The following is a 72,089-nucleotide window of genomic DNA, read 5'->3' as shown; positions in this document are numbered from 1 at the left end:
AGCTTTTAGGGATATCGAATTAGTGGACCTCGGCGCAAAACCGCGATGTCTGGAGTTCCTTATTAAGGCAGGCCTAGACGGGATACCGGTTGTTGCGCCGTTGATGATGAAACTCACCAAGAATAAATTCGTTATTTTTTGTTTAACCAACGAATACGAACAGTAGAAATAATTAATCTCACGCTTACGGGGGTCAGATAAAATAATGAGTCCAGAGATACACATATTCGGAAAACACCGATTAAATCCTCAATTTAACAAACGTTGGAAAAAATATGTAAATGAAATGCAATACTTGCCCACGGGGATATTATTATTTTCCAAAATTTAATTGGTTGATCCTACTTCATGTACTTCAAGCAAGTAGGATCAAGGAACGATAATTACAATTTTTCAGAAAGTAACATAACAGTTCTTTGCGAATTCCAAGTATGAAGTGATCACTTTTCATAGAAGGCTGCAGAGAAGGCTGATATGTCGAAAAGTTGATGGGAGTACGTATGTACGTATACCAGAATATTGCAATATATACCTTTACACCCTTCGAAAAATATTTAGAAGCGAAGGTAGGAGGCTTATAAGCAACAAAGGAAATTCATTAGAACAGACGGGGAAATCACTACTTTGATTGTTGGGGAGGACTTTGGGTATGACTGTGTGTATCACTGGGTTCTAATCAGACCTACAAGTTTGATATAGTCACTCTTTTTGACATCTAGCCATCAGTCCCCTAGTTTACTTAAAGTTGTCTAAATTTTGGGGGAAGAACCTGTGCAATTTAACCAGGCCTACACACCGACCCTTACGCAGAAACTTCATCCTCCAACCTCAAGGGTATTTCGAAATATTTGGAAACTGATATGCTCGCTATTAGAAGAGTCCGCCTTGGAGACATTATACGTTTTCACGTAATTGCGTACTTCGTGGTTATCCGTTCATTTAGGATTCTTATTCTGTTATACTATATTTATATTCAGCCGAAAAAGCACTATGTAGGAAAGATCTTTCCGGCTTTTTTCGAGATATCGAGAAAGCAACGATGACATCTAAAACTGATTGTTGTCGTCGCAGACATGTAACGCACAGAGACAAGATTATTTTTCAAATTTAATTAATGGATGTTGCATGGAAACAATCCCAGATCATTAAAATATTTCAGCTACAAATAAGTGAAAAATTGGAAATAAGACGTACGTACGAAGCAAGTTCAGGCGTACGATGTTTCCCATGTTGGTAGTTACAAATTTAACTTTTAGTATTTATTCATTTTATCTAAAATTAAAGTTGAAGGTTTTCTGCCAGTCTTTTGGCATCCAAATCCAAATCATTCATTGATTCATTCTTGAAAGACAAATTTTCCCAGATTAAGGAAATCAAAATTTCCGAGGTCAAGGACCTCACCACCACAGGTAGTGCTCAGGAAGTGAAAGGAAATGTTGTGCATTGTCAGTATTTGTCTTGGAGGTAGTCTATGTCAGGACTTAATAGGTCCTTCAATTCATTGCTGGGTATGTTTGTATGCCTCCGTTTAGAGTAGGGGAAAGTTTTACTCTCTGAACGTTCAGCACGTAGGGGGCTACTACAGGGTGCGGCGGCATAACTTCCTTTTTTAAAATGGGCGCCACTCAGTTAGTTGATGTCATAGCGGAGCGCTAGTGGTCTCGTTCAAGAGGGGATACTGTAAAGTTTTGTCCCGACACGGTTCAGTCGCCATCATGCGTTGGAATAGTGAGGAGCGTGCCTTTGCCGTTGAGGTTTACTTTTCAAGCGGATGTTCGGTTATTGCAACACAGCGTGCATTTCGGAATCGCTTTAATTTAGCTCCGTTGGCTCCCGTCCCAGATCGCAAATCAATTGTTACATGGGTCACTACATTCAGACAAACTGCAAGTGCGACAAAAGGAAGAACTGGAGTCCCTCGGCCCGTTAGATCACCTGGGAACATTGAAGCAGTGAGAGCGTCAATGTTGCGATCGCCACGGCGTTCTGCGCGCAAACACGCATCTCCCCTTGGACTATCCGATCGTTCTGTGTTCATTTTCATCCCTATAAGATGGCGATAGTGCAGGAACTTTCAGAACGTGACTTCAATTCTCGGATGAACGCGTGTGAGCTTCTCCTTGATGTCGTTCCCGAGGGAGCTATTGTTTTTTTAGCGATGAAGCCCATTTTCATTTGTGTGGGTCGGTTAACAAACAAAACATACGTTACTGGGCTGACACCAACCCTCGAGAATTGCATCAAAAGCCTTTGCATTTACCCAAAGTCACAGTGTGGTGTGCAATTTCCTCAGCTGGAATTATTGGTCCCTGGTTTTTTTAGGAAAATGAGGTTACAGTGACAGTGAATTCGGACCGGTATGTAAACATGCTACAGAATTTTTTTTTCCAACGGCTAGAAAATTTGGATTTGGGGGACACTTGGTTTCAACAAGACGGTACAACAGCACACATTTCAAGAGCATCGATGTCTGTTTTGAGGGAACACTTTCCAGAGCGCCTTATATCAATTAGAGGCGATTTGGAATGGCCGGCACGCTTTCCCGATCTGTCCCCTTTTGACTTTTTTCTATGGGGTTTTTTGAAATCCCGTGTTTATGTGAACCGTCCAAGAACCCTACAAGATTTGAAGACCAACATCCAAGAAGAAATTGCCAACATAACACCAGCTATGCTAACAAGAGTCATGACAAACGCCAGAAATCGGTTTACGCAATGTATGGAGAATGGGGGACGTCACCTAACAGATTTGATCTTCAAAACAATGTAAATAAAAACTTTAGACATGTACCTACATTATAAAAAATAAATAAATATTTTCCGATGCATACAATAGTTTTTATTGAGTTTTGAGAAAAGGAAGTTATGCTGCCGCACCCTGTATAATCGATATCTCCCCTAATGAAACTCGGATTCGTTCAAGTTTCACAGCTCGTTAGTAAATGTGGTGCTATCCCTTGCAGTCGGAGTAAATCCTTCTTAGTTCTTGAGAGGAGGAATATGTTTGTTTGGGAAGGTAAGAAGGTATCATTGGCTGCTCCATTCCCACAAACTTCCAAGACCGCTTTTATGAGAGGAAAGAGGTAGAGTCCAGTCGGCTCAGATCCTCAGGGTCATTCTAATAAAGCAGCTCTCCCATGCTTCAGCTGGAAATCTCTCTGAGTTTCCAAGAGAATAGTTAGCCTATTATCCGTAGCTTGACTTAAACCAGAGCTGGGCAGTCGCAAAGGAGGGATATAAGGGTTCCGCAGCATCGGCAATACGAATTGTTGGATATGCTGATCCTGGCGGCATGGTCCATGGACCAATGCCTCGTGTAGATCGCCGAAATCTTGTATACATTGGCACATGTCTGGCACAGGAACTCTCATGATCATCATTATCATTATCATCATGATCATCGTTATCAACGGCGGAACAACCGGTATTCGGTCTAGACCTGCCTTAATAAAGAACTCCAGACATCCCGGTTTCGCGCCTAGGTCCGCCAGTTCGATATCCCTAAAAGCTGTCTGGCGTCCTGGCGCCCCATTTCAGGCTAGGTCTTCCTCGTCTTTTTTCCCTACCATAGATGTTGCCCTTATAGACTTTTCTGACCGGATCATCCTCATCAATATGGATTAAGTGACCCGTGCAGCACAATTTTTTGAGTCGGATTTTATTCACAACCAGACGGTCGTGGTATCGCTCATAGATTTCGTCGTTACGTAGGCTACGGAATCGTCCATCCTCATTTAGGGAGCCAAAAATTCTTCGGAGGGTTGCTCTCAAGCACACGGCAAAGAGTTCGCAATTTTTTTGCTAAAAATCCAGGTTTCTACAGAATACATAAGAACTGGGAAGATCATAGTCTTGTACAGCAGGATCTTTGACCCTATGGTGAAACGTTTCGAGCGAAACAGTTTTTATATGATGAAACAACAACACACCGTGCGCGGGTTTCATCGTCATAGCTGTTATCGGTTGTGATTTTCGACCCTAGATAGGAAAAATTTTCAACGGCCTCAAAGTTGTAGGGAGTGTCCGTAGATGTCTCTAGCTTCCCTAGCTGATTTTTCAACCGACAATGACCAGTGAGAATTCCCACTATGATTCGGAGGTTCGTTTTGGTGAAGTTTAAGCAATCCTTTGTGCGTATGGGTTCGTGTCCCCCAATAAGCATCCTGGACTGCTCCCTGCTTGGTAGACCCGCCCAGTATTGTTCCCTCAACCGTTCCTCTTCATTTCTTAGAGTCAAAGCCATGAAACCGTTTCCGATTCTACAGAACGGTTCTGGCCCGTGCAAAGGCATCCCTGCTCCCTTCTTAGCTAGTTCGTCCGCTGCCTTGTTGCTTTCCAAACCAGCATGGCCTGGAACTCAAAGTATCCAGACCTTGTTGAACGACCCGAGTGTATTCAGTCTATCGAGGTATTCCCACACCAGTTTAGAGTTCACCTGGTTGGACCTAATTGCCTTTATCGCTGCTTGGCTATCGGTGAGAATAGCTATGTTCTGCCCCCTGTAGTTCCTTTGCAAATTAAAGGAAGCGCATTTGTCTATGGAGTGTATTTCCGCCTGGAATATGCTAGTGTACCTCCCCCATTGGCTCAAAATACATTTTCCTTGGACCAATGATACCGGCACCCGCTCCGTCTACTGTGAGGGATCCGTCAGTGTATCAAGTAATTGGTTGCTGGTTTAAGCCGTATGTCGCAGCCACGCTCCCCCAGTTTGCCTGGTTACTCCAACGTGTTTCAAACTTCTTATCACAGTGAAAGCTCGTTGTAATATTATCCCTCGATATCAGTAATTTGGGATACCGCCTAGAAAGGATATCAATCTTCCTTCAATTTAGCAGGTCCCCGCCTCACTGATACTCCCAGCGATCCTGAATATTACCCTCCTTGCATGCATCCATATGTGCAGATGGAGAAAGGTTAATCCCAGAAAGACCTCCAGCGATGCCGTTGGGCATGTTCTCATTGCTTCACTGATACACACGCAAGGCAGTCTTTGTAATACCCTGGCTTGCGTTCTAAGTTCGGCTTTTCTGCCCTGATTACCGCTCCATAGGCAATCATTGGTCTTACTTTTGCAGTATATCCAAAGTAGTATCTTTGGGCTGCGACCCCACTTTTTCCTGCTATGGGGTTACAAGTCGTCAGAGCCCTCGTGGCCTTCTGACAAGTGTTTCCGGCATGTGTCTTCCAGAGAAATTTTTGGTCTAGCCTAATATTAGAACCCCTGTTTTTCGTTTCATCTCAATATCATGTAATCTTTTGGCTCTCAGGTCATCAAGCTTTCGCCTCCTAGTGAATGGTACTACGGTGGTTTTGGCTGCGCTAGTAACCCTTAGTTCAGTTCGGATTCTATCACATAGGGTATCTTCATATATGCCCCTACAGATTAAAACAATGTCGTCCGCGTAACTCTGGACTTGTATTCCAGTATTTGTTAGCACATCCAAAAGTTCGTCCACTACCAGACTCCACATCAGTGGCGATATTACCCCGCCCTATGGACAGCCTTGAATAGTGAGAATTTGTACCTGTCGGTACTTTTATTTGCCTGCTTTCTAGCATTTTGCCCATCCCCTTGAAGGTGGGCAATGTTGTTGTTCAAGTGCGTTGCGTAGGATTCCCAAGGTGTTTTCCTGGGATTCCTCATTATTCTTTCTATTTCGGAGTTACCCTCAGTGTTGAATCCGATTATTCTGTGATCAGAGATAGACGGTTCAGGCGACACCCTCCAATTCCTGACCATTCCGTTCATTAGAGTATTTCCTAGAGTTATGTCTAGTACCTCCTGTCTAGTGCTGATCACAAATTTTGGAGTGTTCCATAAGTTATATATTTCTAACTTATTGCTAAGAATAAATTCAAGAAGGTACTCACCTCTACAATTGGTGTCGCTGCTTCCCCAGACTTCTTGGTGGGCGTTGGCATCGCAGCCGAGGAGAAGTGGTAACGTCCTCTTCTCGCAATACTTCGCCAGTTTTGCAAATTGTTCCGGTTTGCTGCTCACCGTGAGCCCTAGGATTCCTAGGTCTAGGTCATCCAGCTTCTGCTCTTCATTAAGCAGCAGGTCTATTTCCCTGGTTGATCCAGTCTTTTCCGCCTCTATGGCTTTCGAAAATTTTCCGGGGACTTCGGTATGCTTTTCACCCGGTGTCTCCCCCGAGGTATCTTTCCTCGGCTTTTCCCTGTGTGCATGCACGGGTATGTTGCCAAATCGGTATTTGATATCTCCGACGTTTGATTGCGTCCAGTGATCGGTCATCTACCCCAATCGCTCCTAGTATTCTTTCGAAATCTGAAATAATTGCATCGGAATTATGGATTAGATATTGTCTGCTATTTTCACTCAAGCCTAAAATTGATAGACCAGTAGCTTCCTTAAGACTACAATTTTTATTTATCAGTGTAGATATATATTTCGGGAGCAACTTACCCGCTTCATTAGTACAAAGCTACTAAAAACAGTTGCCATTATACGGTTCTTTTATACTTAATTAATAAATTCTTAAATTACTTTAAAAAAAGAAATGTTCAAAATATTAACCTAATTACCTGTTAATTACCGCGGCGAGTCTTATTAATTTTGAAGGGCAGCTACCTGAATCTGTATTGAATAACCGCGTCGGGACCTTTCAAAAACTTTTCAGACTTTCCCAACGGTCTAAGGATGTCGCTCGGTTTATATGACGTAAGAGCTCCAGATTTTCCCGTTGAATGGTATGGGCTTCTTCGACTATGTGCGCTGCCATTGATGATCTTATGCACGACTTTTGTTACCGAACACTGCTTACCGATTCCTTGAGGTGTTCATTAAAACTAGTCGTTATCAGGCGTTTGGTCTGTCCTATATATATAATTTATTACAGTCGCTGCACGTTATTCGATAGATCCCGATTTTTTCTTCCGCTGTCAAAAGATCCTTGACGATGCCCAATAAATTCCGCAAGGCGGACGATCGACTCGAACCTACGACTTCCAGTTGAAACTTTTTTATCCGATTCGGTGTGTTCAGCATCGTCCGCCTCTCCAATGAAGAACACACAATCAGGAGATGGCGGCTTCCCAATCCTGTGCAGATAAGACTGAAAACCTCCATGCCCACTTAGGAATTGGGTAAAAAATTAGTCAGTTTCACTATGTTTCCGATTCAGGCGGGTTGCTAAGTTGTTAATGAGCAGGGCAGTCTACCTAGATCTAGTATAGATGAATTTCCACTTATGAAGTGTATCACCATAGAGCAGAACCGACTGCGCTGTTCCCATAAGGAGACGTCTCCTAGTAGATATAGAGCCCCTATCATTCGTCATTAGCCGACTAAAGGCTGCGACTCCAGTTGCAGCCCTGTCCGCTGCTGCTTCCATTTGCTCGAAAAAGCTGATCTTCGAATCGAGCCTTAAACCAAGGTATTTAACCGCTGGTTTTAACTCTATAATCAACTCGCCGATCGATATGGGACACAGGATCGGGATTCTCCTTCTGGTCAAGATGACTACTTCGGTTTTTCCAGTGCAAGGCTGGAACCGTGAGCAGTCATCCATCCGCTTACCCATCTCATCAATATGTCAAGTCTGCTTTGCGCCTGTTCAACAGTGCGTCTGACTACGACTGCCGCAACGTCGTCTTCATAACCGACCAGACGCGACTCTTCGGGCATATCGAGTTTCAGCAGGTTATCGTGGGAAGCGTTCCAGAAGTCCTAGATATCCTAGAGCTCCTAGGATGGATCCCTGTGCTACTCCGGACGTGATTTACATCCTCCTCTAACCCGCTAGGGTCTCATAGAGATCGGTCGGAAGCGGTTTTTCAAATAATCCTTCAGTATCTGCAAGGGATAGCTTTGCACGTGGAATGAGTTTTCTAATGTGCCTAGCATATCTATCTATCTTACGGAATGGAAGGCATTTCTGACATCAAGCGTTATGAGGAGCACTGTTCATCGAGATAAGCGGCTGTACCCACGGGGTCGATAAACCGCATTTACGACCTCCATAATTGCATCCACTGCTGGATCTCCCTGTTCTGAACACGAACTGCCTTGGCGATAAGTCTCCGGTAGTGCAGTCGCTTCTGTGAGTCTACTCCTGATTAGCTTCTCGAGCATTTTTCTGGTCGTGTTAAGCGGACACAGCGATCAGTATGCAGATGGGAGCTCCGGGTCTTGTTTTCCTTTGCTGTTCAGCGCGGACCTGGCCACTTTCAAGCGAAAAGAAAAATGCCCTCCTTCAAGCTAATCTGCAAAGGAACTACAGGGGGCAGAACATAGCTATTCTCACCGATAGCCAAGCAGCACTTAGGTCCAACCAGGTGAACTTTAAACTCGTGTGGGAATGAGGACTGAATATGCTCGGCTCGTCCAACAAGGTCTGGATACTTTGGGTTCCAGGCCATGCTGGGTTGGAAGGCAATGAGGCAGCGGATGAACTAGCCAAGAAGGGAGCAGGGATGCCTCTACACGGGCCAGAACCCTTCTGTGGAATCGGAAACGGTTTCATGGCTATGAATCTAAGAAACGAAAAGAAACGGTTGAGGGAACTATACTGGGTGGGCCTACCAGGGATGGAGCACTCCAGGGTGCTTATTGGGGGATACGAAACCATGCGCACAAAAGATTGCTAAAAGCTCACCAAAAAGAACCTCCGAATCATAGTGGGAATTCTCACTGGTCATTGTCGGCTGAACTATCACCTAGGGAAGCTAGAGATATCTACGGACGCTGCCTGCAGGTTTTGTGAGGAGTATGACGAAACCTCTATACACATCCTGGGACAGTGCCCGGCACTTGTGCAAAGTAGGTTGAGGCATCTGGGAGAACATTTAATACCAGATGCAAAGTTGTATAGTCTAAAAGTAGGGAACATACTAAAGTTCTTGACTGTTATAGGCCTACTTGAGATACTATGATCAATAGGTACACTATAACCAGTAAAAGGGGCACAATAATTCTTTAAGGACCCGGTGCGACTTTCTCTTAACAGATAAATAATAAGCTAGCGTTGAACGCCCCAAACAGCAAGTCTGGCCGACGACGGAACACTAGTTTGTCAACTTTCGCCGTTATGTCATCAGCACCTGGAGCCTTCTTGTTTTTCATAGTGAGAACCGCTTCTACGAGCTCTCTCATTGTGAAAAGAGGGCAATCCTCGACGCTTTCCGCGCTATTGGTATCAACCCGTGCAGGATGTCTGGGGAAGAATGGCCGTACAATGCGGTCCATCTGGTCGGTACTAAGTATGCAGGGCTTCCGTACAGCCCCGATTTTCCGGGTGATAAACTTATAGCCAAGTCCCCACGGGTCCGCATTAACCTCGTTGACTAGGTTCTGCCAGCCACCAGCTTTGCTTTTATTGACCCTGCTGCAGAGTCTTCTTGTTACTGATCTATACTGTGCCTGCATGCCTCCTCGTTGGCGTATAAACGTTGTGCAAAAGGCGGAGCTTATGACACTCCCTCCGTAGGTCGGCAATTTCTGCCGTCCACCAGTACATCCCATCCAGCGCCGCTCTACCTGTTCCAAGAGCATCGACGAACTTTCAGATGTGTTCGGTTGGTGTTCGCCAGCAAGTAGTGTCAAGCACTTCGAACGCGATGTACTTGCGAGAAGTCTTCTAGGACTCGCCACCCGTCCGCCGATGATGCCAGAAATTTCGACGCAAAAGTGATGTCAGGAATACTTCCTTCATAACCTGAGCGCCGAAACGTTGGTGAGGACCGGTGTTTAAAACTACAAGCCCGGTTCTCGCCGCCATTTCCAGAGTTCGTTTCCTTCTGGAGTCTGGCTGAGGCATGTCCCATTCAAGAGCCCTAGCGTTAAAATCACGCCTACCAGTATTCGCCCCTCAGTACTCGAAACGTCGTCTTCCAGAACATCAAGCCGCCGCCGAACGACCGGCATCGACTCGTTCGGCGTCAGGTAAACGCTAAAAAACGTTATCCCGAAGCACCGAATCCAGACAAACCCATTCCCCTGGCCTTGGGCAAGTCGAACGTCGTCCCGAACCCAGATGGTGACGATGTCCGATAAGTCGAGATCCCATTAAGCGGGTGCCTGCTTCGGTATTGTCGCTGATTAGCACGCACAAGATCAGCATTTACTTCCGCAGCGAACTGTGCTGCCAAATGGTGAGCAGTTGCACTCCGGTGCATGTTAATTTGTAAGATGCGGATCATGCCATTCGCCCCCTAACCATTTCCAGTTCCATCCTGAAGATTGGACACCGTCCCGAGCCCGCAGTGTGTGCGGCGCTCTCACTAGACGCACCACGATCCCTGCAGAGAACGCAACTTTCGCTTTCATTGCAAGCCTTTGCATGGTGACCTACCTGCCCGCATCTACGGGACGCTGTCCTCCAGTCCGGTCTCTTGCAAGCTGCTGACGTGTGGCCATAGTTCAGACACCTGTAGCACTTGGTGGAAACTATTCGCATTTGTACCCTGCATACTACCCATCCAATTTTGATTCGGCCGCTGCTAAAAAGTTTCTTCGCATATTGCTCGGGGACTTCCAAAATGGCGAATTTTTGGCCTTGATCATTTACAAAGGTGATACCTAGCCGGATATTGGTTACCTCTGTACAATCACTCTTTATCGCCTCCTCCACTTTGACCTTTTCTGTGGATTTCTAGAGAACACATGGGCTCTAGTCTAGAAACAAGAGCCTTCTCTCCCAATAACCCTTTGACTCCTTCCCAGAATGTGCCCTTGTTACTCGCCTTCGGGCCCAGTTCGAGGAAGACTCCACCGCTCATCGTTTCCCGTATGGAAGACACCTCTGCTCCGTTATCTTCGAGTTTTATCCTGTGGCGGATTTCACGAAAGTCTTCCGCAAATGTTTTCCCTTCCATCGGTTTAATCAGCAGAGCCGACGGTCTAGTCCTTCTTCGTTTCCTCGTCTTTTCTGCTCCTGGCTTTTGGTTGGCTGTCTCCTTGGACAGACTGGTCTCTGGTGGCGTAGTCAGTTGTTTCCTTTTTCCCTTCTTCGCCTTCTAAAATCTTAAAAAGTAGATTTACTAACTGCTCAAGCATTTTTTACTAAGGTGTTACGGCGGGATGGTTTTCATTGACATTGAATCATCAAAAGCTTATCAGTTTAATTACCGATATTGGATAAAGTTTAGCTTCTTAGCGCCTTCCCAGCATTTAGAAAACTTTCTTCCTGAATACTATGTTCCCCAGTCTAATTTTCCCGCTGATTTTCACTCTATTCTCTGTTTGTTTTCTCTAGTATTCAAATGAGGCTTGAATTCCCAGACACGCTGTCAGTAGCAAATGCTAATGAAAGCAACAATGTCTTTAACCCACGTAAAAGCACGCATAAAGCCACTCACATCTCGATAAGTCTTAGTCAATTTGGTCCAATTTTTCCGGATAATTTAATAACGTAAAATCAAAACGAAAGCAATTTTTCAGACAATAAGACCTCGTTTCACGTGATTCCATGGTTTTCCAACTTTCTTTTTTTTTAATTTGCAATAAAATTACGACTATTCAGACATTTCAATCTTTTCTTTCTCCTTTTCTTTTATGGGATTTTTCCCCTGCCCGGAAAGGTCTATAATCGAATTACATCTGGGATGGATATGATGGCGGAATTCATTGCTTAGAGCTTGTTCTGGTGGCCTTTTTATGTCCTTGCTGGGCCCACGCGTTTCGTATTATTTACGATCGGATGAAGGGAAAATGTGAAGGAAAAATAGAGGTGAATGTCATAAATTATTGTTTGGTGTAAGACACATATGAGCTTTACTAGAAACACGATAGTAGTTGATTCCAGAAATTGATATTTGCATTAGACGTATTTCGGCTGCATTTCCTTTTCCTAAGCAATTACCGGATATAAGACCAGTTTCTTAGTTTCCAATAGCAATGGGGAGCGCCTGAGTAATATGCATAAGATACTTTCTCAACCCTTTCCTTCATTCCAACACTTTATTCTCGATTGTGATTTTATCAACGTTAATTCGAGTCCTAGACCTCGCTTTAATTCTTTAATGATCTTATAGTCGTATATATTCAGTGTGCTCCTGTTGTTGTTACTGTTTCCAGTGGTGCGTTATCCATTATCGATACATAGCCCAAACTAGATATTCGTTCCTGCCCCTATTTGCATCATGGTCTAAACAAAAATCAGATAAAATTGTACATTGGGAATACATATAATCATCGGGATCGTTACCACAAGGAGGCCGGATGATGTTCACTTTACGATTGCTTGAGGCTGTTCAAAGGGTGCTTAAAGGGTAGTATAGGTCCCAGGGGGAAACGTGGATTGGTACCCACGATGGAACATAAAACCTGGGAAATGCCTGCTGAACCAACATCAACAGCTCTACTATCAAACCCTATGTCCACCTCCATGTGGTGACCGCTGGGAGATCTTTCTTAACGAAAATTTGCAGACGGAGAAGGATGAAGGCGAGTCTCCCGCGCCTAAAAACGGGACAAATTGTACCAACTGGTCCTCCAGGTTGGGAGTTGGGTAGGGCTGACAACCCTACACGGAAAACAACTTGTTACGGAGCCACAACAGGAGCCTCGGACTGGACAGATTCCACAATGACGAACCCGGCAACGACAAGGAAATAATGATTTGCACATTTTCTCATGGAACGTGCGCTCCCTGTACAGAGATGAAGCTGATGAGCAGTTAGCCGATACCCTGTCCCAATATAGAGTTGATGTAACAGCGTTACAGGAGATGCGTTGGACAGTGACCGGTTTCCTGGAGAAGAGCCGCTACACCATATATTATAGTGGCCACCCAGTAAACCATGTACTCGGAGTAGGTTTCCTAGTCAGCCAAAAAATGAAACCTGCTGTTATCGGCTTTGAAAACATAAGCGAACGGCTATGCACTCAGTGCTTCTGAGGCAAATTTAGAAATATAAGCCTCATTAAGGTTCACGCCCTTACAGAGGAGAGAGAGTCGGAGAGTCGGAGAAGGATACCTTCTACGAGCGAGTAGAACGAACCCTCCAAGCCTTTCCCAGATATGATGTCAAAATTATACTTGGGGATTTTGACAGCCAAGTAGGGAAGAAGCCCGTATTGAGGCGATACGTTGGCTCCCATAGCTTACGCCAGAATAGAAATGGTAACGGACTGCGGATTATTCAGTTAGCAGGGTTACACGAAATGGTTGTCGGAAGTAAATGGTTTTCGCGGCAAGCGGTCCACAAACATACATGGGCCTCTCCAGACGGGACCACTTTCAACCAAATTTACCACCTGTTGATCGAACGCCGCCATCTCTCAGCCTTGATGAATGTCAGAACATATAGGGGGGCCAATATAGACTCGGATTATTATCTAGTTGGTATGGTGTTCCGAGCTCGAATAACAACACCTCCCAGAATCCCCTCCGACAATCAGGTGAGAGTGAACACTGAAGCCATCCACAATACAGTCCTCCGCGACACCTTTAAGAGGGAAATGAATACCTCAATAACCGCAGTCAACAGAGGATCTGGAAGCATCAATAAATGATCTTCACAACCACCTGAAGAACGTTATCATTGATACGGCCACAAACATACTTGGCCCCAGCCGCGAAAGGAGTTGGAACGGCTGCTTTGACGATGAATGTAAGCTAGCAATGGAACCGAAGAATGCCGCATACCGAGTAATGTTACATTCGCAAAGAACGCGGGCACGCGCGGAAACCTAACACGAACTCCGTCGAGCGGAGAAGCGACTTTACAGACGGAAAAACGAAGCCTGGGAGAATCAACAATTCTGTGAACTAGAAAAGTGCAGGGAGCAACCGCACCAGGCGCGGAAGTCTTACCAACAAGCCAACAGAATGAAGCCTTATACACCTCGACGCTCATCCTGCCTAGACAAAGAGGAAAATCTGATTTCCGACAGAATGGGCATATTGGAACGATGGGTTGAGTACTTTGATGAGCTACTGAACAACCAGAACATCGTTGGGTTGGAAGTCCCGCCCACTGAAAACGACGGACAAATACTGCCACCACCAAGTTTAGGAGAAACAGTCCATGCAATTCATCGACTAGTAAATCATAAGCCACCAGGAGCCGATCGAATTACAGCCGAATTGGTTAAATATGGAGGCGTCCAGTTATACCAAGTGGTTCATCAACTTGTGCTCAAGGTATGGGACAGCGAATCAATGCCTGACGATTGGCAACGAGGCATTATCTGTCTCATACATAAAAAGAGAGGTATCAGACAGTGCAGCGATTATAGAGGTATCACGTTGCTGAGCACCATCTATAAGATTCTCCGCAATCTTGCTAGGCCAGATAACCCCATACGCCCAGAACATCATTGGCCCATACCAAAGAGGCTTCACTCCAGACAAATCAGCAACAGATCAGATTTCCTTTCTGCGGCAAACGATGGCAAAACTGTTGGAATATGGACAGCAGTTGCACCATCTATTCATCGACTTTAAAATAACCAGGGTAAATCTGTACACGGCCATGAGAGTTCGGTATCCCGACGAAATTAATAAGACTGACTAGGCTGACCCTGACCAATGTGCGAGGCCAGACAAAAGCAGCAGGATCACTCTCAAGACCTTTCGACATCAACAACGGTCTTCGACAAGGGGATGCCCTATCATGCGTCCTCTTTAACCTGGCCCTGGAGAAAGTGATCCGTGATGCTGATGTAAATGCAATGGGTATGATACTTTTTAAGCCCTCCTAACTACTGGCCAATGCTGACGATATCGAGATCATGGGAAGAACCACCCGAGACGTACAAACTGCCTTCATCCAGATCGAGCAGACGGCGTGAGATCTTGGATGCACATCAACGACGGCAAGACAAAATACATGGTGCAACGTCACCACCGAAAACCAACCAACAACATCAAACCGCACTGGTCAAACGGGAAGAATAAAGATAGGAGGATACAACTTTGAGACCGTTGATAATTTCTCCTATCTAGGGTCGAAAATCACAACCGATAACAGCTACGATGATGAAATCCGCTCACGATTGTTGTCAGCGAACTGAGCCTATTTCAGTTTACAAAAACTGTTCCGCTCGAAACGTCTCACCATAGGGCCAAAGCACTTACTGTACAAGACCATGATCTTGCCAGTCCTCATGTATTCCTTGGAAACTTGGGTTCTTAGCAAGAAAAATTCCGAACTCTTGAGCGCGTTCGAGAGAAGAATCCTCCGAAGAATTTTTGGCCTCCTATATGAGGATGGACGATTCCGTAGTCTGCACAATGACGAAATCTATGAGCGATACCATGACCGACCGGTTGTAGATAAAATCCAGCTCAATATGTTACGGTGGGCGGGTCACTTAATCCGTATGGATGAGGATGATCCCAGCCCGGAATGTCTATAAGGGCAATATCTATGGTAGAAAAAGAAGACGAGGCAGACGCCGCCTAAGATGGAGCGATGGCGTAGCCTAGGACGCCAGACAGCTTTTGGGGATATCGAATTGGTGGACCCCGGCGCAAAACCGGGATATCTGGAGTTCCTTATTAAGGCAGGCCTAGACCGGATACTGGTGTGTCACTCGATCCGATCATCTCGTTTCTAACGACATTGGATGAATTTTCTTGGCCAACCTGTCGCGGTGCCTGCCACCAAGAGAGATCAGGTAGGATTTAACATAATGTAATAACTCCAATTGTACTTTATTTTATTTTTGTTTTACTGAGGATGGTGCAAAGTACGTTGCCTCAAACTCTCCTCCTTTACCTGGGCTTGGGACCAGCATACTATTTTAATAGCTTGGCGGATTTACAACAAGAAGACCAATAATAAAAAGAAATAGCATCTGCGCACTCGAGCGTCCTCTGAGAATTTACCTCGATGCAGGATGTAACATTGCGCGCCATCATATGTGGCTCTGATAATGACTATTAGTTTCTCTGGAGTGTCCCTCCTAGAGCACTTCAGATGCACTCCCTGTTCACGCTATCGAAATTTTTTTCAAAATCGCTGAAGGTGAAGCGCGCATTGCTTCAAAATGATCCTTAGGTTGTTGATGTGGTCAATGCAAGTGGATGCGGAGCGGAAACCAGCCTGCTATCGATGGATCAATCTTTCAAATATTCTTTAATGCGTTCCAGGATTTTATTAGCCATTATCGTCGCAGATACAATTCTAATTGACACACTCAAAATGGTTGCCCCTCTTTTGAAACTTAATGATCATCACGTGCTTCCACCCTCTGGCAAAGGTATCGGATTCCGAAGATTTCTATATGAGTAGTAGTAGCAGATCTGCAGTAACTGCGGGTGCAACGATAAATAACAGCGTATCACCTAAATATAGGCTCTGTGCCTACTTAACTATTAAAATCTGCAAGAATTATTTTTATATCATATTTTGGCTGACGAGGAAACCTACTCACTTCCTGGATGGTCACTGTAATATATGGTGTAGTGGTTCTTCTCCACGAAACCAGTCTCTGTCCAACGCATCTCTTGCAACGCTATTTCATCAACCCGATATTGAGACTGGCTGCTGAGCAGCATTCGGTCTTTTCAGGCAGCGTGCGTTCCATGAGAAAATGCGCAAATCGCGTTTCCTTTTTCGTTTTAAAATCCATCCCGCGCGAAGTTCCTTTGGTGACTTCATAACGTCGGTTTTTCTTGTAGTGTTCTCAGCTCTACTCAGCCCCAACCTGGGGGACCAGTTGGTACAGTTTGTCCCGTTTTTAGGGCGGAGACTCGCCTTTTCATTAAGAAAGAACTCCCAGGGATCACCACCAGTACCGCTGTTGGTGTTGGTCCGACAGGGGTTTGCCAGGTTTTATGCTCCATCGTGGGTATCAATGCAGGTTGCGCCCTGCGACCTATACTATCCTTTGACCGACACTCAATTTTCACTACAAACAAGTTTGACATTTCTGTTTCAAAAATGCTTGGAATTTTAACGATAAATAAGGCCTCAATATTCCTGAAACTGGCATAGTAAGTAAGTGCTTCCTAAGAAGCATATTTGGCTATGGGCGGGAAGCGTATTTACTTCGCTTCCAAAGGAGCAATTATCCAAAAGCGCATGGGTATCTCTTTATATCTCAAGAAACACTGTTGTATATGGCGGGGAAGAGCTTCCCTATTGCTTTTATGTTAAAGGAATTTCTTGCAAATTTTGTGAAAAAAAATAAAAAAAAATCGTCGCGCTAAAACAAACCACAATATTTAATTCTCAGGGTCAACAATTTTAGCAAGTCCAACGTCGGAGTGGCTGGGGTGGCGACGACGCTGTACTGAAATGCACAGGTGAATCCCTCCGTCTTGCAATGTGCTCCCCAGCAATCAGCCATCTCTTCGACAAATGCAAATCGATAAATGGTTTCCAATGACAATTCATGCATTTACTATGCATTGCCTTCAACTTCCATTCATCAATCCGCTCTTGGTCTGACTTCACCCCACTCAGAGAATTGAAAGATCGATCCTTCAAGTTATGTGGAGTCAGCTCACAGTCTACCCTGCAAACAATTGCATGCGAGGGGCTCGCCTGCTCTTTCCCGTAAAAATAAGTGCGCGACAAGTCGACTTGGCGGTGATTTTGTACGTCACATCAACCACGCGTCTACCTTCGATGTTACGAGGTAGGGTCATCCGCTCCAAGGCAGAGTTTGGATGATGCATTCGGAATTCGGACACAGGTGTTCCTATGTGCCGCTGAACGTTTTCCAGATCGGTCTTCGACTACGGCAATATCACCAATGTATCAGCCAGTGAAGGGATAACGAACAGGGGGGGAATTCAGACAGCAGAACATCCTTCAGATCACCAACTCGAACATGGGTTCCTTACACAATTCCTAGGTGTTGCAGAAGTCTGCCTGGTCCGACACTTGTCTAATCCTAATTCCATCCGAATATCTCCACTGAACATATCCGCTATTTGCAACAGAATTCCAAGGTGGTCGTCAGTACCAGCGTACAGCTTGATGTCATCTAATTACATCAAATGTGTCAATTCCCACTAGCATATGGGCCATATCTTATTGCGAAACCAGGCCGTCTAGCATCACTCAGCGATCATAAAAGGGGGTCCAGTGCCATGCAAAACCAGAGGGGACTCAACGAGTACCCCTGGAAGATGCTTCTCTGTACATGGATAGATTCTGAGGTATTGGCATCCTCAGATAAACGCATTGATAAGATGGTATGGCTCCCTCTCATGGTTGTCGCGAGAAAATTTACTAGTTTGGGATCAACCCGATACAAATGTAGGACATCGATTATACAGGTATGCCGGACGCTGTTGAAAACTTGGCATAATCGATACGTCAACAACAGAAACTTCTTTGACCTCTAGTTTTTTGTTCTACAACTATCGAGTCAATAATGAGTTACTCTTTGTAACCCCTTGACCTAACTCGGCAGCTCTTCTGCTTCTCGAGTAGAATGTTATTGGTCTCGAGGTGCGCATTAACCCTTCCACTAATAATGGACGTTATGAATTTGCAGAGGGTTGGTAAGCAAGTAATCGATCTTTTTTTCTGCGGGGTTCTGTAACGTGTCCTTCTTAGCGATAAGGTAGATAATCCCCGCAGTGGGGAAAGGTCGGAATTTCTCCGGTCGACTCATGACCTGGTTTATGCTATGTGACAACCGACCATGTATACTGGTGAATTTTTTGTACCAGAAATTATGCACCCGATCCGGACCAGGGCTCCTCCAGTTCTTAGAACTGTTTGTGACTCTGTCGAACCTCCTCTTCGGTAATATCTGCAAAATTCATGCCCAGCATAGTGGCATAGCGGCCTCTTCAGCGGTGATCCACTGAACATGCTAGGCTTTTGACGCCCAAAGTCCACCCCAATATTCTTTCGCTTCTGTTACTGAAAAGCTCAATGTCAGGACGCTTTGTTGGGATTTGTTGAGTGATCTGAAAAAGCACCGCTGGTTCCTCGCATACATTGCGCTATTCGTAAGCTGAGTACCTTCGTTCCACCATAGTATTATACCAATATGATTACAAAAAATAAATTCCTACTTCCAAAAAGTCGACTGGGTGTCAAGGGAGCAAAAAGATACAGAATTTAGACTTCTCTAGAAAATCTTTTCGAATTCAGCTCTTACGGTGAAATAAATAAGCAATGAAGCTTTTTATTTAATTTCGATATCTATAGCAGCGATTTAATCCGATTCTTGCACTGAGCAGCAAAGAATTAATTGGATGGAAAAATGTAAGGACAGTTCACCCTCCATTGGTCAAACTATTTCAGTACGCATACGTCTGTATTCATATTACCCAGCTTAATCGCATTATCATAAGCTCAATTTTCCAATGATAAAGCTTGAAATGGTGTCATTATCGAATCTGGGTTACAGCCAAGTGTTCCGTGAATTATTTATGTTGCAATCTTTTTATAGTAGCTCCGAGTCGCTAGAGCGTCTGTAGAGTATCTCTGTGCGTTATAAAATATGCCAACTATATCCTCGCCGGATTTTACACATCTGATTCATGTAGGAGATGTAATTGAATGGATCCGCGTAGTGGCAACGACGAATGGCTCATGTTTGCTTTGCAATAATGCATACCATGCATTGGAACCATGCATATATGATACCCGGAATGCCACCTGCTCTGCGTATAATTTGCAATGCAATTTGTCGGAGAGTTTGCTCACGTTGTGCATGATAGCAATTTATGGGGACGTCATAGAGCTCTCAAAACGGCTGGATCATAATCTCATTAGTAGTCAACCAGATCCGAGAACGTATGCCAAAGCCTTTTGACCGCGGTTCCTGAAGAAAGGGTTGGTAGAACTAACTATCTAGTTGGTATCCTATCATGCATATTTCATGAGAAAATGGCGTTAGGTGGCATCATGCCTAACAATGAACTCATGCATGCATGTTACCGAGATAATCGAAATGGTTCTCAATCATCAAAGTCATTAGTATTGTTCAATGGAGAGGAGTTCAAGTGAGTAAGACTTGTAGCCAGTCGACACGAGCCATAGAGGTTCCATAGTGGTGTCAAAACATTCACACTTTTAGCATTCATCTGTTGCATTTCGTTCTTTTTCAGCCCGCAGAGGAAGTTGAATAGGCTCTTATTGATTTTCCCCATCGAACTCAAGTCACATCTTCTCCGCATGGGACATGCGGCGATGTGCGTTCCCGCTGAGCTGGAAACCAGGGCTGGTCCGTGAAACAGTCTGAAGAGGATGCATTCCGGTGGTGCGGCAACAGAAAAGGTAGAGCAAATGATAGGACGCATAATGAGAACATACAACACTGCTATGCCGAGGCGACTGGTCCTCGCAAAAAGGAGCTCAGGCGCTCACCATTGCTGGAATCAAAAGAGATCACGAAGTTGCGGAATTGATGTTTTCTAGCTGGAAGGATCTGCAAAGGATCTACAGGAAGACCGGACTTTGACGAGAAATGGCAAGTATAGGTGCCCACATCTTCTGCTCGATATCGTGACGGCGCTCTCCCCCCGGATAAAGGGAGCGCAAACAACACAAGCCAGCATTGGACGCCTACACCATACCTGCGGTAACTGAGGAGGAACTTACACAAATTTGCGGAAGTATTGGTCATAACAAAGCACCCGGTGTTGATGATGTTCTCAATCATCATCATCAACGGCGCAACAACCGGTATCCGGTCTAGGCCTGCCTTAATAAGGAACTCCAGACATCCCGGTTTCGCGCCGAGGTCCACCAATTCGATATTCCTAAAAGCTATCTGGCGTCCTGACCTACGCCATCGCTCCATCTTAGGCAGGGTCTGTCTCGTCTTCTTTTTCTATCATAGATATTGCCCTTATAGACTTTCCGGATGGGATCATCCTGATCTATACGCATTAAGTGACCCGCCCACCGTAACCTATTGAGCCGGATTTTATCCACAAACGGACGGTCATTGTTATTGTGTAGGCCACGGAATCGTCCATCCCCATGTAGGGGCCCAGAAATTCTTCGGAGGATTTTTCTCTCGAACGCGGCCAAGAGTTGGGAATTTTTCTTGCTAAGAACCCAAGTTTCCGAGGAATACATGAGGACTGGCAAGATCATAGTCTTGTACAGTAAGAGCTTTGACCCTATGTTGAGACGTTTCGAGCAGAACAGTCTTTGTAAGCTGAAATAGGCTCTGTTGGCTGACAACAACCCTGCGCGGATTTCATTATCGTAGCTGTTATCGGTTGTGATTTTCGACCCTAGACAGGAGAAATTGTCAACAGTCTCTCTTCTTCTTCGTGTTTGACCGGTGCGGTTTGATGTTGTTGGTTGCGGTTTGATGTTCTCAATAAAGCTCTTAAACTCGCTGTTAAGACAAGACCCGACTGGTTTATCAACGTATTTGAAACATGTATGGAAGAAAAAGTTTTCCCCGACCGGCGGAACAACAACTACCCGAAGCCGAATAGCCACCCTGAACATCCAACATCATCCCGCCCGATTTGCCTCAATAGACTACTCCCAATCATTGAATATAAGGATGGATTATCGGAGCGACAGTTTGTTGTTTTGAAGCTAGCTCGAGACGCGATGTTATCTAATAAATGCTGTGCCGTGGTGACGTTGGACGTCAAAACTGCGTTCAATTCCTCAAGCTGGGAGTGGATAAAAAGTTCACTGGCTAAAACGGGTATCCCCTGTTATTTGACTGAGCTCCTCGAAAGTTACCTTTCGGAGAGGACACTTTAGTACGATATCACCGCAGAAGTACCATAGGGCTGAGTGTAGGGTCCTCTCCTATGGAACATGAACAATGGGGTCCTTGTCCTTCCCGTGCCGAAGGAGGTCACGATAATCGGTTTCGCAGATGATGTAGCTGTGGTTGTCTGAAGACCTTGAAGTGTACGCTAACGAAATCATTAGCGTAATAAAAGCGTGGCTGGAGATGGTGCAGCTTGATGTTGCGGAACAAAAGACGGAGGCGGTCTTGATTATCAACCATAGGAAGGGGTATACGGTTTATATTCGTGTTGGCGGTTACATAACCACATAACCACACACTTATCAAAAACTGGCGGGTGATGATTGACGCTAAAATCAATTTCAAGGGACACCTGGATTACGCCTGTAAGAAAGCGGTAAATACCAGCGTGTCATTAGCACGGAGGTCCAAGATACAGTCTCAGATTACTTATAGCCGGAGTGGTTCACACTATTATACGCGGCAGCAGTTTGAGAGGAAACACTAACATGTGAGAGTGATCGGAGGAGGGTAGATATGGCTTACCGCTTAGGGGTGCTAAGGGTGTGTAGCGCCTGCAGAACAATATCAGGGGACGCGGCGTGTGTTATGACGCTGCCTGTATAAAAGAAGGAAAATGTGTCCACCTGAAAGGGTGCAGAATATCCAAAGGCGGCAAGGCGAGAGTCATTGGAGCAGTGGTAGCAACGGTGGGATGGCTCGCGGAGGAGTCACTGGATCCACACTTTGATTCCCTGTATTGAGGAGTGGATCCAGCAACGACACGGCGAAATTAACTACCATCAGACGCAATTCCTGTCAGGACACGATGGTTACGGGAAGTATCTGCACCAATTCAGGCTGAATGATTCTCCCTTTTGCCCTGACTATGGTTGCACACCAGGGGACCGGGAGGATGTTCGTTTGCTTCTTCTGTGAGTATATTTGAGTGTAGAACTATCCCATTTGTACGTAGCCCGTTAAGAATATGCATTTAGGATGTCAGATTCAGTACTTCGGGTTGCAAATTTACACGGTAAAGACAAGTTTGAGCTACTGTAACTTTGTTACTAATAGTATGATTTTGATCAAACTTAGAGATAATATGCCTCATATTATATTTTATACTACTACCAACTTTGATAACTCTGACATAAACTTAAGGGGGGTTTTACTCAGTTTTACCAAAAATATGGTAATATACTATTATTAACGTAATTTGAGCAGATATCGATATGGTATTGTATTTTGAGGTATTTTGGTATTTTGAGCCCTGTACACCATATAGATGCGGCTTCATGATTTTTTTCAGATTTTTCGGTTGAGCAGTTTCTGAGAAAGGGTCTGTTAAAGAAATCATCACTTTGCACTCCTCCCACTCCCCGCCTTTCTAATAAATCTCAAAACTAATACCGACAGCGAAAAGTACTAATCGAGACCTTTCGTTTGATACCCCACATGACTATAATCTGTGAAAAAAAATTTTACACCCCCCTTTTACATGTATGGGGACCCCCCCTAAATCTCAACGTAGAAGGATATCACTCACTGCATGTCTGGGGGTCTATAGTTCCCACCTTCTCACCAAATTTCGTGTAAATCGGTATAGCCATTTCTGAGAAAAGTGCTTGTGATAGACAAACAGACAGATAGACTCCTGTGAGGAGTGACCAGATCTCCCATCAGGCGCGACCCCAGCTGAAGGATTGGGGCATACCTATTGATGTGTAAATATGTGTTCATGCACTTTTCTTTTCTGACTGTGCATGGACTAGTGTTTGCTCATCTCTGGTGCGTGGACCAAAATGGCTATGAGAAGGATACCCAGAACATAAGACCACCATGGAAGACGAGAGAAGGAGGAAACTTACGGTGCAGGGGCTCGGAACTCCAGTACCGGCGGCTTTTGGGAGTGAGCAAGCGGGCTCCCGGTCGCCAATATCCCTCGACCGCAGTGCCTCGGTGGTGGACATCTTGGCCACCTTGGCAGATAATGTTACAAGTGATTTGGATCTGGAGAAGGAAGTGTCCATGCGAAGAAGAAGACAAAAATAAGCAAAAATGAACTGAAGGCAGATCGTTGGATGAGAAAAACCGTAATAACACCCACCGCATATGTTCAAGATGCGCAACAGCAGGAGGTGCTCCAGGAACAAGGAAGAGATCCATTCAGAAGAAGTTCGTCAACTTTGAGATCTCCACCAATGCCAAAGACGATGAAGGATAAAGTACAGGCAAAGCCAGTAAACGCCAAAAGTGAAGGAGCGTATAAAAGGAGTAACTCTGCCCGGGCTTATAGAGAGCAGAGTCCCGATCCGGGGGAATTATCCTTCATCCAGCTTGGGGCAAAAATAGTTGAGCTGTCTGAATTTATCAAGGACAAGCACAACGTGCACCAAGCCATAAAGAATATGGTTAGGGCTATTAGAGTCCTCAATAGATCGCAGATGGAGGAAAAGAATAAATAAGGATACGCCGAACCCCGCTGTGCTCACAGTATCACAAGCTACCCAAGTGACGCCTAACCGTACTATTATCGAATCACAGAGAAATAAAAGAGTACGTGAAAAAGGGGGAGATCCTATAAATAATCAGCAGGTGCCTAAGAGAAAACAAGTCGGGAAACCGGAAGCTGGGCGCTTCGGGTATGAAAGATTTTGTTTGTTTCTTGTGTGAGTATATTTGAGTGTAGAACCATCCCATTTGCACGGAGTCCGTTAAGAATATGCATTTAGTATATCAGATTTATACTTCGGGTTGTAAATTTACACGGTAAGGCAACTTTGAGCTACTGTAACTTTGTTAATAATAGTATGATTTTGATCAAACTTAGAGATAATATGCTTCATATTATATTTTATATTACTACCAACTTTTAAAACTCTAACATAAACTTAAAGGGGGTTTTACTCAATTTTACTTAACTTAATTTGAACAGATATCGATATGGACAGTATTTTGAGGCCTGGGAACCCTATAGAGGCAGCTTCATGATTTTTTTCAGATTTTGCGGTTGGGTAGTTTCTGAGAATGGCTCCGTTAAAGAAATCATCACTTTGCATCCCTCCCACTCCCCGCCTTTTTAACAAATCTCAAAACTAAGACAGACTTCGAAAAGTACTAATCGAGACCTTTCATCAAATTTTTACACCCCCCTTTTACATGTATGGGGACCCCCCCCTAAATCTCAACGTAGAAGGATATTACTCACTGCATGTCTGGCGGTCCACAGTTCCCACCTTCTCACCAAATTTCGTGTCAATCGGTATAGCCGTTTCTGAGAAAAGTGGCTGTGACAGACATTGAGCCGACTTTAATAAGGTTTTGTTTTACAAAATCTTAAAAAGGTGGACAGGACATTCTGAAAACCAGCCCCAACAGCTCAGAAGGAGGAAAGCGTACAGCGAATGTAGGAAACTCGGCCTGCGTTGCGGAGCCCAAGACGAACGAAAACAATGAATGGACTAAAGTTCCCAAGAAAAAAGCGAAACGAAAAGCAAAAGTGCGAACTCGTCCAGATGCGATTGTTATCTTCAGTAAGGGCAATCTGTCCTACGCGGAGATATTCAAAAAGGTCAAAGCAGATCCCGACCTAACAGTTCTGAGCGGAAATGTGAACAGAATCCGAAGAACCCAGAAAGGAGCTCTCATGTTCGAGCTGAAAAGATCCAGCGTGCCCAAAAACATGAGATCAATATACAATGTAAGGATCTCGATCAAGTCTCATCGAAAGGCGAAATTTGTATTGCTCTGAAGGAGCAATTCAAGTTGAAAGAACTTACTGAGGGGTCTGTTGTGGGCCTACGAAAAGCCTATGGTGGCACTCAAACGGCCACAATACGAGTACCAGCGGAGGCAGCGCAGATGTTGTTAGCTGCCGGAAGGGTTCGGGTTGGATGGGTTGTCTGCCGTTTAAGAGAACAAATTTCACTAAAGAGGTGCTTTAAATGTCTCATGTTTGGGCACTTTGCGAAGGCATGCACCAGCAGCATTGATCGATCGGATCGATGGACATGGTCTTGGCTAACGAAGGTGCTGTAAATACCTTTCAGAAAGGGCGGTCAAGCTCGGTTGTAGACCTGACCTTTGTCAGCCCTGCGCTGGCAGGTGGTATGTCCTGGTGCGTCAGCGAACGCTACACCCACAGCGATCACCAGGCAATCTTCTTTGAGACATGTGTCGAGCCAGAGGGCAAAGAGCTATCATGCCCGAAACCGAAAAAGATTTCAGGCTGGTCTGCAAAATCTTTGGCTGAGCAGACCTTCATAGTGGTGTGGTTAGATCAACCTGATAAAGCAGGCGCCTCTACGGAAAGAGCCGTCCATCTAGCTCAATGCATCGCCAAAGCATGTGACGCGTCCATGCCTAGGAGGTGCTCATTCGCCAGTAGAAGACCAAACTACTGGTGGAATGATGAACTGACCGGCCTTCGATCAGCCTGCCACCGAGCCAGAAGAGCGGCTCAGAGGGCGGTAGGTAGATTCGATCAGGGGCAAAAAGAATGCGCCTATAAAGCAGCTCGCAAAACCCTCAAGCTCGCCATCCAGCGAAGCAAGAGGAAATGCTTTAAGGAGCTCTGCTCAGAAGCAGACATAAATCCGCCAGGGAGTGCTCATAGAATCGTGATGGGACGATTCAGAGGCCGCTCCTCTCCGCAGATCACGTGTCCCACCCTCTTGCTGAAAATCATCCAGGGGTTATTCCCCCAGCAAGAGGAGAGCACCGACATATTCCAACCACCTCTGAATGTGACGGCAATTCCTCCAGTCACCAGAGACGAACTGCTGGAGATCTGCGGCAGAATAGGAGACAATAAAGCACCGGGGCTGGACGGAGTACCGAATAAGGCCCTTAAGCTTGGCGTGAAATCCAGGCCGGACATGTTCGCTGAGTTATTCGAAGCGTGCATGTCCGAGGGAATATTTCCAGCGGTATGGAAGCGGCAGAAGTTGGTGCTTCTGCCTAAGCCTGGTAAACCTCCAGGTGAACCATCGTCATACCGACCCATATGTCTTTTGGCCACGGTGGGGAAAATATTAGAGCGGGTAATCAATAATAGATTACTCCCGGTTGTTGACAGCCAAGGCGGCCTTTCAGATCGGCATTATGGGTTCCGTAAAGCCAGATCAACCATTGATGCCATCAAATTGGTTACTGGCTTGGCCGAAGATGCAATCCACGGGAAGGGTAGTATCTGCAAATATTGCGTGGTAGTAACCCTGGATATGAAAAATACATTAAATTCGGCTAATTAGAATCTAATTCGGAAATCGCTAGCGAAGGTTGGTATTCCCTATCTCGCCGCAATTGTCGATAGTTATTTAACTGAAAAGAGGCTCTGGTACGACACTGATGACGGACCCCAGGAGAACGTCGTTTCCGCGGGTGTCCCACAGGGCTCCGTGTTGGGCCCACTAATGTGGAATATCATGTACAACGATGTACTTAATCTTCCCCTTCCGGACGAAGCCAGAGTGGTGGGTTACGCTGACGACATAACATTGGTTGTTGTCACAAAGCGTCTCGAAGATGCTGAGTTATACTCAAGCGAAGCAATCAGTTCTGTTAAAAGTTGGCTAGAGAGCTCAGGTCTGACACTGGCGGAGGAAAAAACAGAAGCGGTCCTCATCACGAAGCGCCGGAAGAGAAACAACGCCTGTATAAGAGTCGGGAATCATATCATCACTTCCTAGCCGACCATCAAATACACGGGGGTGGTGATAAACAGGAAGCTCAGTTATAAGCAACACGTAGAGTACGTTTGCGATAGATCGTCCACTGCTGGTATGGCCCTGGCGAGGATGATGCCGAACGTGGGAGGGCCACGGCATACCTCTAAGTTGGTTATAGCCAGGGTGGTAACCTCAATCATGCTCTATGCGATCCTAGTTTGGAGGGAGGCGTTGCACATGTCAGTTAACACTAACAAACTGAGTGCAGTATACAGGAGGACAGCCTTGAGGGTATGCTCTGCCTTCAGGACTGTCTCAGATGATGCAGCATTCGTCATCTCTGGAATGATGCCGATTGACATCTTGGCAGATGAGATGGCGAATATATACCATGCGAAGCCAATCTCTCCCTTATTGCAGACGAAGAACAATGAGAGGGAGAGATCCATCAATAGATGGCAAGAGCAGTGGGAACACTCGGGAAAGGGTCGGTCGGCTCATTCCTGCCATTAAGGAGTGGTTGGAGAGACGACACGGTGAGATTAATTATAATCCCATCCAGTTTCTCACGGGACATGGAGGATATCTCCAATACCTTCACAGGTTTAAATTGGAAACCTTACCGGACTATCCAAATTGTGATGGAGTCCCAGAGGACCCAGAGCATGTATTCTTCCACTGTCCGAAATTTGTGGAAGAAAGGAGGAATCTAGAGGAGACTGTAGGAGAGGTGCTGGTACCAGAAAATCTGGTGCCGAAAATTCAAGCACATCAAGAGAATTGGGATGCGGTCAACTCCATCATCGCATCTATTCAAGATAAATTGCGAAAGGCAGAGGAAAGGAGAAAAGCGCGGTCACCTGCGCCGCGTATAGAAGAAATGGGATTAAGCTGGAGTGAACTGACTCCGCCCCGTGATGTAATACCTTATGGTGGTTCCGCGGAGCAGGGAGGGAGTCGGGGGTGGTTTTAGCGGGTAACAATCCCATACGCTGTGTCCAGACCAGTGCCTTTTGAAGATTTCCACTTCCTCAAAAAAAAAAAAAAAGACAGACAGGCAGACAGACATTGAACCGATTTTAATAAGGTTTTGTTTGCAAAAAAAAAGATGAAATACTAACATTAGAAAATAAAGTGATCGCAATGTACTTTTTTCAGGCCTAAATGCAGCTGGATTCAGTGGAAGGAAGAACTGGATTCGTTGAGCAATGTAATTCCGCAGTGGGAAGTTAGGAAGCTGAGGAACACTGCCACAAGGAAGAAATTGTAAACATTAAAGACTTTGCCGTGAGAAAAAAACATCAACTCGTTCCAACGCAGCAATTGTCGAGAAAACCAGGAAATCTCAGAGGTCAAATCAGGAAAGATTTTAAGTCCCTAAACCAATGCCGAATGTTGGAACAAGTGAAGCAATCCATATACCGTGTACATGTATAAATCTTTCCGATATCTTACAAGCCGGAAAAATCCAGTGCTTAATTATTTGCGCGTGTAAAATTGATCTTCTAAATATAGATTTGTGTTCTTAACGTGTGTCAGAGCATGTTAAGCAAAAATTAAATATTTATTAAAAGTACACGTAAAACAAACATGAAATTGTCTAGGGTGTTCGTCATATTCCTGGCTTTGATAGTTCAGCTGATAGGGTCTAATGAGACGACTGTCTACGATGTAACTGAGGCACCCACAAAATTCTAGATTTGAATTGCTAGTATGCAAATAAAGACATACATAAATATTGTCTCTCCAGAAGAATTAATTTAATTCTCCCAATATTTGTTAGAATCCATTACTGCTCCTTTTTCCGTGTTAGAGTCGGGGGACTCCCAAAATAGATACATTTAATTAGTCTGAATTCGCTTTATTGATCCATGCTAGGGCAACTTACATGCATTATAAATAACTTGACCAAATAAACCCCAAATGAATCAATATCTACTTGAAGTTATGAATGAACTATTAAACAAATAAACAGTGACTATAAAATTGTTGCGAAATTTGAGTTCTCTATTCATTCCGAACTTGGTAGTCACGAGGAAAAAACATGAAATCCTTGTTAATAACTTTTTCTGTAATCGCCGTTGTTAGCAGCAACTTAGTCAGGTAAATTGCAATTTATTAGATTTTCTTGTTTTATTTTTGAATATTTTGATTTAAAATTCGAAAGGTTAATTCAAAAATTTAAAATTAATCCAGAGATTTGTTTAAAAACTTTAAAAAGTAAATATAATTAGATTAAGCTTAGGTGCCAGGGTCATGTTAGTATCTGTAGTTTCCTGAACCAAACTCTTTCCACCTCTCACATAAATTACATTACTACATTACTACATTATTTTGTGAGGGAAGCGCTGACAGCTAAACAAAACTTCAATCTTACTTCTTCCATTGATATTTCAACAGACAGTGGATCATTCAAACCAAATAAGCAAGCGGTTGGAATCACTCCTGACAAGGTCATCTCGAACGGGTATGAAATGCTACAACACTTCAACCATTTGAAGTAATGTTCTGTTCGACAGGACTTCATCATTTCTGCTCTAAAAGAGTGATCACGCGTGTCATTAGCATAACGACGAATCGATATCGCTATTAGCTGCCCGGCCTCCTGACCTAAGCCGGTTATATTCTATATCTTAGATATTTCCAGGGGTTTTAAAGTGAAGGCCCACTAGTTTTATTGGTTTACAGGACCAATGCTATTGGATGTTGTTTTTACCTTTATTCTTTGGTGCAGGCGTTTCCATCATGTACTTTGCCTTGCTTAATTAAAGTCCTGCTCAAGATCTCACATCATAACTTTTTCTCCCCATTATTTGATATTGTCTACATAGGCCAGCAGTTGAGTACTTTGCTATATAGGCGAGCTTGTCCTCCGACCGACAAGAAGATGATGCATCAGATGGGCATATTCCCACAACGACTATCGCAAAGAGATAATCTGTTCTGTTACTGATTTGCCTGGGACAAACCCTACCTGGTATAGACCATTCTGGGCGTCCAGGCGATTTTTTTTTGTATTCTGTTAATGGATCGAGGTGCGCCAGGCTGCACTTCCACTTCTCCTCCCATATATCTCCAGGCGACCTCTTCCAATGAAGTTGCGCATCCGCGGGGCATTCCGGGTTCGATTGAGCCCCTGCAGCTTTTCGTGTATCGCAGTTATCGTTGCGTTTATCGCGCTCCAATTTGCTTCCGACCTCAACATCTCTTTCACGTGATTATGGGTCCAATAACTACATCAAGGGCATCGTTTAACCTCCCGTTTTCAATAGCGGATCTCAGATAATGGAGCATAACTTGCCCCGGGCCCCTAAGTGTAGTGACGCATTCGAGACCGCCGGAGAACTCGTTCAACCCAAAGCGATGCAAATACTTCATGTATCCACAGTGTCCTGTAAGGAATTATGTTAATTGATTACTCAATTCCCTGAATTTTTGCTCAATCCACCTCTCAATATACGGGATCAGTGCATGGTTCCCGCCACTTTTTCCGAAATTATTCAACCGTTGCCAACATCTCCTGTACTTAGTGGACCAGATTCGCCACATTTCTCTGGCAAAAGGCGTGTACTGCTAGAAAAGCCATGGGAATCATTCCCGTGATGATACACACTGTCTCAATAGATACTGTCCTATATGCGTTGCACACCCACAGGGCGATCGGCAGGTATGTCGAACTCGCCCTTTCCAGGCAAGAGCCGCCTATAGCAGGATGTACTTCGCCCCTCCTGCGATAAAAAGCAGGTGACAAGATTGTGGACCTCCAATATTAGGCATTAGCCCTGCTAGAGATGAAAGACTTTCCCGTCTTTTCTCGTGCATAGATCGATTTTTACTCCTAGGTATTTAATGATCGACTTTGAAACAGCCTCGTGGTTACAAACCTGTATTTTGACAGTAGTTTTTTCTGCAATTGGTAATAAGCACCGCCCCCATTTTACTCCGAGTGACAACCAGGCAATCTGCATGGAAATCAAGGGTAAATTGAGCTTCATCATCATCAACGGCGCAACAACTCTTATCCGGTCTAGGCCTGCCTTAATAAGGAACTCCAGACAGCCTGATTTTACGCTGAGATCCATTAATTCGATATCCCTAAAAGCTGTCTGGCGTTCTGACTTTCGCCATCACTCCATCTCAGGCACGTTATGCCTCGTCTTCTTTTTCTACCATAGATATTGCCCTTATAGACTTTCCGGGCTGGATCATCCTCATCCATATGGATTAAGTGACCCGCCGACCGTAACCTACTGAGCCGGATTTTATCCACAACCGTCCACACGATTTCGTCATTGTGTAGACTACGGAATCGTCCATCCTCATGTAGGGGACCGAAAATTCTTCGGAGGATTCTTCTCTCGAACGCGGCCAACAGTTCGCAATTCTTCTTGCTAAGAACCCAAGTCTTCCAGGAATACATGTGGACTGGCAAGATCATAGTCTTGTACAGTAAGAGCTTTGACCCTATGGTGAGACGTTTCGAGCGAAACAATTTTTGCAAGCTGAAATAGGCTCTGTTGGCTGCCAACAACCGTGCGCGGATTTCATCGTCAGAGCTATTATCGGTTGTGATTTTCGACATTAGATAGGAGAAATTTTCAACGGTCTCAAAGTTGTATTCTCCTATCTTTACTCTTCTCGTTTGACCAGTGCGTTTCGATGTTGTTCGTTCTTCCGGTTTTGGTTTTGGTGCTGATGCTGCCACCATGTACTTCGTTGTTGTTCCTCCCATGTTGTCAATATCGTCAGTGTAGGTCAGCAGTTGGGTGGACTTGAAGAGGATGGTGCCTCTCGGATTTATGTCAGCACACGAGTCACTTTCTCCAGGGCCAGGTTAAAGAGGACGCATGATAAGCCATCCCATTGTCTCAGACCGTTGTTGATGTTGAATGGCCTAGAAAGTGACCCTCCTGCTTTTATCTGGCCTTGCACATTGGTCAGGGTCGTCTTATAAGTTTCGTCGGGATACCGAATTCTCTCATGGTCGTGTACACTTTACCCTGGCTACGCTGTCATAGGCGGTTGTAAAGTCGATGAAGAGATGGTGCAACTGATGTCCATATTACAGCAGTTTTTCCATCGCTTCCGTAGGGAGAAAATCTGAACTGGAGTAAAGCATATGGGGTTATCCGGCCCAGCAAGATAGCGGAGAATATCTTATAGATGGTACAGAGCAACGTTATACCTCTATAATTTTTTCTTGAGGTTGCTGCGAGTCCTGAGTCCGCACCCACTTGGTCACACACTTGGGAAACAGCTTACTTTCTCTTTGTATTTCACGGACTCCTCTTTTTTTGAGTTAAACCCAAGTTTTCAAAAAAGAACAAAAAAGCTGACCGACGGTTTCGTCCAGGGCAGAGGCAACTCATCAGACGCTGCTCCACCTCTGTCCTGGGAGCAGCGTGACCGAAAGTAACGACAGATGGAAATCGCTCCACTTAAATATAATCGCAAACACGTAATGAGTGCGAATTATATTCAAGTGAAATCCTTCATGAGTCCAGACCTAATCCAGGCCGAGGTAAATTTTTTGTTGAGGATCCTGCTGTAATTGCTGCACTGTGATATCTCCCTTCTTATGTATGGGACAGATAATGCCTCTTTGCCAGTCATCAGGCATTGATTCGCTATCCCATACTTTGAACAATTGTTGATGAACCACTTGGTGTAATTGGTCGCCTCCATATTTAACCAATTCGGCTGTAATTCCATCGGTTCCTGGCGACTTATGGTTTTTAAGCCGATGAATTGTACGGATTGTTTCTTCTATGCTTGGTGGTATCAGTATTTGTCCGTCGTCTTCAGCTGGTGGGACCTCCAACTCGTCGATGTTCTGGTTGTTCAGTAGCTCATCAAAGTACTCAACTCATCGCTCCAATATGCCCATTCTGTCGGAAATCAGATTTCCCTCTTTATCTCGGCAGGATGAACATCGTAATGTATAAGGGTTCATCTTGCTGACTTGTTGGTAAAACTTCCGCGCCTGATGCGGTTGCTCCTTATACTTTTCAAGTTCACAGACTAGTTGGTTCCCCTAGGCTTCCTTTTTCCGTCTGTGAAGTCGCTTCTCCGTTCAACGGAGTTCGTGATAAGTCTCTGCGCGTGCCCGCGTTCTTTGAGAATGCAACATTACTCGGTATGCAGCATTCTTCCATTCCGTTGCTAGCTTACATTCATCGTCAAATCAGCCATTCCGATTTTTCTTGCGGCTGAAGCCAAGTATCTTTGTGGCCGTATCAATGATAACGTTCTTCAAGTAGTTGTGAAGCCTGGTCGGTATAGGCTAACTGCCGAAGTTGGGGGACGTTCTGTCAGGCCCCCGCTTAAGGTAAAAGTTAGCCTGTGCGGAGTTGCCAAATCTCCCATCAGGCGCGTCCCTTCGTGCGGATAAGGGAATGCTCGGCGAATGTGTCATGGGCATGCATATGCACGCATCCGGAGATGTGCGTGTATGGGCATGCTTATGCGCAGGCCGGGTAGGTGGGAAGTAAACGCCCACCCGTGGATAAAAATTGGCTATGGGAAGGACACCCAGAAATTAAACCAAATATGGAAGAGGAGAAAAGTAGTTTTTTTACGGTGCAGGGCTTCGGAAACCCAGTGCCGGCGGTTTTTGGGAGTGAGCAAGCGGGCTCCCGGCCGTCGATATCCAACGACCGCAGTGCCTCAGTAGTGGGAAACTTGGCTACTGCGGCATCTAATGCTACAAGAGATAATGGTGGATTGGAAATTAGGTCCACACCGGATCCCTTTAGGAGGAGTTCGAAGCTTGGGAGATCACCACCGAGAACAATGGTTCTTTTTGGTAGTCGAGATTCGCCGCGGGAAAGAAATACGAATAGTCCCTTAATCGAGATCATTCCTTGTGGCGCAAGGCGCGAAAGGAAACGAGAACATACCAAAATGGCGTTCGTTACACTTGGGGAACGAATAAATGAACTGTGTGAGTTCATCAAGGAGAGGCGGAATATCCATCAAAATATTCGAGCCTTGATAAGAGGCATTAAATTGTCTTATATCAGGGCACTCGAAGAAAAGAATTCCCAAGCGTCAGTTGGCAAGGTCACAAGGGAAACGCAGGTGACGCCTCCCCGTGATAAAGCAGGCGGGAAGACAGGAAAACGGGCTAGAGACGGTACCAGCGAGCCTCTTGGACCACAGCAAGCCCCGAAGAAGAAAAAAGCCTCTTCACCAAAGAAGGCGGAGTCGGCGAGAGTACCCGCGAAAGTCGGTAATCTCACGATTGCAGCCACAACACCTACAAAAGTGGAAGAAACTAACGCCCGGAGGCCCGAACAATGGACTAAGGTGAGCAACAAGAGGAAAAAGGACAAAAAGAAGCTCCGCCCGGAAATAATAATTATTTCCAAGAAGGGAAATATGTCCTATGCCGACATCCTCCGAAAGGTGAAGTCAGACCCGGAATTGAAGGATTTGGGGGATAATGTGAGCCGTATTAGGCGAACACAGAAAGGGGATCTGATGCTGGAGTTAAGTAAACCCGCCGACAAGTCGGCCGATAACTTCCGCGAGAAGGTGGAAAGTGTACTTGGAGAGGAAGCTGAGGTAAGAGCTCGGAAACAGGAGATAGTGGTTGAGTGCAAGGACCTAGATGAAGTCACCTCACGGGAAGACATCTGTGCTGCGCTAAAGCAGCAGTTCAACCTTGGCGATATAGACCAGAGTGCCATAACAAGGATGAAGAAGGCATATGGTGGCACACAGACCGCTATTATTAGTTTGCCGGCGGAATCAGCTATTAAGTTGATTACCGCGGGCAAGGTAAGAGTAGGTTGGGTCGTGTGCAGGCTCAGGGAACAAATCTCTCTAAAGAGATGCTTCAGATGCCTCGATTTCGACCATTTTGCGGCGGCATGCACTAGCCAGCATGATAGGTCGAGGAGTTGCAGGAAGTGTGGGGAAGAGGGCCACCTCATCAAAGATTGCACCGGAGATCCACGATGTATGTTATGCAGTGGGAAAGAGGGCGTGGACGGCCGGCATATTGCGGGAAGCAGCAGATGTCCGGTATATAGGAGGGAGCTGAACCGCACAGGAAAATGAGATTGATACAAATCAATCTCAATCACTGTGAGGCAGCTCAGGACCTGCTCTCGCAAACCATTCGAGAGTCGAATGTCGATGTCGCGGTTATTTGCGAGCCGTACAGAAACTACGGCGGTGCGACTTGGGCGGTGGATGCGTCTGGTAACGCGGCAATCTGGGCGTGCGGAAGACAGGCCATTCAGGAAGTCATGGCCCCTCCGGCAGCCGGTTTTATAAGGGCGAAGGTCAACGGTGTCCATATTTATAGCTGCTACGCTCCTCCTAGTGCAACCTTAGCACAATATGAGGAGATGTTAGACAGTTTGGTGTTGGATGCTAGAGACCGCAGCCCTAAAATCATTGCGGGCGATTTCAACGCGTGGGCCCTGGACTGGGGAAGCCGATCGACGAACACCAGAGGTCAAATTCTGTTGGAGTCATTTGCGGAGCTGGACATCGTGCTGGCCAACGTTGGATGCGTGCCCACCTTTCGAGGAAGAGGGTCGGGTTCGATCGTTGACCTGACATTTGTTAGCACTTCACTGGTGAGGGGGATGGCTTGGCAAGTGAGTGAGCACTACACCCACAGTGACCACCAGGCCATCTTCCTCCACATTGGGAACCGGGGAAGCAGTCAACGACGCTCTGGAGGTGGAAAGGCTAAGGCGGTTGGCTGGTCTATCGGAGCTTTCGACGAGGAGATATTCCTGCCCGCATTGGAGGGAGCCCATGATCCGGATGGAACAGCGGTGGAAAGAGTCACACAGCTGTCTCAGCGTGTAACCGAAGCATGCGACGCTACGATGCCACGACGACGTTTGCACCACGGCAAGAGGCCAAACTACTGGTGGAACACGGAGATCGCTGCCTTGAGATCCTCTTGTCTCCGAGCAAGGAGACTTTCCCACAGGACAAGAGGAAGGCCGGAGCACCAGGAGCGTGAGGAAGAATACAGGGATCTGCGAAGCAACCTTAAGAAGGCCATTCGGAGAAGCAAGCGGGAATGCTACCAGAAGCTCTGCATGGAGGCTAATACGAATCCGTGGGGTACAGCCTACCAAATTGTAATGAAGAAGATCCGCGGGCGAAAATCACCTCAGGTGACATGCCCACGGCTCTTGTTGCAAATAATTGCAACTCTTTTCCCGCAGCAGGAGCAGGACGAAAGAGAACCCCAACTGGCAGCTCAGCAGGACGTCTTCTCGATCCCTGATGTTACCGAAGAGGAACTTTGGGAAATCTGCAGACGTATTGGGGACAGCAAGGCTCCGGGATTGGACGGAATTCCGAACAGGGCTCTGAAGGTGGCGGTCAAGGCCAGACCAAGGTGGTTCGCAAGCACATTCGAATCGTGCATGGCGGAAGGAGTGTTTCCCGCCCAGTGGAAGAGGCAGAAACTGGTCTTGCTACCGAAGCCTCGAAAACCACCCGGCGTGCCCTCTTCATATCGCCCTATTTGTCTCTTAGACACCATGGGGAAGATGTTGGAGAGGGTGATATACAACAGGCTGCTCCCGTTCATCGAGCTTGCGGGTGGTCTTTCAGAGCGGCAATATGGGTTTCGGCGAGCCCGTTCTACGGTCGATGCAGTAGCAAAGGTCGTGGAATTGGCTCGAAATGCGATAGCCATGGGCAAATGCTGTGCTCTGGTGACGCTGGACGTCAAAAATGCTTTTAACTCAGCCAACTGGGGCTGGATTAAGGGCGTTTTGGCCAAACTGGGTGTTCCTAGCTACTTGGCTCGGCTCATCGAGAGTTACTTTTCGGATAGACTTCTCTGGTTCGAGACGGACGACGGGCCGAAGGAGTACATTGTGACAGCAGGTGTGCCTCAAGGTTCTGTATTGGGACCGCTGCTGTGGAACATAATGTACGACGGAGTGCTTGGCCTTCGCGTGCCGGAGGAGACAACGCTGATTGGTTTTGCGGACGACTTGGCGGTAATTGCAATTGCAAAGCATCCCGAGGACGTGGAGCTTTATGCAAATGAAGCCATTCATACCATCAAGTCATGGTTACGAATGGCCAAGCTGGACCTGGCGGACGAAAAGACGGAGGCGGTCCTCATTACCAACCGTAGGAAGAACAACACGGTTACCATCCGGGTTGGTAATCGTGAGGTCGTCTCAAAATCGGTTGTCAAATACCTGGGGGTGATGATCGATGCCAAGCTGAGTTTCAAGGGACACTTGGATTATCCGCGAGAAAAGGCAGCAAATGCCAGCTCATCCCTTGCAAGGATGATGCCTAACGTGGGAGGGCTGAAGTATAGTCGCAGGCTACTCATCGCGGGAGTGGTGAGGTCGATCCTGCTATACGCGGCCCCTGTCTGGGCGGGAGCGTTGAACCACGCGGTCAACCGGAGGAAGATATGTTCGGCATACCGGCCAATTGCGCTAAGGGTGTGCAGCGCATTTAGGACGGCGTCGACGGAGGCAGTGTGTGTTATCGCAGGAATGATCCCTATAGATCTTCTAGCGAGCGAGGCACACTGGCTCTACGAAAAACGGAAGGCAAATCCAGCCGAGGTGAATGCGGATTTCCGAAAATCCATCAGGAGAGAGTTGTGTGGCAAGTGGCAACAACGATGGGATAACTCCGACAAGGGCAGGTGGACCCATACATTGATCCCGTGCATCGAGAAATGGGTCAACCGCAAGCACGGAGAATTGAATTACCACCTGACACAGTTCCTTACGGGACACGGTGGCTATAGGAAGTACTTGCATCGCTTCGAGTTGGACGAGTCTCCCAACTGTCCTGAATGCGGTGCTACACTCGAGGACCCGGAGCACGTTATGTTCTATTGTCCCAGATTTCTACAGCAGAAAAGGAGGTTGAACAGCATCTTAGGGGCGGACATCGAGCCCTACAACCTGGTGGAAGAGATGTTGAAGTCGGAGGAAAACTGGATGGCGGTAAATGAGGCAGTAGCCGTGGTGCAGGCAAAACTCCTGGAGTTGGATCGAGCTCGGAAGGCGGCGCGACGGAGACGTGACATGGACGAGCTGGTATAGCGAACCAGAGCCTCCCCCGCGAAGTAATACTTCACGGTGGTCCCGCGGGGAGGGGCGGAAGAGTGGGGGTGGTTTTAGTGGGTGTGAATCCCACACACTGCTGCAACCTGGCGCAGCAGTGTCTTTCTAAGATTTCCACCTCCATCCATAAAAAAAAAAGTAGTTGTGAAGATCATTTGTTGATACTTCATCTCCAGGATCTCTGTTGACTGCGGTTATTGCGGCATCCATTTCCCTATTATAGGTGTTGCGGAGGGCTTTGTCGTGAATGGCTTCAGTATTCACTCTCACCTGATTGTCAGAGAAGATTGTAGGTGGTGTCGCAATTCGAACTCGGAACACTATGCCAACGAGATAGTCCGAGACTATATTGGCCCCCCATATGTTCTGACATCCATCTAGGCTGATAGGTGGCGCGTTTGATCAGCACGTGGTCAATTTAGTTTCAAGTAATCCCATCTGGAGAGGCCCACGTATGCTTACGGACCGCTTTGCGCGCAAACCAGGTACTTCCAACAACCGCGCCTGTGTTTCGGACGATACTGCTAACTGAATAATCCGCAGTCCGTTATCATTGGTATCCCTATGTAAGCTATGGGAGCCAACGTATAGCCTGAATATGGGCTTCGTCCCCACTTGGCTGTTCAAATCTCCAATTATAATTTTGATATCATATTTGGGACAGGCTTCCATGGCCCGCTCAACTGCCTCGTAGAAAGTATCCTTCTCCGGAAACGCAAGGAAGGGCACAGAGAATTGGAAAAATTATTGGGAGAACTGCATCCAGTTCTTGCAATTCGTTTGATAGACGATATAAAGTTATCTTGAAACGTAAAGAAACTGGGAAGTCTCAGACGAAGAAGTCCTCTACACCGGTGACTTGTACGATGTATGGTGTGTATGATCCTAATGGCAGTAACCTGGGTGATTGACGACCGGTTGAAGGGCAATCGCGTTACAATCTGTAACGATAGCCATATTGTAGTTAGAACGTTGAAAAGCCCTTTGATTACCTCGAAAATCGTTCAGGAACTTTTTTGGATTCGTGGTCACTGTGGTGTGGAGGGAAATGAAATATCGAATGCTTTAAAAAAAGAGGGTACAATTTCCCCCATGCCGAGACCAGAACCAGGATACATAAACATATACAGGATATTTTGTTAGACGGAGGAATCGAGTACAATGAGCCACTACGGTCTAAATTCTGAGAGGTTATGTTTCTCCCCCACCTCAAACATATCACGTTCGTCTTGGTATTCGTGCTCTCCCATTCCTAGGTTTATCACTTACACAGCATTAAGTGTGCTGATAATGAAACTGAAGCACATTTTCAATTTAACTGGGACTATGTTGATATCTTATACTCCACAAAGGAGTGAACAGAGAAAAAAAACTCTATGCGATAAACCGCACCAAGCTATCAATCTTTGTGGATACATTGATACTTGGTCGAATACTTGTGAATTGTGACCGTTCGAATAACGGGGCCATGACAGGGACGATGATTTTCTGGCCAAAATATTATAGAAATATCTGATCAGCATTTCCAGTGCTACATTGTGCCACTCTGGGTAATTCAACTGACCGGCATCGAATCCCAGGGACTGCTTCAATACTGATCGCTACCGCTGCTGTATTATCTTCACTTCACATCGATTTCTATCTAGTTCCTGAAAAATTCAGAGGAATTTGAAGTTGGAAGTAGAGTCTGCTACGGTTGTCTCTTATCACCGATAATTTTTCTCCTCATTATCAGTGATGTTCTTCATGGTACCTTGGCTAGAAGAGAGGCAGAACATTGAAGACGTCGATCAATTGGTATATCTAAGAAGATTTTTTTGTCTTAGGTCTGAGGTAGGTATGAATTCATAATTTCCAGAAAGACCTTTCAGTAAAGGCTGATACGCAATATTAACCTGCATAATTCGCGTCCATGTCTAACCTATCTAAAAAGCATATCATAAAGCAAACTTGTATGATCATCTTTACACATAAGTCTCAGAGTGTAACATATCTCTATATTTACAGCATCAACTTACTCAGGAAGGCGAAATCTAAACCCGTGTCAGATACAGGCCGAACGGAAGATCTGTCAAATGGCGCAGATGTTGTATATTACGGTGAAATTTCCATAGGAACGCCGCCACAAAATTTCGTCGTTATCTTTGACACCGGATCCTCGAATCTTTGGGTTCCGTCAGCAAAATGCAGTGCCTGCAGTGAGTATAATAGCGAATTAAAAAAAATAAATAAGACAAAATATTAATTTAAACAATATTTTCAAAAATTCACAGATGTCGCTAACCAATATGACAGCAGCGCATCGTCAACCTACAAACCGAACGGTGAATCCTTTTCAATTCTCTACGGAAGTGGATCTACGAATGGGTTCCTTTCTACTGACACCGTTGAAGTAACTATTTTCTTTTACACAAAATTTAGATTGAAATTTATTGAAATCCTTTTAGATTTCTGGCATGAAGATCAGCAACCAAACATTCGCTGAAGCTACCACACTCTCGTCAAATTTCCAGGGTCAAGTATTTGATGGCCTATTAGGTTTGGGCTACGGTGATATTTCAAGTGATGACAACGTTCCTAATGTCCTATATAACTTGTATAAACAAGGACTCATCCCTGCCCCCATTTTCTCTTTCTACTTGAACCGAAATGAAGATGATAAAACCCTTGGCGGGGAAATTATTTTTGGTGGATCACATCAAAAGTATTATACTGGTAAGTTGCTTCTTCTTGAACATAATATCTCTCGCAGAAGGGTCAATATGTGGTGAAAGTTTAGCACGCATATAAGCCCTTTATTTATTTTGACGATACCAAGAAACCTTGTTAGAGGTACCACCAATCGCGGATACCCTGAACAGTATACTTCGAAAAAAGCTCGTATTGTCCCGGTTTAAGAAATCATGTTCGTCTTTCAAAGTCTGAAACCTCATCAGATTTAAAAGCTTTGTTCTTTGTTCCAATTCTTGTATATCATCACCATCATCAACGGCGCAACAACCGGTATCCAGTCTAGGCCTGCCTTAATAAGGAACTCCAGACATCCCGGTTTTACGCCGAGGTCCACCAATTCGATATCCCTAAAAGCTGTCTGGCATCCTGGCCTATGCCATCGCTCCATCTTCGGCAGGTTCAGCCTCGTCTTCTTTTTCTACCATAGATATTGCCCTTGTAGACTTTCCGCGTGGGATCATCGTCATCCATACGGATTAAGTGACCCGCCCACCGTAACCAATTGAGCCGGATTTTATCCACAACCTGACGGTCATGGTATCGCTCATAGATTTCGTCATTGTGTAGACTACGGAATCGTCCATCCTCATGTAGGGGGCCAAAAATCTTCCGGAGGATTCTTCTCTCGAACGCGGCCAAGAGTTCGCAATTTTTCTTGCTAAGAACCCAAGTTTCCGAGGAATACATGAGGACTGGCAAGATCATAGTCTTGTACAGTAAGAGCTTTGACCATATGGTGAGACGTTTCGAGCGGAACAGTTTTTGTAAGCTTAAATAGGCTCTGTTGGCTGACAACAACCGTGCGCGGATTTCATCATCGTAGCTGTTATCGGTTGTGATTTTCGACCCTAGATAGGAGAAATTTTCAACGGTCTCAAAGTTGTATTCTCCTGTCCCTATTCTTCTTCGTGTTTGACCAGTGCGGTTTGATGATGTTGGTTGGTTCGTCTTCGGTGCTGACGTTGCCACCATATAGTTTGTCTTGCCTTCATTGATGTGCAACCCAAGATCTCGCGCCGCCTGCTCGATCTGGATGAAGGCAGTTTGTACATCTCGGGTGGTTCTTCACAAGATGTCACTTTCTCGAGGGCCAAGTTAAAGAGGGCACCTCCTTGTCGTAGACCGTTGTTGATGTCGAATGGTCTTGAAAGTGATCCTGCTCCTTTTATCTGGCCTTGCACATTGGTCGGGGTCAGCCTAGTCAGTCTTATTAGTTTCTTCGGGATACCGAATTCTTTCATGGCCGTGTACAGTTTTACCCTGGCTATACTACCATAGTCGGCTTTAAAGTCGATAAATAGATATTGCAACTGTTCTCCACATTCCAACAGTTTTTCCATCGCTTGCCGCACAGAGAAAATCTGATCTGGAGTGAAGTCTCTTTGGTATGGGCCAATGATGTTCTGGACGTATGGGGCTATCCAGCCTAGCAAGATAGAGGAGGCTATTTTATAGATGATACTCAGCAACGTGATACCTCTATAATTGCTGCACTGTGTGATATCTCCCTTTTTATGTATGAGACAGATAATGCCTCGTTTGTATATATTCACCCCAATTGTAAGATTTCTCGGCTTAGATTGCCGGAAGAATCCAAATTTACTTTGAGTCTCCGGCGGGCCAACCATTCTTCAACGTGTTTCATGTGATTCCCGAGGTTCCATGATGCAACACTAAGATGAGTGTGTAGAGGATTTTTGGGCAAGTCTGCAGTATATATCAAATAAAGCGGAGGGCCGAGGAGACAACCTTGGGGTACTCCGCTTTAATGTTAGATTCTAATGAGGTTAAAGTTTTTGCCTAATAATAAATCTCCAGCCAGTCAGATACGACTCGAGAATTTTGTGGATATTCGTAAGTAGCTTTTCCTTGATTTTGTAGACGAGGTCTTCATAACAAACCTTGTCAAATGCTTGTGTGACATCAAGGAATACGGCCGAGCAGTACTTCCTATCTTCCAAGTCACAGTTTATCTCGGAGGATAACCAGATACTAACTTTTTTTTTCGTACAATTGTTGATGTAGCCGGGATAGTACGAGCTTCTTGAATACGTTTGAAAGTGAGGGAACCAGACTTATCGGTCTATAGGATGTGACAAGCGGAATCAATTTGCAACATTTTGGAAAATAACCAATGCGTATCCCTGCACGGTTACCTACATTGTCGTGGCGAAGGAGTTCAGCAAGGAAAATCCTCTAAGAATCAAGAGGTGACACCTGAAGTCAAGCGGTAATCAAAACCCCAAGCCAAGGTGTAACAACGGTGACGTGGGCTGAATGGAGATCCTGAGTCTAGACTCTGATTCTTCACTTACTCAAGTGGGAACCAATGTAATTGGGACCCAGTCCTTAACGGACGAACCGAAGTAGTCCCTTTATGTCAGCACTCCTAACCCCGGGCTCCAATCACCTGCTGAGGCTAAAATATTGCCCATGGGTAAGCACCTGTCCATGGACAGCAAATAGCCTTCGGGCAAACCACTTTCGTGCAAACCGCCTCCGGGCAAACCGGCTTCGGGTAAATCCTAACCCACGAGCTGTACCAAGGTTGGGGGAAGAGGATCGTTCGGGGCACCTACGGGAAACCGAAGCGGCAGCGGTCCTTGGACGATCCCAACTCTTCGAAAGAAAAGGCAGTAAAGAGGGCTCGGCCGGCAACGGCTAGGCTTTCATTTGCAGCCGAGGCCATCGAAGCCGATGGATGGGTCTTGTATGACGACTCTGATCCATACGGTTCCGATACTGAGCAGTGCGAACAGTTTAGGAGGAAACTCTTACTGTACTGTGAGGACTATATCCTTGCAAGGCATGAAGCTTTGCTTTGAGTCCGTATGTGTACACAGTAAAATGTTACGGCTAAATGTTGCCGACGAAAACACGAACGAGTGCCTTAGGCAGTACTGTTCCTCCCTTAACGATGTGTGGGACGGTGCGCGTCTAACCTTGAAAAGGATCTCTGAGCTGCCATCGTTCAAAAAGTGCTTCCACACACGTATAAAATGAACTGAAAGCCCAAGTCATAATCCCTGAGAAGCACATCAAATCCATTGCTGAAATTGAGAAGACAACCCAGATGATCACAACTAGCATGAGCGAAGCTTTCGAAGAAAACTGTCTATTCCAGACACCGAAGAAGGGTAAAACACCATGGTGGAACTCGGATTTGGCAAAACAGAGGAGAACGACAAGGATACTCCTCAATCGTGCTTTGAAGTGTGATTCAGCCGCTGGCTTGAATCGTTATTAATATGTGAAGGTTCTAAAGAAGAGCGTAAGATCTGCTAAACGATCATCATGGAGACGTTTTTGCGAAGTTTCTAGTGATCCAACCTCAAAGCTCAAGCGAATTCTTGTTAAAACGTAGCAAGAAGCTGGGTTATTTACGTTTACAGAACGGGAGGTACACAGAAAGCGATCCAAAATCTAAACTCGGGGCCGACAGGTGCATACAGCTCTCAGCCGAAAGACTGGAATCTAGCATGCAAAGTAGTAAAGTGGCCATTTAACTCGCTCCATAGATACAAGTCTGCAGGTCCGGATGGCATCATTCCTGCGCTATTAACCGAGGGAATGGATGCCCTGGGTTTACATATTCAGAATATATATCGTGCATGCCAAGCACATGCTTATATTCCAATTATCTGGTGTGACGTAAAGGTGATACTTATTCCTAAGCCAGGGAAACCCTCCTACACAGACGCTTTCTACTAAAAGGACTAGAAATCTACAGTTAATGCCTCCGCAATGGACTCACGATGAACCCTTGGAAGACTAGACAAGTTATATCCATTAGGAACGTCAAATGGGGCAGGCACGCTACCCACCTTAGCAGGGGCGGAAATCCAGCTGACACAAACAATCAAGTATTTCGACTCCAAGTTAACGTGGAAGCACCGTTTCCAGGAACAATATCTGAAATCCTGCAGATTGCTCTGGTGTTGTAGGACTGAGACAGGTAAGACCCGGAAACTTTCACCAAAACGGATTCATTGGATGTATACATCCATAAACAAACCCATTTTGATGTAAGCATGTATTGTCTGGTGGCCGAGACAGCAGGAAGCTGCTAACACAGATTCATAGGCTTGGTTGCCTAAGTATTACCGGAGCGATGAGTACCACGCCGAAGCTATCCTAAACCTACTCCCCATTCACTTGGAGGTGAAACGAAAAGCAGCTAACGACGCATATAGACTCGATACCGTTGGAAATTCAATCAATCAATCATACTGTCACGCATCTATCCGGAAATTCCTCGACAAACATTCGGTAGCTCTCATTCCGATCATATGGCTTCCAGATTCGTCTTTGAAAAGACATATACCGTCGTAATCACCAAAAGAGTAGAATGGTCAATAATTGGCCATGTATGTTTTCAAATTACAGACTTAATAATCTTCACCGACAGGTCAGTCATGAAGGGCGGATCGGGCGTAGGGGTGTTCTCGGAGAATCTGATTTTGGAGCTGGCTCGACCCCTCGGAAAAATGACGACCAGATTCCAGGCGGAGGTATAGCAGTAGAAGAATGTCTGCGATAAAAATGGAGAGGTGACACCATTCGAATCTGACAGTCGGGCAGAATTATCACCACTAAAAAGCAACGACATATTAAGCCAGTCGGTGTGGAGTTGTCGTCAACTGCTACTGAAACTTGGTCGACTAAACGAGACATCTCTGATGTGGGTGCCGGGACACTCAAACATCGCTGGTAGTGAGGAGGCTAACAGACGAGAATCTGGACCCACAATAGTAGGACCAGAACCAGCTTTTGGTCCGGTCATCCACTGTCAAGTCTACTCGTAAGAGTGAAATTGCAAGAATACACGCAGTCGCGTGGAGAAATTTGAACACTTACCGACAGGCGAAAATCATTGTGAAAGGTCCTGGGGACGCCTGAGAGGCATTTTTGTTGTCTCTTAAGAAGGAGGATATGAAACCTTAGTAGGGCTTTTAACGGGACACTGCTCGTTCAACTACCATATGGAAAAGATTGGGGTGGTGGTTTCGGCTATGTGCAGCCGATGTGAGGAGGAGGAGGAGAAGACGGCCCTGCACTTTTCATACAGCTGTCCGACCTCCTCAGAACGCCGTAGGCGTGGGGATTTGTGGGGATAGCACAATGGGTCTTACAATGGTTTGAGTACTCGGAGCTGCCGCTGCCCCGGTAAACTAAACTAACTAACTTACCAAGTCGTACGACACTATCCAATATGTGTGTCACTCGGTTGATTGTAGATATTGGCAGTTCGTGGACCATTTTGCCCATAATAAGGTCGAAACCAAGAGCTTTTTCCGGATTAATGTGGTCATCTGAGAATTTGAGAATACTTCTTGTAGCTCCTTTCCAGCTACTGCAGAATCTTTTTCGAATTCACTAATCTAAACTGTTACCATTCACGGCTCAGATGTCGTTTTTTTTTTTCGTTTCGCATGCTATGAAAACCTCCGAAGGATCAGAACTTAGTTCGTCGAATTTCCAGTTTGTCCATATGGTAGCCCGGAGGGTGTTGCCTCTGGGCAAGATTAGTCCCGAGTTCTAATACGTGTTTTTGCATTGAAGTTTCCATCATCAATAAAACTTCTACCAAGCGTGTTGGAAAAGCTTACAACCTGCTCTGCAAAGATGGTAATCCTCAGAGGGCAATATACAGCAGAAATTGTTTCCAGATCACGCCATTCTACTACACATTTACTCGAAGATGTGACGTGCATATAGTCCTTATTAGATATTTGTCGTTGAGAGGAGCCTCCGATATAAAGAGAATGTCGATTTCACTGTTGATGAGGAATGATTGTGATTCCACTTTACATTGGCTAATACCATTCGCATCCCAGTGACAGATTGTACCGGAGCTCATATTTTGCGAGAAGGGTTTGGAAAATCAGCGTCTGGATTGCATCATATTTTGCATTGCTGGCGCAAATTGATTCATGCTTTGAGTGGGTTGCACCATTATAGATTCTAGATTAGTTGCAGATTCGGAACGCTATATAGATTTGGGACGAGTGAATTTCACAGCATCAGCATAAGACAAGGTCGACTGGGTTTTAGTTGGAAAAAAGCCTGTTCGGTACGTAAGGGTATTTTGGTTAGTAGTGGGTACCTTTGACTCTGGCAGTGTGGTTATTAACGCAGTTACTGCATTTTTTGGCAGAGGGATCTTCTGTATCGAATGAACGTTTAGGGGGATGTAGGTCGCCGCGCATGACGTATTCACTTGGAAGCGCACTGCATGACTTGATGTGTCTAAACTCTGGACCATTAAGACGTTATATAGAACCAATTTGTTTCATCGTTTCCTCAGCTATTATTCTCCGTTGGAAAAGTTATAAATGGGATACGTTTCAGCTTTGCTGCGGATGCAGCTTCCGCTTAAGTAGAGACTATGGTACTCTAAACCGGTTCTTAATATTATATACCGGTTTAATACTAAAGTCTACTTCTAAGGGCGCTTCAGAGATTTCAGTCGGGTCAACTTGAGATCCAATGCATTTAATTACTGCTACTGCTTTGCTACTTTTAAGCTGGAATATATTGTGATTTTTACCTGCCAAATCAAAGGCTATGGTGACAAAAGTCCAGGTTGACAGCAAAGGCGTCCATGGGCTTTTGCTGTAGACCTGGACTTTTGTCATACCAACATTGCCTTTTTTCGTCGGAACAACATATAAATTGTTGCATTTAACATTCTGGGTTAAGGTATTAACTAGTGTGCAACTGTTACGTTCACGTAAGTAGATTGACGGAGGTATGGGTAATTTTGTGTTTTCAGCAGAATGTCCAGTACTTTCATTCTCAGCAGAATCTCAATTGCCTTCATTGGGAAGGATGCTGAATCGATTCTACCAGGGCTTGCTTGTCGGTAATTTTCTGGCAATTTTCGCCGCACTTTTTTCCCTGTTAGACTTAGGGTTCCTCAGGCGTTTGTAGGTGACTACGATGCACCAATTTTTTTCGGGTGGTTTCCGTCAATCTAATATCCAATATATATAATAGTAGTCCCTTGGGAGTTTAGCATCACTGACCGGACACTGAAGTTCCATATCGACCTGTATCGATTTCAAATTTATTTATTTATTTTATTCTCAAACAGGCTCCTTTACTTATGTCCCCGTAATAAAGCCTGAACAAGGATACTGGCAGTTCAAAATGACCGGAGTTCAAGTAGATGGTTACGAGTTTTGTTCCAGGGGATGTGATACAATTGCTGATTCTGGTACCAGTTACATCGTTGGCCCTGCTGACCAAATTGAAAGCATTTACGAGATCATCGGCTACACCGGCTACATTGACTGCTCCGAAATCGATAGCTTGAAACCAATTAGTTTCAAAATCGGCAGGAGACTATTTACCCTTGAAGCGAAGGATTATGTTCTAAATGTAAGGCGGATAGTATCGTAATATGTGCTCATAATGCAAATGATATTTTCCTCATTACAGGATGGAAACAATAACTGCGCACTTGGACTTGACGTCTTCTCATCGTGGGAAGGCGGCCCTGAATGGATTTTGGGGGATGTTTTTATCGGTAAATACTACACTGAGTTCGATATGAAGAACAAGCGTGTCGGCTTTGCAACTGCGAAAAAGGTAAGCACCGAGCAGAAGGAGTCATGTTAGGAAAGTGTTTGGTGACAGAATAAACACCTTTAACTGAACAGAATAAATACTATGTCATCAAAGTGTATTGTTTTGTTGATTATTCTTTGGAGACGTTGGACATTTATGTTCGGAATTATAGAGGGAAACTAGTAACTTACTTAGAGGTCGATGAAGAGGGATAAGTTTTACCCTTCGTAGAGCGTCGATAGTCACTAGAGTCAGTTAACATAAATAGTGGTGGAAATGATAAAACACGCAATGTGCATCCCAAAAGCAATGGAAACGGTACCCATGGTAATAGTCTGGTTAAATCTCTATTCATACTTACCAGGACATAGCGATGTAGACAAAAAATGTTTCTTCGATTACTATGCGATTATTCATAGCAGTAAGCGTAGCGTATCCGCACAGACACTGTGTTGCGCTCGTTGAAATGGTCGGAAACAATATTTTTGCTATGCTGGTTACACTACGTATAGCAAACATCTGTGACTATAAGTTTGAACACACTTCGTCTGTGTGAAATAACTAACACCTCCATCTTTTCGTTCGCTGGGTCGAATTAACCAATTGTAATGTTGTTTTGAGGGCATGACTGGTTCCACTTTCATAAAGTTCCACGTCCTTGGGGTGCCTCGTAATTACTACCACCTCCATGCCGTCTGCGATACCAATCAATGTTGCCCTCGTTAGTAGGCGAAGCCCAAGCATTTATTCATACATTATGTTCCACAGTAGGAGCCGGAATACAGACGCCTGGTGGACGCCTGCTGTCGCAGCATATTCTTTCGGTCTGTACCAAAGAAGTCTCTTCGAGTGGTGATTTTCGATTATCTGAGCTAAGTAACCTTAGACTCCCAGTTTAGCCCCGTGCCTTTAATCCAATCCCATTTGACTGGGTTAAAGATATTCCTGACATCCAGCGCCACCACCCTAGATCCACGACCGTTGCTATTGGATCGACAGTAGAACAAGCTTTTCGAAACCCACACTGCCACTCTGATATACCATTCACTAACTCAACCAACGGAGCTGCAGTGACCCGTTGCATATCACCCTCCCCCCATAGTGTCTAAGGGATAGATGGGGTGATATGAAAAGGCCCGTCAGCTGTTTTTGAAGTTTTGATAGCAGAATCAATCACTCCACTAGACACTTGTTCCACTATGCATGATTTAGATATGTTTATGCTTGCAGTTACGATGATCTCAACAGCGAGAGTTCTTGGCTTCATCAGCAGTTTGATTTCCTGTGTACTGTGATGGAAACTCCGTCACGGCATTGTAGAGTCGCGTGCCTCGGTTATCCGCTGGCATAGCTGACTCACCTGTTGCAGCGCCGGTCCCTTCGGATAGCGATATCCTTTTAGAGCACCGTGGAATGTCTCCTCCTCGAAACCTCTAGTGGACCAGTTAACTATTGTTGTTTTTCCACTTCTGTCGCGCATTCGACTGTCGCTTCCTCCGCTCCTAATGTCGAGAAAAATGGCCTGGTGATCACTGTAGGTGTAGTGTTCATTCACCCGCCAGACCATCTCTCTCGCCAATTAGGTACTGAGGTAAGTCAGATCGACGATTGAACCTTAGTCTTCGCTTCGCCAAGTTTTCGAACAGGATTTGGCTCCTGGTGTTCGTCACTCGAATTCTTCAGTCCAAGTCTCACGCGTTGAAATCATCTGGAATAACTTTAGGGTTGTGGTCTTTAGCATTCAACATCAAGCCGTTCAGTATATCCTCGTGATGCCTGAATGTTGCACTAGGACTTGCATAATATCTGTAGATATGAACGCTGTTGACTTTTGTCATGGTTCGTTGCCCACATCTCCGCGTTTCTAAATGAGTCTTTCACCCACGTTGCACTATCGCAATTTTGATACGGTTCCCAGATTACGGTCACGTCTACAAAGGAGTCTCGAGTGGTTTGCGAGAGCAGGTCTCGTAATGGTTGCTTGGTTTTAACCTCTTTTAGCCATACGACTCAACCCCCTCTTAAACTCCGGATATCTAGAACCACTTGCAACATTTCGGTCGTCTACTCTCTCTTCCTTTGCACAAAATGCATCGTACATCATCAGCGCAACTATAATAAGATGGCCCTCTTCTCCAGACTTCCTGAACCGACCTATCGTAGTCACTACTACATGCTACTGCAAAACGAGCGAAATGTACAAAACATATCTCCTTTCTTGGAAATAATTATTATTTCCGGAAGAATCTTCTTTTTCTCCTTTTCTCGCTCTTTGCTGCCCACCTCCGCCATCGCTTGTGTTTCCGAACTCCAGACTTTTCTCCTTTTTCCAAAGTTGAGGCTGTAATTAAAGACCTACCAAAGTTCCCCGCAATTTTCGCCAGCACAGTTTTCTTAAATGGCCAGAACAGTATGGGTCCCTATCTCCACCTCCACGCGGTGACCGCTGGGAGTTCTTTTTTAATGAAAAGCTGCAGACGGAGAAGGATAAAGGCGAGTCTCCCGCGCCTAAAAGCGGGATAAATTGTACCAACTGGTCCATCAGGTTGGGGTATGGGTAGGGCTGGCCACCCTAGACGGAAAAAACTTGTTACGACTGGACTGGATGGATTTTACAACGACAAACCCAGCAACGAAAAAGGAATAACGATTTCCGCATTTTCTCATGGGACGTGCGCTCCCTGTATCGTTGTTATCGGCTTTGAAAACATAAGTGAACGGCTATGAACTCTGCGCTTGGGAGGCAAATTTAGAAACATAAGCTTCATTCACGTTCACGCCTCTCCAAAGGAGACTGCAGAATAGGAGAAGGATACCTTCTTCTAGGCAGTAGAACGAAACCTCGAAGCCTGAACCAGATATGATATCAAAATCATACTTGGGGATTTTAACAGCCAAGTAGGGACGGAGCCCGTAATGAGATGATACGTTGACTCCCATAGCTTATATAAAAATCCAAATGATAACGGATTGCGGATTATTCAACTAGCAGTGTCGCACGAAATGATTGTTGGAAGTACCTGGTTTGCACGGAAAGCGGTCCACAAACAAACGCGGGCCTCTCCAAACGGGACCACTTTCAACCAAATTGACTACATGTTGATCGAACACAGCCACCTCTCAGCTTTGGTGACTGTCAGAACATATAGGGGGCCATTATAGACTCGGACCACTATCTCGTTTGGCATGGTGCTCCGAGCTCGAATAACAACACCACCTAGAGTCCCTTCTGACAATCAGGTGAGAGTTAACGCTGAAGCCATTCACAACACAGCCCTCCACAACACCTATAAGAGGGAAATGGATACCGCAATAACCGCAGTCAACAGAGGACGTGGAGATGAAGCATCAACAAATGATCTTCACAATCACCTGAAGATCGTTATCATAAATACGGCCACAAACATACTTGGCCCCAGTTGCGAAAAGAGTCGTAACGGCTGGTTTGACAATGAATGTAATCTAGCAACGGAATGGAAGAATGCTGTATACCGAGTAATGCTGCATTCTCAAAGAACCCGGGCACGCGTAGAGGCTTATCAAGAACTCCGGAGAGTGGAGAAGTGACTTCATAGACGGAAAAAGGAAGCCTGGGAGAACCAAGAGGTATGAAACTCGAAAAGCACAGGGAGCAACTGCACCAGGCGCGGAAGTTATACCAACAAGTCAACAGGGTGAAACCTTTCACACCTCGATGCTCATCGTGCCCTGACAAAGAGGAAAATCTGATTTCCCGCAAAATGGGAACATTGGAGCGATAAGTTGGGTACTTTGACGAATTACTTAATAACCAGAACATCGGCGAGTTGGAGCTCTCGCCAACTGAAGACGACGGATAAATACTGCCACCACCAAGTTTGGAAGAAACAGTCCGTGCAATTCATGGGCTTACAAAGGAGCCAATGGAATTAGAGCCGAACTAGTTAAATATAAAGGCGACCAATTACACCAAGTGGTTCATCAACTTGTGCTCAAGGTGTAGAAAAGCGAATCATTGCCTGACGACTGTCAAAGAGGCATTATCTGTCTCATACATTAAAAGGGGGACATCACACAGTGCAGCAATTATAAAGGTATCGCGTTGCTCAGTACCATCTAGAAGATATTCTCCATTATCTTGTTAGGCTGGATAGCCCCATACGCCCAGAACGTCATTAGCCCATACCAAAGCGACGGAAAAACTCTTTGAATAGGGACATCAGTTGCACCCTCTCTTCATCGGGTTTAAAGCCGCCAGCGTAAAACTGTACACGACCATGAGAGAATTCGGTATCTCGACGAAATTAGAAAGACTGACAAGGTTGACCCTGACCCACGTACGAGGCCAGGTAAAAGCACCAGTATCACTCTTGAGACCATTCAACTCAACAACGGTCTAAAATAAGGTGATGCCAAATCATGCGTTCTCTTTAACCTGGCCCTGGGAAAAATGATCCGTGATGCTGCGGTAGATGAGAGAGGTACGATCCTCTTTAAGTCCAATAACAACTACGATGAAGAAATCCGCGCACGGTTGTTGGGTGCCAACAGATCCTATTTCAGCTTACAGAAACTGTTCCGCTCGAAATTTCTCACCATAGGGTCGAAGCTCTTACTGTACAAAACCACGATCTCATGTGTTGCTCGGAGACCTGGGTTCTTAGGAAGAATAATTCCGAACTCTTCACCACGTTCGAGAGAAGAATGCTCCGAAGAATCTTTGGCCTCCTACATGAGGATGGACATTTCCGTACATAACGATGAAATCGATGAGCGATACCATCACCCATGAGGTTGTGGATAAAATCCGGCTCAATAGGTTACGGTGGATGGGTCACTTAATCCGTATGGATGGATTGGCAATATCTATGGTTGAAAAAGAAGACGAGGCAGACCCTGCCTGAGATAGGACGATAGCGTAGGTCAGGACGCCAGACAGCTTTTGGGGATATCGAATTTGTGGACCTCGGCGGAATACCAGGATATCTGGAGTTCCCATATTAAGGCAGGCTTAGACCGGATACCAGTTGTTGCACCGCTGATGATGATGAGAGGGTTCATTATTTGTGTCCCTTGTCTATTTTTCTCGTCAATTTCACTAATGTAGGACAATTTAACGCTCCCTATAAGAGCCATGAAATTTTGGTGTATATTCCGCCTCTCCGTGATCAAAGGAAGTGAGTCTATTTTTGCGTGTTCCCAGTGGAAAAGTGCACTGGTACCTACCTAGCTGCCTAGTATGAAGTTACCCAAATAAACTAGTCAGATTTGTGGTACATCAAATCAAGGCGTTTGAATGAGACATTGGGTAGAAGGGTAGCACCAGACAATCTACTCGAGCAAACCCGTGTGTTGCCAGCAAATTGGAGTGCTGTTTACAACATGATAGTGCGCAACTCCGCCATGTTATTTACATAATATCCTGGACCACTCCGTCAACACGGTAAAACGGGTTCCAGTGCCATCAAGAAATGACCAAGGTTTCTTGACCGGACTAAACAAATCCGTATGAATAGTCATACCCTCACTGGAAAGAAGAAGGAACTTGGCAAACTCTTCGGAAAAGGCACATTGATATTTACACCCTGCAAGGGATCCCTTCTGACAATTAGGTGAGAGTTAGCGCTTAAGCCATCCACAGTGCTTTGATGAACTGCTTAATAACCAGAATACCGGCGAGTTGGAAGTCCCGCCAACTGAAGACGACGGACAAATACTGCCACCACGAAGCATGGAATAGTGCGTGTAATCCATCAGCTTAAAAATCATAAGTCGCATTACAGCCGTACTCGTAAAATTTGGAGGCTACAACTAGCAATTCATCAACTGCTCAAGCTGTGGGAGGGTGATTCAATGCTTGACAAATTGCAACGGGGCATTATCTGTCCCATGCATAAAAAGGGGGATATCACGCAGTGCAGCAATTGTTGAGGTATCACTTTGCTGAGTACCATCTATAAGATATTCCCCGCTATATTGTTAAGACGGATAACCCCATACATCATTGGCTCTTACCAAAGAGACTTCACTCCAGGCAAGTCAGCAACAGATCAGATTTTCTCTGTGCGGCAAGCGATGGAAAAACTGTTGGAATATGGACATCGGTTACCCCATCTTTTCAACGACTTCAAGGCCGCCTACGATAGCATAGCCAGGGCGAAACTGTACACCGCTATGAAAGTTGTACTTTACGCGACCAGTGTGGGAGGAAAGATAAAAGCAGAAGGATCACTCTCGAGACCATTCAACATCAATGACGGTCTAAGGCAAGGAGATGTCCTATCGTGTACCCTTTTTAGCCTGGCCCTCTAAAAAAACCCTCCGTGATAGTCAGGTAAATGCGAACGACACTATCTTTTAACCTATGCTGACAATATTGACATTATTGGAAGAACGACCCGAGATGTACAGTCTACCTTTATCCTGATCGAGCAAGCGGCCCGTGATCTCGGGTTACACATCACTCAAGGCAAGACGAAATATATGGTAGCAACGTTAGTACCAAAAACCAACTAACTAACAACATCAAATAGCACTGGTCAAATAAGAACGTTAAAGACAGGAGACTATAATTTTGAAACCGTTTATAATTTCTCCCATCAAGGGTAGAAAATCGCAACCGTTATCGTTCCTTACTAAGGCAGGCCTAGACCAGATACCGGTTGTTGGGCCGTTGATGGTGACATTAAATCCTATGGAGTGATGCGAGAAGCTGTGACATGGAACGCGAACGCGGTAAAAAAGGCTATCAACTTGTCTATTTGGGTAGCTTACGAATGCAACATGGTGGCATTTTTTTAATATTATATATATATAGTTCAAAAAGCCCACGGACCCTCTTCCCGCCCAACCGAATCGAGGGGCGACCAACCTAAGGATGGGCTGAAGGCAACATCCAAAGGCCCGCATCACAGCGATGATGCGTTTTAACGCAAAGTGTGTGCGACCATGCGAAAATGTATTACTACATCCCGATTGTCGCAAACACTTCAACCAATGACGCGGAGGTCCTACACTACAGAGACATGGATCTTATATCGAAGACAGTGCGGATCAAGACTGAAACCCATTAGGTCAGACTGTTACCGGACAGGACTCTTCAGACTATAGCACAGGTTGCAAGGATAACCGCTTTTTGCATCTCCATGTATAGTCCAGCCCTAAGATCGAGCATTTTCAGCGCTTTATGTAAGTTCTGCGGAACTAATCCCGTCGCTGAAATTACTACTGGGACTACTTCGATCTTTTGTAGTCTCCAAGTCTGCTTCATATCGTCTGCCAAGGGGCCGTAGTTCCGGATTTTTTCGTGCTGTTTTTCAACAGTGTTCCGGTCCAACGGTACGGCTACATCGATTATAAAGCACGCTCGTTCTTCCTTGAGAAGCAGAACTTGATCGGGTCTGTTATGATTAACACTGTGGTCAGTGGCGATAGTGTGATCCCACAGTTGTTTGACCCGATCATTTTCCAAGATTCTCTGCGGAGTATACTTATAGTAAGGATGGTAGGTTGCCAGTAAGTTATACTTCAACGCAAGGTTTTGATGGAGAATCTTGCAGACAGAGTTATGACGATTGGTGTACTCGGTACCGCTCAACATCCTGCACCCAGATGTTATGTGCTGGATGGTCTCCTCTTCACAGTTGCATAACCTACAACTGGAGTTGGTGATTGAGGAGTCGTGAAGAATGTACCGTTTATAATTTTTTGTTGGGAGCGAAGCATCCTGAATTGAAGTTAGGAATGCTTCGGTCTCATAGAAAAGTACACCATTTGTCAACCATTTGTTGGAGGCTTCGATGTCAATGCCTGACAACAACAAATTTTTGATATGATCTCCGTGAATGGGTTTCTCTTTGCACATGTTGATCTTCTGTTGGACTGAAGTAACATTGGACATGGGATCCCATTCTCTGCTTCTCAAGTTCAAAGGAGATAATTTATTATCTGCCATGACGGTAGCCTGATGTATTTGGCTAGAGGACTATTTCTCATAGAAAAACTCACGAAGAGAATGCACTTGATTGTAGTGCAACGTTTTTAAATCAAGTACCCCCCTTCCTCCCTGATGACGTGGGATAGTGATCCTCAATTTTTCGGCAGCTCTATTATGCATGTTGTTGTTTGCAAGAACTACCCTTACCCGTCTATTGACAGCTTCTAAATCAGTATTACTCCACTGTATCACACCGAAAGTGTATAGAAGCACGGGAATGGCAAAGGTGTTGATTACCATGATTTTATTTTTCCCGTACAGCTCAATTTTAAGGACAAGATCCAGACGCCGTTCAAATTCCCCCAGCAACTTAGATTTGATTATTGCCACAGCAGGTGTTGTTGCTTGCAATATGCCGAGGTATTTGTAGACGTCGTCCGAATCCATGCCCTCAATTCGGATGTTATTTTGGCTGAATCCTTCGTTGTCGGTGTGTTTTCCCCGAACAATTGTTTTTATGCGACATTTCTCCAAACCCAACTGCATGCCGATATCCCTGCTGAACTGGATGGTGATGTCCAGCAAGGAGCGAAGTTGGTTCTCGTCTTTGGCATACAATTTGATGTCGTCAATGTACATTAAATGGCTTAATGTACATTTCGACAATATGCCATGCTTGACTTGGAACCCGTATTTGCTTTCATGCAAAAGATGGGATAGCGGATTCAAAGCCAAACAAAACCACAGTGGGCTTAGAGAGTCGCCTTGGAAAATGCCACGCCTGATTGGTATCTCTCCTGATGTTTGCGAAGATACCGATAGCTTCGTACTCCAATTCTTCATTACTGTTCTCAGTAGAAGAACGACATTCGGGTTGATTTTATACAAGCGTAACACTTGTAGTAACCACGAATGTGAGATGGAGTCAAAGGCTGATTTATAATCGATAACTAAATCAGGATCGGCAATCATCTGATTAAATTGATTTGCCAATATCCTGTGAGTGCTCTTGAACCGCTTCAGCCAGAAGTTGTGAATCTTGTCAACTCCTGGCGCCTTCTAGTTACCTGCCTTGTCAAGGGCTGCTTCAACGTCGACTTCAGTTACGTCAGGCATGGTCATTTCGGGGAAGGCCTCGCATGAACGCATAAGGTGTGGGAGCCACGCTGCTTCTAAATTGCAACGGCTGGATTCGCTCCAAACACTTCTCCAGAAGTCTTCTGCCTGATCCAGATCGAGGTTACTTTCCCTATCTGAGCTGGTGAGATTTTTGTAGAATCCCCGTTGGTTCTGGAAGAACAAGGTGTTGTCTGTCCTTCGCTGAAAGCTTTTCTGATACCTACGGATGCGATTGGAGTATACCGCAAGTTTCTGCTTCAGCACCTCGAGGATTTCTTTGATTGGCATATCATTGGACAGATGGTAGTTTCCAATGATGTTCGCAACGCATCTGTGCACTCTTGGTGATGGATTTCCAAGGAGTGCTTGCGTCACACGACCAATCTCCTTTCTCAACTTTTCGACTCTTTTGTTGAGTCGAAACACCCAGAACGGTAAAGTCCTTCTGCGCATACCTCTGTTATTCGCTCTAAGATGTTGGTTATGGAGACGAATAACCATGGCGGCTGCAATGTAGATCAGGCTGTGAACCTCTGTAGCAGTAATCTCGCTAGCCAAACGATCAGCCAAAATTCTGTCAACGGCAGCAATGATGTTAGTAGTTGCCGAAGTAAACTTCAGTTTTGGGATCTTTGGCCTAGCGTCTGGGAGAATCTCAGCATACTCTGTGAATGCGACCTGGAATGCGCCTAGGTCTCCCGTCCCTGATGGTTGACGGCATAACCGCCAAAACATCCAAGGGCGAAGAGCCGCTCTGATGTTTTTGAACGACCCTTAACCGTGTTGGGTACTGTCTTCGTGTCCCTGGGGTCCCATTAAAAGAATTTAAATTGTTTTCCCCAATTTTATTCCCACGAGCATTGGGGAAACAGTCAACCCTGCAACAGAGCCCCAATGTTGCAATGCCCCATGGTTACCTCCAAAGGTAGGGAAGGTATTTGGAGGGGAGCCGCTGAAATACAGTGTAACGTCACTGCAATTCATCCGATAGGCGCGTCGATCCCTTCACCTCGGATTACGGATTTGTTAAGGAGGTTTACTCCCCCTGAACGGGAAGAATCGGTAAAGGAGGACGAACACAAAGGGAAACGTTCTGCTTGTCCGCGGCTACTTATTTACAAGATTAACTTGCGATATTCGTAGCTGACCCGGTGGGTCATGTCATTTCCGCAACCCATGACACGCGCCTGGTCGCATGCAGCTCTGCGTTTGCAACTCAGGTGAGGATAAACCTGGTACGTCATATATATGCATATATATATATAGCTTATTGCTAAAGAGAAGTTCAAGAAGATACTCGCTTCTTCAATTGGGATCATTACATTCCCGGATCGCATGATGGACGTTAGCATCGCAGCCGAAGAAAAGTAGTAACGCCTTCCTCTCGCCGAACTTCACCAGATTACCACGTAATTCCAGTGGGACCCAGGTATCGCATCTTGCGAGGTAGTCAAAAACCACGACTGCCTTTCAAGTTCTCCTAATTTCCTATTAATGTATTATATATGCAACTTGTGCGTGATCGATCCGCTTTCTAAGACATCATACTTCCTCTCGTACTGTTTTCCATTTAGGACTAGGTCCCCCGGGATTCCGTCGGGGATATCAGTTGCTTTGCAACCCCATCCGAGGAATCTTTCCTCGATTTCTCCCTGCATAATTCAGAGGAACATTGGGAAATTTACAAGAATGCCCACTGGGAAGCAAAAAGCGATTGCTATTGGACATGTACATAGTTCTTAAGTTTCGGAAATAGAAGGTGCAATATGTGGGGCTCCAATTCGAGAAGTCGCAAGGGCCACCGAAGCCTAGCCGAATGACATCAAGTTGATACATGCTGAACTCCTCGTAGGTGACAATCTTTTTGTCAAAATAGTGCTTAAGCTCTCCCTTCACCGATCTAACGACAGCTTCCCGTAATCCATCATAATACGCGCTAGCAGGAGAAATAAACTTCTATTGGGTGCCAGCATTTACTAATGTTTCAGGAGTGAAAATGATTAGTAAGTGTACTTCATCAGCCGTTCTATGCTCAGTGAAGGGTCTGACAACCCAATTCACCTGCCCACCTGAAAAATATTACCCACAAAATCCAATTCCTCCAAGAATTGTTCGTCTATATAGATTAAATTGTAAATCAGACCCACATGTGTTTTGGAAGAGATTCATCAATGCATTGTTCAGGAAAATGTTCACACCCTTTTATCCAATCCAATATCCAACATAATTACGTTATCATAAGCTCAATTTTCCAATGATAAAACTTGCAATGGCGTCATTATTGAAACTGGGTTACCTCCAAGTGCCTCGTGAATTATTTATGCTGGAATATTTTTACATTAGCTGTGTAGCTCTCAAACTTCCACAGCTCTCGTGGAATTACTTTGTGTGATAAAATATGCTACCTATACGCTTGGTAGCTCAGACATGAGGTTCAAGCAAGGGATGTCCTTCAATGGATCAGAGGAAGTGGCAGCAGCAAGTAACTCAAGTTGCTCCTGAAATAATGCATGTTATGCATTGAAAGGAAGCACACAGGATGCCACCTGCCTCTCACATAATTTGCAATGCAATTTGTTAGAGAGTTTCCTTTCCTTGTACATGATACCAATTTATGGTGGAAGCATGGGGCTCTCAAAACGACCAGAGACTAAGTAATCTCATTAGTAGTCATTCGGACGGGCCACTCGCAAAATTCTTTTCTTTCGCAGTTTCTGTAAAAAGAGCTCATGAAATTGATTATCTCCTTAGAAACACGCCAACATATTTTATAGGAAGTCTCTTACTGAATCCTTTTCGATTACCGAGGTTTTAACTGGGGGTTTTATCCCACCTTATGACCTAGATTCAAACTGCTGATGTATCCATTATAATCGCATCCAATTAAACACAGAGAGATTGGCATTGGCGTTGAATCAGTGGTTGGAAATTAATATCCTCGCAGCTGAAGCAAGATATAAGGCTAACTATTGACTTGTAGGATTGATTTTCTGGACTGAACAGGGTTGACTGCTCTCTTAAGGAGGTGCTCAGAGGTGGCGGCGAGGAAGATGGGGCAGCAACCCTATCGGCCAAACCAAAACCAAGTGGCCGAGGAGAACCTCCATAGTGGTGGCACCGAGAGACGCTGTAATCACTTTGGTTTGCCGGCCGTGATGCAGTAGGCGAATGCTCCAAAGGCCTAATCGGGGCGATCAGACCCGAGTCTGCACGGGAACTCATCTGAAGTGGCAAAATGGTCACGAAACCTTACCAGGGGTATACTGGTACCATGGGAACCGGGAAAGCCCCTGGACTCACATACTTCGGGTGAACTCCAGTTGTATGTGAGGACAGCTCGGTTATTTGCGGTTGGCCCCCCTAGTGGAAGTTTCATGGTGGTTGTGGTTATGCACAAGCGAGAAGAGACCTTCGGGCCTCGACGTGGTGTTGCGTATCAACACGGGTCCCGTACTCCATAGTTCGGTAGAGATTTAGGTAATTCTTGCATCCACCAGTATGAATGCTAAGCCATGCACGGACTACTCTTTTCTTGTGGGTGCATATGTTTGTATTTGATCCTTTTTTGGATAGGAAGCTGAAATGCATTTACGCACAAAGTAACGGACTGCTATCTCAAACCGGTTAAAACACCCCGCTGGAGTGTCTAGGGCTCTGATCCCGAACCGTTTGATACATTACCTACCTTGAGTCAGGCCATTTCAGTATCGCAGCAAAACCCCGTGGATTTAGGGAGCCTCAGCTACTCTATTATGTCATCTATCCATATTCTTCCTTTTTTCCTTAGGAATACATGAAATGTAACGTTGGCTCTATGTGTCTTGTCTCTGCAAGCAGGCTCAATTATTTTGTCCGAGAACGCAATAGACTCTCCCATCGAAACGTGGTGGCAATGGCACTCCCACCTTCTGCAGAAGAAAAAGGTGCAGCAGGTATCATTCATCATATTCTTGCAATAAATGCAGTCGGCCATCGTGGTTTCCCGATTGTGTGCAGGTAAGATTGAAAATACCCGAGCCTGCTTAGCAGTTAGGTTAGGTAATAGTTAATCTCACCGTGCTTCCGATTGAACCAGGGCTGCACGCCTTTCTAACGCCTATCTAACTGTCAATTGTTTTGCCCAAGATTGTCGCCATGTGCAGAGAGGCTTTCTCTTCACAAGCCGCAGCTTCCTTATTTCCCTTGTCTTTTCTGAGTTATATATGCCTCCGCTCAGCAGCAAGGAAAGCAATCGGAATAACTCCTACTATCACCATTATAGTTGGTTCCGAGGCGGTATGATAGATGGACCAAACTCGCAGAACCCCATCTCTTTCTACTTGTGCTAGGTATTTTGATACGTTTCCATACTTCAGAGAAGGAGGATGGGTTGAATCGCCCTCATCAGCAAGCGACCCTTGCTTGATAAGAGACCTCTGATGTTGGACATTAGCCGACAAATCGCAAACATTCTAGCCGCAGCTTTGTCTGCGATGTTGCGTATCTGCTCGAAGAAGCTCATCTTCGTGTCTATCATGGTGCCGAGGTATTTCACCGCCGACTTCAACAAGACCATGGTTTCATCAACCTGAATAGGGAAAACGATGAGAACCTTTTTGTTGGTCAGCACAATGCCTTCGGTTGTCTGCAAAGCAAGCGAGAATCCATGTTTAGCCATCCATCTGTTTGCTCGCCCCATCACCATTCTCAGTGTATGTTGAACTTCCTTAACTGTGCGTGTGGTAACCAGTGCCGCAACATCATCTGCGTATCCAACCAGATGCGATTCATCAGGCATCTTGAGCCGCAGAAGAAATGTCCGGGCCAAGGGTAGATCCCTGAGCTGCCCCCGATGTCACCTTCATTCGGTGCTATCCTTCTGGAGTATCGTAGAGCAGGGCACGGTCCTTTAAATATTCCCTCAACACCCGCAACGGTTAGCCTATAGTATGGAAATGATTTCCCAATGCCTCAAACATGTGGCACCAAGTCACTCAGTCAATTGAACACATTTTTTGCGTCAAGGGTCACATAAAGCACCACTCGCCGACAGTAGCGACTATGTCCTTCAGTTAGTTTTACCAACGCAATGGCATCAATTATGGATCGTCCCTCTCATATTTTTTTGGTGAGTAACCTCTCGTCGCACGTATTGCGTCGGTCAGTTCAGTCATGATGAGCTTCTCAAGTAGCTTGACCGCTATGTCCAACATACTGAGCGGTCGATACGCTGACGGCGTCTCGGCGTCACCTTTGCCCTTACTTATCATAATATGTCTCGCAACTTTATAGCGGGAGGGAATAACACCTCTTTCTTTGACTGGACGGCCACTCTTAGCTCCTTTTGCAGAGTAGGCATTCCTCAGTACTCACTCCTTCATCGACAGGGCTAGTTTGAATGGGGTGAACAGTTTCTAATGTGTCGTCCTCCAAGCTGCTGAGCCAATTCCGAAAAGCTTGTATAGATTCATTCGGTGTGAGGTAAAAGTTGAAAAACGTTACTTCTATACAATGAACCAAATGAAGTCGTCTCCTCCGCCATTGGCCCGCAAATTAACAGCATCTCTCAATAGATGGCAGCAGTGCCAGATATGTCGGCCAACAACGGTGGTGAGCTCTTGTCTCAGTACTATTCGCTAAGAAGCAACAAGTCACCTTCTCTTTCTTGCATTATCTACCCCATAAGGTCATGCAAACATGCAAGATATGGATCATAGTGTTTGAAGACCTGGCAACGCCTAGAACCGGAAGTAGGAGCCACATCCTCTTTTCTACAACGGCGGTCGTTGCAAAGGACACACATGACACTTTGCCGACCCACAAGTCTTCGCTTTGTGCTCGGATTCACCACACTTGTATCACAAAGTGCTTCTGTCCTTCACCTTGCAAACGCTTCTATATGTCCGCTCCTCAGTACTTGAAACAGCGAGTTGGAACCGCCCTTCGTCATATTCTGCAAATAATTGACCCGATCTTTATTTTCCAGTAATAGAGAAATTGGCTCACTGTCTTCCCCGGGTCAGTGTCAACGGCCAATTTTTATCCTCTGGAGTTGATAAAAAAAACTCCCACCATGATGGTAAGTTGAAGGGAAGTCGGTGAAGAATAAGGTGAACTATGAACTACTGGCTTGGGAAGGCAAAGAAATTCGGTGTCTTGAGAGGCTATTACGGGAATATCACTTAAGTCACTCACAGCTTCACTAGATGTCTTGGGACTCTTGCATAATCAAACCATGCAGAAATATACAATTCTGCTAACGTGATTGATGTTGCAGGGTTATTATACGATTGAGAATCCTTACACCTCTTCATTATTGGCGACAGCTTTAATTATACTTTCCAACGCAATGTAGAAGTTCGTTTTGTTATGGGGTGTACTACGCTGAACTTTAGAGAGAGGTAGACTTCTAAGCGTCATCATCATCATCAACGGCGCAACAACCGGTATCCGGTCTAGGCCTGCCTTAATAAGGAATTCCAGACATCCCGTCGTCCATCCTCATGTAGGGGGCCAAAAATTCTCCAGACGATTCTTCTCTCGAACGCCGCCAAGAGTTCGCAATTTTTCTTGCTAAGAACCCAAGTTTCCGAGGAATACATGAGCAGTCCTCATAGTCTTGTACAGTAAGAGCTTTGACCCTATGGTGAGACGTTTCGAGCGGAACAGTCTTTGTAAGATGAAATAGGCTCTGTTGTTCTAAGCGTCATACATTTTTTAAATGCGCACCCACGTTACCACAGTCAGCCAGTTGTTGTTACGCCCTTTTTGCGATATGGCAAACAGCTTAACTCGTGTCGTCTGCGGAATAGCACATGCAGTTGATATTGAATTTGGGGTCAACGAAACGCGAAACTACGCCAAAGTTTCCTTTCGAGGCTAATGTCCTGGCACCTATTTCGCCATGTATATTCAAAAGATAACTACTAAATCTGCTGCTGATTACGATATATGTACATCGATTTATGGTTGCTATTTACCGGTTAGTAGGGCACACCGCGTCAATCACTGCTACGCGCCATTGTTCACGGTTCGCTGAAATGAGCTTCTACTCCTTCCAGGATTTCCCCAGAACCCTATACTCCTCCTCTACTATTCTGTAGCAAGTGTCTCTAGGGCGGCCTGCTCGTAGGCAGATGGGCAGTGAATTTCACTGGTATTTCCAAATTTTAGACAAGTCAGTGAGGGCGGATCTAGCACTGTCAAGCGGACATTAAACTTGGTACCACCGTCGGCACAAACCACCGATCGGTGCAACCCCATAAGGATCGCGGATATCCTCACTTCGGATGTAATTAAAACGTGTAACGCCACTAGTCCAACGTAACATCTTCGTTTCCATTACCACAATCCGCCGTTCATTGCCTTTTATAGTTGGCCAACACTCAGAACCATAGAGAGCGACAGGACGGACAACATTGCGGTAAATTTTCGATTTGAGACGTTCGTTGATATTGTTAGACCAGTAGCTTACTCCAAACTACAATTTTATTTTATTATGTATATATATATTTCGGGAGCAACTTACTCCCTTCATCAGTACAAAGCTACTGAAAACAATTGCGATTCTACGGTTCTATTTATACTAAAAACACTAATTACCTAAATTACTTTTACCAAAAAGAAAAAACATTAAATTATTAACTTAATTATCTATTAATTACCGCGGCAAGTCTTAATAATTTTGAGGGGCAATTACCGGAATCTGTATTTAATAACCGCGTTGCGTCTTCTCTCAGAATTTCTAGACTTTCCCAAGGGTCCAAGGTTGTCGTTCGGTTTGTATGCCTCAAGAGCTCAAGGTTATCGCGTTGAATGATATGGGCTTCTTCGACTATGTGCGCTGCCACTGATGACCTTATGGACGATTTTTGTTTCCGAACACAATTTACCGCTTCCCTAATGTGCTCATCAAATCTCGTCGTTGTCAGGCGTTTCGTTTGTCCTATATATATTTTATTGCAGTCGCTGCACGTTATTCGGTAAATCCCACTTTTTTCGTTCGCTCCCAAAGGATCCTTAACGCTTCCCAGTAAACTCCGCAAGGTGGATGATCGACTCGAACCTACGATTTCCAGTTGGTACTTTTTTGCCCAATTCCTGATGTTGTTGAATAGGTAGGAGTATGGGATACTTATTCGTCTGGTGGTTGCCTCCTTCTGCTGCGAAAATAGCGTTGTATAGGCATGCCTATTGTGTTGCTTGACTTTCCTTCCAATCAATTTCTCGATGGTCTGAGAATTATACCCATTCTTAATAGCGGTGTCAATAATGTACTGTCGTTTTTATTGAAACCGTATTTTGAAAGAGGGTATGTGATCAGTCGGTGAACCATGCAATTATAAGTAGCCATTTTCTGGGAAAATGTGTGATGTGAAGTTGCTGATATCGTTCTCTGTATTGCTGTAGGTTTACGGTATATCTCGAACTTAAGCTTTCCGTTAGAGTTGACGACATTTAGATCCAGGAAAGGTAGAACCCCATCCTTTTCTACCTCTAGCGTAAACTCGATTTTATTATGAATCTTGTTTATAGAGGAGATGACCATGTCTATGTCGTCCCTTCTAACGATCGCAAATACGTCGTCTACATACCTAAACCATACTTTAGGCATTATTCCCCTCCATTCAATTTCTTCTTCGATCGATGACATGAACCTTTCAGTGAGTAATGGCGAGAGGGGGTTCCCCATCGCTACTCCCGAAGTAGTTTTGTAGAATCTGTCCCGAAATGTAAAATAGTTTTCGTTCATGCAGAGCCTAGTAAGGTTAGCATAGATACGAACTTTTCTTCTCCATTCCGGGCCAGATCCAAACTGGTTCAGCCATCTCTCAAGTTCGAAAATTGACTCTTTTACTGGTGTCACTTCGTCATCACCCATCCTCCAAATGCGTTGCAGCTTCTCTATTAATTCATGGGAGTTAGCAACTGAGTACTTACTATTCGTCGTCCCCAGGTTCTGGCACTCATTAATCAACCACTTGGCTATGTTATACGTCGGTGAGTTCGAGTCCGCAATAATTTCTCGCATCTCATCTCCTTCCTTGTGGATCTTCGGCTGACATCTGATTCTTGGAAGCACAGGATTAGGCATTCGGAGTCGCCCAATATTCGGGAATACCACACTAGCTTCCTTCAACGCTCGATCAACCCTTTTAATGGATTCGGGCAGTGGGTTGTTCCTCAGTTCGAAGAAGTTTCCACTCTCCAATTTTCGAAAAACAGTCTGGTCATACTTAGTTTTTTCCATGACGACGACGTTGTTCACCTTGTCCGCCTTGAGAAAGTATAGCGGTTTATCACGAAGTTCACGTATTGTTTTTAAATCGCGTTTACAAATCTTTAACGGCGCGTTATTCCGAATGATTTTTGTTAGACCCGAACGAATTTCATCCTTGGTTTCGTTATCCAAGAATTTTATACCCGCCTCGATATTAACCACGGTTTCGTCGACAACCTTGGTTGGTGGTACCGCGAACGCAAGATCGTTGTTTAACAATTTAATTTCGTTATCAGTCAGTTCAATATTCGTTTTATTTATTACAAAGTTATCGATATGCGCGACGTTATTAGTATTTACCTGTGGACTCGATTGGCTTTTTAGGGTGGCGAATTTTTTATTTAGAACGCGGCGTCTCTTTATAATTTCACATTCAAAAGCCCGGTGTAGTTTCGCGGTTAGTTGCTCAATTGGCAGACCCGATTCTGCGGCTTCTTTTGCCATTTTGAGGTGTGTGCTGTATGCCCGTAATGTGATGCTATTCTGTTTCGCGTAGAGAGAATTAAGAGTTGTTGTAACGTGTTGCAGTTCTAACTTCAGGACTAGTTGCTTATTATCGCGACCCGATCTCAACTTAATGCGGTAGGACTTCGGTATTACGCGGGATTTGATGCATTTCTTTAAAAATCGGATATTCTCGTTGTTTCTCGCAATTATTTTCTTCAGCCTCAACAATTTGTTGAATTCAGACTTCTGGTTGGGTACCATTTCTCGGCTTTCCCGGTTCCCATGGTACCAGTATACCCCTGGTAAGGTTTCGTGACCAATTCGTCACTTCAGATGAGCCCCCGTGCAGATTCGGGTCTGATCGCCCGTCTTTGGAGCATTCGCCTACTGAATCACGGCCGGCAAACCAAAGTGAGTACAGCATCTCCCGGTGCCACCACTATGGAGGTTCTCCTCGACCACTTGGTTTTGGTTTGGCCGATAGGGTTGCCGCCCCATCTTCCTCGCCGCCACCTCTGAGCACCAATTCTTCAGTTGAAATCTGCTCGAAGTATTCTCGCCACCTATCCGTTGCTGCTCGACGGTAAGTACCGTTCTTGTCATTAACGCAACAGAAGTGTTCGATATCCTGTGTACGTTCGTCACGCCTTTTAGCTAGTCGATATAGATCTCTCTCGCTATCCCGAGTGTCCAGTTTATCGTAAAGATTTTTTAAATTGTTTGCTCGGGTGACAGCGACCGCTTTCTTTGCTTCCCGATTGACATTCTTATAAATTTGTCAACTAGCAAGCGTTTTATCGTCGAGAAATTTATGGTAGAGGCGTTTCTTTTTACGGACCTTCATTTCAGCATGGTCATTCCAAAGCCAAGTATCTCGGTTGATGTACCGCTTGGTGACCCCGAAGGTTGCAGAAGCCGCTTTGTGGAACGCGTCTTTCATTTGGTTCCACGATTCTTCCACATTCGTAATGGTCGGCAATAGTATGACTGAGATCGATTCTTCTTTCTTCTCATCAAATCGCCACCATTTGATGCGCCGCGAGCCAGTTTTATCGGTGGCTTAATTCGCAAGACGGCAATCAACGGCCGATGTTGAGGTGCGATGGTCCCATAGGGAACGACTTTGCAATCAGTGATGGTGGTAAAATGTCGGCGTCTTATGAGAATATAATCGATTTGCGTTTTACTATTCCCACTATAAAATATAGGAAGATGAGATAATCATTTGATGAACCATGTATTCATAAGTACAAGTTCATGGGTGTCCGCAAGATTGATTATACGCTCGCCACCCTTATTGCGCGTTCCGAACCCCATGGCACCTGTTACCGTCTGCCTTTTCACCCACATGATCATTAAGGTCACCGGCAATAATAATATAGTCGTCAACAGCCACGTGACAGGTCTTTTCATCGAGAAGTTGCAAGAAGGCATCTTTCTTGGCATCAGGTCGACCTGTCTGTCGTGCGTACGCGGTGAAGAAGTGAATAGTGCGATCAGTTGATATAATGGAAAGCTTCATCAGCCGATCATCAAATCATTCGACTTCTTTAATGGCGCCAAGGAAACCCTCTGAGATGACAATGCCAACACCATATTGAGTGTGTGGATTACCAACATAGAGAAGTTTGTAGCCATTTTTACCGCGCTCTCGTTCTATGTCGCAGCTTTTGGCACCAGATCATCGGGTTTCTTGCAGAGCGTAGATATCAATGCGCCTTTTCCGAAGAGCTCTTGCGAGTTCCTCGGTCTTTCCATTTAGGGTACCAACATTGAGCGTGCAGACACGTGTTTGTTTCGTTTGTTTTGTTGACGTCCATGCGTCAAGAACCCTTGCCCATTCCTCGACAGGACCGGCGCCCGTCCTGCCGCGTCGACTGAGGTGGACGCCCTAGCATTTCTCCGAGGCTTGTGACTCAATCCGGTCATCATGTTTGTAACGACATTGTATACATTTTCTTGGTCGACCTGTCGCGGGACCTGTCACCAGAAGAGATCAGGTAGGATTTAGCATAGTGGAATAACTCCAACTATACTGTATTTATCTCTTTCTCTGATCTCAGCATTTTATTTTTATTTTACTGAGGATAGTACAGAGTACGTTGCCTCAAACTCTCCTCCTTTACCTGGGCTTGGGACCGATATACTATGTTAATAGCATGGCGGGAAACATCGATGCTGCCTTTAAATAAACAAATCAAATATATAAAGACGGCTTTCATTCTGCTATCAACCATCAACTTAACCTGGTAATTCCCAACCTGTAGAGAAGTTGCAGAACGATATCATTTCGTATAGCTTCTTGCTTCCCGGGGTCTAATCTTTTCCTGATAAATTCTGCCAACTCCGCTGTTATACAACCAGAGTAGATGAAAATCGATGAAACTTGAACACTACCATCATTACGACGGTTGATATTTCGAGGGAGGATTTATTTTCACTATTCTTGTTCAGATGGGATATATTAGTGAGGTAGTTGAGTGTTGAACTTAACATTGCATGGAAGTTCGCGAAACAGAAGATAGTGCACGGAAAGATAAGTGTACTTCAGTTGTAGTCCTGAAATTATTTTTCATTCTTTTATATTAGATTCGATTGCTCGACCCGAACTTAGTACTTTCAGGACAAATAGGGAAATAGTGAGTTTCTCGACAACCTTTATTTCGTAATACCAATTATTAAGCTTCTCCTGAATCACGTGAATTTTCTCTTCAATCCTAATTTATCCTTAATCATTTTCTGTCTCCATAACAAAATTATCGATAGCCAATTACACGTCCTTATCCATCCCATATTATTTGACTTGCTTCCTTAAAGGACTTATATTATCAAATTTCCCTGGCCCGAAGTATCGTGTTACCAATTCATCAGTACCAGGAGTGAAAACATCTTCAAGTATTCAGAAACAAATCAAGCTGAGAAAAAGGACTCGGTTCTTACGCAACGAGTGTCATCATTACCGTCGTCTATCACCACCACCTTCTGCTTCACAACGCATTTCAACGTGCCCTCAGAAAAGTTCTATGAGTTCAGGGAAAATGTTCACCGATAAAGTATATTGGAAAAAGGACCGGGAGCAAGAGAAAGAAAGAAATGTAATATTTGGGTGAAAGTAGGCCAAACGAAAAATCGATTTGTTACATAAAGCTACCCCCAGCTAGAAATGAATTCCTTCCTTGCACCCAGCATTGCTTTAATAAACAGTCGATATCCCGTTTATAGTGAAAGGAATGTGATGACGATTAAGGTACATTTTGAAGAATTTATAAGACATAGGGCATGGGAAGGATGCATTACCTATGATGAGAAGTAGTTCTTGTTGTACATAGATACAACTTGTCTTTATAACGATCAATATTATTTTCAGATTATTATCGTAAATTGCAATAAGTCTAACAATAACAAAATTACGAATCATTATTATTCTGTTAAGGGGAAGTCGCACCGCGTTCTTAAAGAACTATTGTGCCTCTTGTACTGGTTATAGCGTACCTATTAACTATAGTATCTCAAGCAAGCCCCTAACCGTTAGGAATTTTAGTACATTACCTACTTCCAGATTTTTCAACTTTGCTTCTGGTATTGAGTGTTCTCCCAGATGCCTCGACCTACTTTGCCACAAGTGTCAGACACTGTCCCAGAACGTATATAGAGGTTTCATCACACTCTGCACAGAACCTACAGGCAGTGCCCGTAGATATCCCTAGCTTCCCTAGGTAATAGTTTAGACGGCAGGGACCAGTGAGAATTCCCACTATGATTCGGAGGTTCTTTTTGGTGAGGTTTAAGCAACCCTTTGTTCGCATGGTTTTGTATCCCCCAATAAGCACCCTGGACTATTCCATTCCTGGCAGGCTCGCCCAGCATAGTTCCCTCAACCGCTCCTCTTCATTTTTTGATGCCACAGCATGCAACCTTTCACGATTCCACAGAAGGGTTCCGACCCGTGTAAAGGCGTCCTGCACCCTTCTTGGTTAGTTTGTCCGCAGCATCATTGCCTTCCAACTTGTCTGGAACCCAGCGTATCCAGACCATGTTGAACGAGCGGAGCGTATTCAGTCCCTCGAGGCGTTTCCCAGTTTAAAGTTCACTTGATTGAACCTGAGTGCCTTGATCGAATAGCGATGCTCTACCCCCTGTAGTTCCTTTGGAGATCAAAGGAGGTACATTTGTCTATCGCGCATATTTCCGCCTGGAATATGCTAGTGCACCTACCCATATATATTAGTATATTTTCTATGGACCTCGTAACCCGCTCCCTTTGCTGTGAGGGATATGTAAATGTACCAAGTAATCAGTTGCTGATGTAAGCCGTACGTCACAGCCACGGCGTCCCAATTTGCCTTGTTACTCCAATGTATTTCAAACATCTTATCGAAGTGAAACCTCTTTCATGTCATGTTATCCCGTGGTATCAATAATTAGGGGTAACGCCTAGAAAGAATATCAATCTTCCTTCCCTTAGGCAACTCGCCACCTCAATGATACACCCGGCTATCCTGAAGATTGCCCTCCTTGCCTGCATCTGTATGTGCAGATGGGGTCGGGTTAATCCCAGAAGGACTCCCAGGGATGCCGTTGGGTATGTCTTCATTGTCTCACTGATACATACGCAAGTTTGTGTAACTCTATGGCTTGTGTGCTGTGTTCAGCTTTTTGTGCCCAGATTACCGCCC

General features: G+C 45.1%; 1 protein-coding gene across 1 annotated transcript; it reads left to right on the top strand.

Moving 5' to 3' along the window:
* The first annotated feature begins 29,258 nt into the window (after positions 1–29,258).
* Positions 29,259–48,775, top strand: LOC119659611 (lysosomal aspartic protease-like). Its single transcript, XM_038067784.1, has 6 exons — positions 29,259–29,387; positions 40,376–40,566; positions 40,642–40,760; positions 40,816–41,083; positions 48,198–48,484; positions 48,545–48,775. Exons 1-6 carry the CDS (start codon positions 29,329–29,331, stop codon positions 48,722–48,724), a joined length of 1,104 nt encoding a protein of 367 aa, XP_037923712.1. The 5' UTR covers positions 29,259–29,328; the 3' UTR covers positions 48,725–48,775.
* Positions 48,776–72,089: the final 23,314 nt, after the last annotated feature.

This window comes from Hermetia illucens, chromosome 6 (assembly GCF_905115235.1).
Source record: "Hermetia illucens chromosome 6, iHerIll2.2.curated.20191125, whole genome shotgun sequence".
In the NCBI taxonomy this organism is placed as follows: domain Eukaryota; kingdom Metazoa; phylum Arthropoda; class Insecta; order Diptera; family Stratiomyidae; genus Hermetia; species Hermetia illucens.
The sequence above is the reverse complement of the archived record's forward strand: the minus strand, read 5'-3'. Positions and strand labels throughout refer to the sequence as shown.

What these genes read in the sequence shown, in the direction of transcription:
- LOC119659611 (XM_038067784.1), top strand. Translation starts at nt 29,329, where the DNA reads ATGAAATCCTTGTTAATAACTTTTTCTGTAATCGCCGTTGTTAGCAGC. An exon ending in AGCAAAATGCAGTGCCTGCA is followed by an intron (nt 40,567 to 40,641) that starts GTGAGTATAATA and finishes AAAAATTCACAG; the next exon opens with ATGTCGCTAACCAATATGAC. An exon ending in CGAAGGATTATGTTCTAAAT is followed by an intron (nt 48,485 to 48,544) that starts GTAAGGCGGATA and finishes TCCTCATTACAG; the next exon opens with GATGGAAACAATAACTGCGC.